General features: G+C 41.7%; 2 protein-coding genes across 4 annotated transcripts in view; both read left to right on the top strand.

Annotated features, from left to right (window-relative positions):
• The first annotated feature begins 18,119 nt into the window (after positions 1 to 18,119).
• On the top strand, positions 18,120 to 58,537 carry LOC111157695 (t-complex 11 like 2). Of its 3 annotated transcripts, none has more exons than XM_022519326.1 (10): positions 18,120 to 18,179; positions 26,403 to 26,594; positions 29,823 to 29,958; positions 33,550 to 33,670; positions 34,915 to 35,135; positions 36,365 to 36,501; positions 47,818 to 48,005; positions 48,224 to 48,405; positions 50,858 to 51,030; positions 56,061 to 58,537. In XM_022519326.1, exons 2-10 carry the CDS (start codon positions 26,438 to 26,440, stop codon positions 56,300 to 56,302), a joined length of 1,557 nt encoding a protein of 518 aa, XP_022375034.1. In that variant the 5' UTR covers positions 18,120 to 18,179; positions 26,403 to 26,437; the 3' UTR covers positions 56,303 to 58,537. The 3 variants fall into 3 exon arrangements, with proteins under 3 accessions (XP_022375034.1, XP_022375033.1, XP_022375035.1); XM_022519325.1 differs by having other exon boundaries at positions 18,159 to 18,285; XM_022519327.1 differs by lacking the exon at positions 18,120 to 18,179 and adding an exon at positions 23,024 to 23,072.
• Positions 58,538 to 65,009: 6,472 nt separating this feature from the next.
• LOC111157663 (RNA polymerase III subunit B) overlaps positions 65,010 to 66,358 on the top strand; it is a 105,763-nt gene continuing 104,414 nt past the window's right edge. The window contains exon 1 of the mRNA XM_022519279.1: positions 65,010 to 65,260. Within this exon, the coding sequence (XP_022374987.1) occupies positions 65,189 to 65,260 (72 nt within the window). The 5' untranslated portion in view covers positions 65,010 to 65,188. The remainder of the gene's footprint in view (positions 65,261 to 66,358) is intronic.

The following is a 66,358-nucleotide window of genomic DNA, read 5'->3' as shown; positions in this document are numbered from 1 at the left end:
TCCACCTGGTGGGCAGTCAAGGAACTGGCCAAACTTTATTATTACTCCTGCGTGAGTGATTCTTTTTGACTCCAGTTTGCTAAATCTAATCCTCTCACTCTCCTCTTGAAAACTGGTCAACTAAAATTAGCCCTGAGCCCCTTATCAGAGCATGCAAATTGTTACCACTCTGGCCCCCACCCAGCTTTCCAGCTTCAATTTGGTAAGTCTCCTCCCGGCACTTTGTACTCCAGAAATACATAACCAATCATAGTTCTCTAAATAGCAGTGTTGCTTTCTATCTCCAGATCTCTGTAGCTGCTCTTCGCTCTCCCTGGAGCGTCACTGTGCCTTCTGCTACTGCAGGGTTGCCTGGTAAACTCCTGTTCACCTTCAAAACCCTATTTCAGCATCCACTGCCTCTGTAGTCTTGTCTTTTCCCCCCACGTGGAATTGATCACTTCTTCCAACAGTGCACATCCAATACCACACCTAGAACATTTGCTTATAATTACCCATTTAAATTCTTGTCTCCTGCACTAAGCTGGCTCCCCGCTGAAACCTGAGGGCCAAGACTATCTCTCCATCATTGTGTTGCTCACCTCCCCCAGCATCTTTCACGGTGCCCAGAACAAGGGAAGGAAGCCTTCATAAGCAGACACTGTAATGAAACAAACTGACCACCCCTGCAGCCCAAAGGGAATGGGGCTGAGTGTTTCTTCTTCTCATGCACATAGAGCCTGCCAAAGTGGGGGTGCTACTGCTCAGGCACAAAGCCCAGAATCTGAGACCAGAGGGACCACACCCTCTTTAATCTTTCCCAAATACATTGTCCCGTGATATCCACCACTTCATTAAGCCTGAAGATTATTGGAACTATCTTGAACCCGGCAATCCTCCTTCAGTGCTTGAGGAACAAACAATGGGGTATGGTTAGCAGTTTACAGCCTTGTACCTTTGGCAGCCACAGGGAAACTGTCCCAGTAAATGCAGTTTCCTGGCTCTTTTCTTATGGCCCCAGGAGAGAAACTATGGAGCCATCATGACCCTCCTTTTTGCCTCATTTGGAACCCAAAGAAGATATGGCCTTCTTTTATTCATTTATTCAGCAAATATTTATCAAGTGCCTCCACGGTTCCAGGCACCATTCTAGGCTTTTAGGGTACATAGTGAAAAAGCCATGATCCTTGCCCTCTTGGAGCTTAATTCTAATGGAAGAAGAAAGACAATACTAACAAACATGATAATAACTAAGTGCATCTCCCAGGGCAGTAGAAGTTAAATGTTGGGGGAAAAGGAAGAATGAAGCAAATGGTCATGGGCTACTGTCTACAAAGCTCCAGACATCACAACGCACAAGCACACAGAATACCTCTACATAGCCTGTTTTGGGAGATGATTTTCTCATTGTGCAGGCTCACTCAAGTGGGATTTCTCTTCCTCAAAGCACAAAGCATCTTAACGAAACTGAGGCAGGCACTCTGGTCTGCCTTCCTTGAGATGAATGGCCTTCCGCAAGTCCTACCTATTCCCTACACAAGGAAAAAGAATTACAAGGAGAGGCCAGAGTCTCAGGGTGTTCCTGAGAGTCTCTGATGACCCTATGTTCTTACTCATTCACTTCTATTCATCCCAGGTAATCTCCTTCTTGCTGTCAGATGGGGGAGTCAGAGAGCTGCACCTCAAGGTGTGCCCCCAGGACAAGATTCAAGATTCATACCCAGTTGCTCTTCAGAGGCATGCCCCATCCCCAGGGACCAGGCCACCAGCACAGCCCGAGGACAGCCAGCCTCATCTCCAGCTTGGATGATGGCCACAGCCTCCCAACTGGTCTGCATCCCTGCTTCCTTCTTGCCTTACTATACTTGGTTATCCTCACACAGCCAGCAGCATTCTGTAATATTTCTTTTTAATTTTTTTAAAGACTTTATTTATTTATTTGAGAGAAAGAGAGAGAACAGGCGGAGGGATGGAGGGAGAGGGAGAGGCAGACTCTTTGCTGAGCAGGGAGCCAACTTGACTCTGGGCTTTGATCCCAGGGCGCTGAGATCATGACCCAAGTTCAAGGCAGACACTTAGCCGGCTGAGCCATCTAGGTGCCCTCAGAGTGGTTCTTTTAAAACATAGGTCAGATCCCGTTACTTCTCTCCAATTGCTTCTCATCATTTACAGGCCCTGTGCCATCTGGCCTGTGTTAGCTCCAACCTCGTGTCCCACCCCTTCCCCCTTCCCCGCCAGCCACACTTGCTCTCTGGCTATTCCTTAAATCTGCCAGTTTACTTCCATCTAAGGCCCTTTGCACTTGCTCTTCCCACTACCTAGAACATTCTTTCTCCAGATACCTACAGACGTATGCCTTTACTTCCTTCAGATTGCTGCTCAAACAGAACTCCAGCATGAAGGCCTTGGCTGACCCAGCTACCTAGAATAGCACGCCACACAGGTGTGACATGCTCCTTACCCTGCTTCATTTTTCACCATAGCACTTGTCATACCTGAACTTATCATGTAAATCCATGTATTCATTTTTTTCTTAAGATTTATGTATTTATTTATTTGAGAGAGAGAGAGCATGTGTATCAAGTAGGGAAGGGGCAAAGGGAGGGGGAGAGAAAGAGAGACTCTTTTTTTAGGAAATTAAATTTAATTTTTTTCAGTGTTCCAAAATTCATTGTTTATGCAACACACCCAGTGTTCCATGCAATACATGGCCTCTTTAATATCCACCACCAGGCTCACCCAATCCCCCATCCCCTACCCCTCCAAAACCCTCAGTTTGTTTCTCAGAGTCCGCAGTCTCTCATGGTTTGTCTCCCCCTCCGATTTCCCCCAGCTCGCTTCTCCTCTCCATCTCCCAGTGTCCACTGTGTTATTCCTCATGCTCCACAAGTAAGTGAAACCATATGATAATGAGAGAGAGACTCTTAAGCAGACTCCAAGCTGAATGGGGAGCCCAACACGGGACTCAATCCCAGGACCCTGAGATCATGACCTGAAATGAAACTAAGAGTCAGACGGTTAACTGTCTGAGCCACCTAGGTGCCCCTCCATTTATTTACTTCTGTGCTCCCTGCCTCCCCCTACGAAAACATGAGCCCCTTGAGGACAAGCACTTTGTCTGCTTCGTTCACTACTTGGCTCTCCAGATATGAACAGTGCCTGACACATAGTAGGTGCTCAATAAAAATTTGCTAAGTGAATTAATGGTAACTTGCCTGACTCTACCTCAGTCTATGGCCAAGTAGGACATTCATGCAAAGCCACGCATCCCTCTTCTTCCTCTCCACTCCTCTTCCGACTCCTATAATATCTTGAGGGAAGCTTGCCTTCTGTCTTCTCTTTTCAATCCCTTGAAGAAAAAAAATATATATATAATCCTTTGAAGAGTCCTGTCTGATTAGTAGTTTGATTAGTGCTACAGTTCTTGGGATGCACACTAAAAAAAAAAACTGTCTCCTGGAGAACAAGGTGTTCTGGAACTGATAAAGAAGGCCTTGTGAGGCCTTAGCATGAGCAACCAAGAGTGTGTACAAGGTCAGCAGGGGTGGGGGAGTGGGGGGCGGGGATTGACTTTCACCTCATCTTGGAGCCCAGCACAAGGTATGGAAGCTTTGGAAGCACGCAGAGGCTGTCTGTTTGGCATGGACCTCGGTTTTCCTATGGCTTACAGGAAAAGGTGTCCAACCATCTCTGTGAGCAATGAATGTGACATTCAGGAATCTGAGTTGGAAGGGCTATGCAGTGTTTGTAAGCTCAGAGGCACATGTGGCTTCTCAGAGAAGGAGTAACTGGGGGATGCCTTAAAGGAGATTCATTTCCAGCAACATAGTTGGTAGGCACCCATAGTGTCACAACTTAAATACAGGAAGTGTGGCATCATTTTCTACTCCCAAGCTTGCGAGGGCTGGGACTTTAAGGCTATAACTTAAAAAAAAAAAAAGGTGCAAAGTTGGAAATCAGAGTTGGGTATAAAAATGAACCAGGTAAATCAATCTTCAAAGTCATGGAAAGGGTCAAGAGGTCTTTAGTAAATATACCCCCAAATTTTGCTACTACTTCCTCATTGTTCTTTCCTTAAATTAGCTTTTTCCTTCAAACATCAGCATGTTGGAGAAGTTGTTTCAAAAACTGTATTCACTTATTTTTCACTTATTTTGTATTTATTTGCTGGCATTGTATCTTTTTCTTTTCATTATAACAATTTGGCATTTTAAAGACATTATTGCTTAAACAGTGTTTTGTGAGTCACCTGAGGAACTTCAAGTTCCCTGTGTGCAACTAGGTATTCTAGCAAAGTATCCACTGAAAATTTTTGGAACATCATTTGTTTATAAATCAGAGTTTCTCAACAGTGAGTTGTATGTTTGTTTTACCACTGATGTTTACTATAAGCAGAACGATCTTGGCTAACCCATTTGCTGTGGCCCAGAAAGTTCTGCTTTTGGAGAAGAGAAAGTCAGGAAAGAGTGAAGTTTGAAAGGATGGGCAGAAGGGTGACCCTGTCTGTTTGGAACAACAGCATCGATCTTCTCCAGGAAAGTGGTTGTTAGTTGGATGGTAGCCATGATAAAGACCACTAATTCTGACTGATGGTATCTGGTAAATTAAGAGCATTTTACGCTCTTTCAGCCTTTGGAGATATCTCTTCCAACTGTTCCACCTGCCTCAAACCATATATCACCTAGAAAAGTAGCACATTAGCAAAATATGCAGAAGTATGTGTGGGGTGTGTGTGTGTGTGTGTGTGTGTGTTGAAGAAGGCAGGCTTGTGCATTTCACTAACCCTCCTTGAAAGCCTGCTGCACCAGAGCCCTGTGGGGAGAACTGGCAGTGGGAGGGTGCAGTGGGGAGTGGTTATAAAGGTAAGTCAAACCTTGTCCCTACTTTCAAGACAGTAAAAATTCAAAGGGGAAAAGAACATGAATAGAAACAAACTCAAAAAGGATGCTCTAAGTAACATGTAAGGTCACTTTCATGCCTGATATTTTATTATTCTGTTCTATTTATACAACAACTATGTATTCAGGTCACCTAAGAGAAATTGAAAGGGAGGCCCATGAGCAGAACAGAGAAGGTGTAATGACTTCTGAAGGTGGGGCTGTAAAAGGTTATAATGCAGATGGCAGCTAAACTGAATTTTAAAACGGTGAGTAGAAATTTGGGAGGTAAATTTGTTGTCTCAGTGGCACTGCAAGAAGAGGATAGTGTGTAGAAGCATGGCTGCAAATTCGGGGATCAATGGGGCTTAGTGTCCCTAAAGCAGAAATTTTCAATTTCATGGTAGTTTTAAAATATGTCTACAAATTCTTTTTTTTTTTTTTTTTGACAGAGAGAAATCACAAGTAGGCAGAGAGGCAGGCAGAGAGAGAGGAGGAAGCAAGCTCCCCACGGAGCAGAGAGCCCGATGCGGGGCTCGATCCCAGGACCCTGAGATCATGACCCGAGCCGAAGGCAGAGGCTTTAACCCACTGAGCCACCCAGGCGCCCCAAAATATGTCTACAAATTCTTTGATGCCCCACCCACAAAGGGTGAGTCTATGTATGTTATATATTATATATTGTATATACTATATGTTATATGTTATTACATTTAATGTAAAAATGAAGGCTTATAATATAGCTTATTATTATGTATTCTATATATTTATTATATATTATATAATAAATGAATATATTATATATTTATTTTATATACTATATATAATAAATGAAGATATATAATTATGCTATATAATCTATTTTAATAAGATGATTATAATATATGATAAATGATGTATTTATAAATGACACGAATATATCATTTTAAAATATACCAGATATTTTATATATTATATATAATAAATGAAGGTATATTTCAGATAACTTATATATGTATATAAAATAAATGATGGTAAAACCTACTGTCCCAAATCCAAATAACAGCTTACATCTTATTCTCATAAAGTCTAAGTGAGTATTTCTGACCAGAAGGCACCCAGGGACCCAGTTTCTTCCATACTGTGATTCTCTCTTCCAAGGCCTCCACCTTGTCTACATACAGTCCATGGATGGGGCGAGTGGTGTCTTAGGGCCAGTCCGGAAAGTGGCACCCATCTCTCCCCTCTATTCTGTTGGCCAGAACTCAGTCACATGCCAATATCTAACCACAAGGGAGGCTGTGCACCAGCAGGAAAAGAAAATAAAATGGAGGGGCACCTGGGTGGCTCAGTGGGTTAAAGCCTCTGCCTTCGGCTCAAGTCATGATCTCAGGATCTTAGGATTGAGCCCCGCATCAAGCTCTCTGTTCAGTGGGGAGCCTGCTTTCTTCTCTCTCTCTCTCTGCCTGCCTCTCTGCCTACTTGTGATCTCTGTCTGTCAAATAAATGAATAAAATCTTAAAAAAAAAGAAAAGAAAAGAAAAGAAAATGGATATGCATGGCTCATCAGTCTCTGACACATATTCTTTTTTTTTTTTTTTTTTCAGTAAGCTCCATGTCCAGCATAGAGCCCAATGTGGGGTTTGATCCCACAACACTGAGATCAAGACCTGAGCTGAGATCAAGAGTTGGGTGCTTAACTGACTGAGTCACCCAGGTGCCCCCTGAAATGTATTCATATTACCTACATTTCATTTTCACGGGATTTCTGAGTAGCTAGACATTATTATTCCCATTTTATAGATAGGATAGCTTGGACTCTAAAAGACTATGCAGCCTGCCTAAAATCATATAACTGATAGGTGATAAGACTACAATTCAAATCTCGGTTTATTTTAATAAACCCACCCTCTTTTATGTTAATTTCTTTCATGCCGATATCTCCCACCTTTGCTCCTATCCCCCAAAGGAAATTTTTAGATTGTTATGTGTCTTTATAAATAGTTATAAGTGTTTGAAACACTGCTTGATCAAACATGGGTTTTCACAAAGTTCTGGGTAGTCCTAACCGATCCTTAATTTTTCTTGGTTTGCCTAGGATCTATTTCAGCTTATTCTAGCTCTAGAAAACCCATCCAGATTTCCCTCAAGAACCTCTCCATTCAGCTCTCACGGATCTTCCATTCTTCTTTAACAGGACAACCAGATCTGTTTCCAATTAAACAGACATAATAGAATATGTTTCCTTCTTCAATTTCACAATTAGCTTTCTGATCTCTCTGATTAGCTTGACTATTTCCTGGTTTTCAAGCAACGCAAAAAGAAGAAAAGAACAGTTACATTTGAAGTTTATCAGAGTTAATTTTCCTCCTAATCACTGATCTCTCATCAACTAGCTTTCTGCCCTCCCAACTGATATTTAGAAGTTTTGCCTCCAAGGTCATGTTATCGATCGGTCTGCACGCACTGAGAGCATGCTATGTGACAGGCACTGTGTAAAAGAATATAGATTAATGTAAAGATAGATTATTGTCTGATGGAGGGCTTGGGGCAAATGTCAACATCACTTACTGTGGGCTTCGGTGCACAGCAGAAGTACTTCTTGTTCTCTTAGCATCTGCAGAGAGGTGTTCTCGGATGGGGGCAGAGCTGAATGTGATTCCGAGCTTTGCTTCAGAAGAGGAACCTCCACCCTTGTTCTTATGGAGCAAGCATGGCAATGACCTTGCCCAGAAGAAACACTGGATTGCTGGCCATGGTCACCAGGCAGTCTGCAAGTCAGAGGTGGCTGTTGAGAGGAACACAGAAAAACACTAGCAGCCCAGCTAGACCTAAGGGGCTCGTGAATTTGGGTACAACCTGTCCTGCTGGTGGAAAAGCCTACCTCAAATCTCAGTCGGTTCAGCCAGGCAAAGTGGGATGAGCTTCCTAGTTCCACACTTGGACCTTCAGACTGCTTGTCTCTATAGTTGTGAAGATGAATTGGACATGGTTCCTAAACACAAGAAAGTCCCAGTCTAAAATGAGGGAATTTCATGGAATCAAATCATTATGGGGCATGTGTGATGGATACATTCTTTTTTTTTTTTTAAGATTTTTATTTATTTATTTGGCAGAGAGAAACACAGCAAAAGACGGAACAGGGGGAGTGGGAGAGGGAGAAGCAGGCTTCCCGCTGAGCAGGGATCCCGATGTGGGGCTCTATCCCAGGACCCCGAGATCATGACCTGAGCCAAAGGTAGACACTTAATGACTGAGCCACCCAGGCATCTCTGATGGATACATGCTTTAAAAGCTTGCCTGAACTCTGTTTTTCTATCTACTGGTGATTAGCAGAATTCTCGGGTGAAAATATTCCTCAAGGATCTTGTTTTCTTCATGGAAGTAGCATAAATGCCCCCAAAGGACCTTGAATCATGCAAATGAATAGAGTAGGCCACAGATAAGAGACCCACAGTCGGTGGCATGTAAATTCTGACAAAATTTATCTGTGGGTTGAAACCCACTCACGGCACTGGCCCTCTACACCAAGCTTATTTTTTCAGTTCTGGGCCCCTGAGAAAATCTCTCAGCACTATCTACCTAGATCTAGAAAATGCAGTGAACTCCTCACCTCATGTAGCAGGAATGATGAGCCTCCCAGTCTTCAGGGGGCACCAAGGTGAGCCATTTCCTGCCATTTTTGAAAATTGTAAGAATACCGCTGAATAGTTTAAACCAACCCAGATTTTTGGCTAAGCAGTGACAAGTTTCTTCCACGTCAGTTAGATTAACCTTAACCATAGTTTTTCGCAGTAAATTTAACCCAAATACTGTATTTATGAACTTGCATCTAATCGATTGAGTTAACTTTTTATCCCTGTCTCTCCTTGGATACCACTTTCTCTGGGGAGCATTACCTGGTCCTCGGGTCCTCACGGCAGGCTTCTCCATGGTAGCTCGGATTGACCTCTATTTGTGAAGGGATAATTGCCAAAAAGTGAAGTATGTGACTCTATAACATAGCACAAACTCAGGTTTTCCAAAGTATTCATTTTATTATTAAAGGGGGGAGGTGGTAAAATGATAAAGTCAATTTACAAGAGCATTTGAGCAACCGAGGTTTATATAGCTCATCACAAAGACATTTTTTTTTTTTAAATCTTAGAATAAGATGACTGGGTTAGTTACAAAATTGGCTAACGTTTTATAGGGCGATAAACAGTAAACCGTCAGGGTTATCTTTTCTATGGAACAGAATTCATTGCATTTGTATTGGTAATAGATGAGAATCATCTGTGTTGTTATCAGTTTGCAATAAATGAATATCTACCTTTCCAAAATTGTAAAATATCTGAATCAGTACTAAATAGGAAGTCCAACGAGGGTAGAGAGTCCTAGAGAATCAGTTAATCCTTGAACGGGTCTGCCACCCTAAGGCACTACACAGCACTACACTGAAAAGACATCCAGCAATCCCTTGTGCCTCTTTTTAAGCTTTTGAACAATGTTTAATAATAAATAATTGCTATAATAAACAAAAGCAATAAAACAATTGCTAGGCTTTACTGAGCACCGGCTGTGTCAGGCACATACATTTTCCCACGTGTGTAATACTAAGAAGCAGGTACCCCTTCTCGCCCGTTTTATGGATGAAACTGAAGGTTAGCCAAATTCACCTGCCTCAAATCACTCAACTCATGACAACGCAGGCATTAGAATCCTGATCTGCCTGTTTGACTCTTTATCTCCACTTTTAGCCACTCATAGCATTTGTCACGTAGTAGTAAAATAGCCCATTTCTTTGCCTCTCTTCTCATTGGACTGTGATTTCCACAGTCATGGGCAAAGGTCATGGTTTCCTGTTCATTGATATTTTCTTTGCCTCAGATATCCAGCATATAATAAGCATTCAATAACTTTCTTAAAGTTAAATTGAACATGAGGGACCTGGGTGGCTCAGTCAGTTAAGCGTTCGACTCTTGATTTCGACTCAGGTCATGATATCAGGGTGGTGAGATGGAGCCCTGAGTCAGGCTCTGTGCTCAACACTGAATCTGCTTAAGGCTCTCTCCCCTTCTCCTTCTGCCCCTCCCCAATTGTGTGCAAGCTCGCCAGCTCTCTCTCTCAAACAAATTCTGAAAAATTAAATGGCACACGTAAAAGTAGAGAATCAGAATCCAATTCTACTGCATTTTTTTTATTAGCCCTCTCACCCTTCTTTTATAATTAAAATACCGGCTATGGTCCTTATTTTCACCTTTTATTTCCATTGGTAACAATGTTCAGAACAATGGTGAGGGTGAAGTATTTAACTAATAGAGTCTTTATTCATTTACAGAACTGTTTATAAAATAAGCATTTGTTGAGTGCCTCACACATGGGAGACTCTGCACTAGGCATTGTAAGAGTGACTCCCCTGCTAAAATGTAGCTTTATGAAATAAAATCCTGGGGTATTTCTTGAGTGCCCCAGTTAGCAAATATCAATCTAGAATGTAGTTCTCCCAATAAAATGCCATCAGACATAACGTTTAAACATACGGATAAGCCTTTCTTACCCTTAATGAAATTTACCACACTTGTCACCTGGTTCTTTCTCCACTTGCTCAGAGATCCTTTCTCTTCTCTTCCCCTGTTCTATTGTGTGTCTTCAGGGAGCACTGAACCCTGGATACTACATTTCCCAGCTTCCCTTGCTAACTGGCTTCAGGCTGGGTTTGGCTAATGGGTGGCCCTAGAGGGAGACAGGATGACGGGAAGTGGGGAGAAGCCCCCACTCCAAGCCCTCCATTTCCTCCTGAGACCACAACCACCACACCTTGAAAAAAAACCTTTCCAGTGGTGGCTTATCTCCTCTAGGGTTCTGTCTTCTTCTCCTCAGTCCCTCCTGTGGTCTCTCCTCTCACTGGATAGTCCTGACTCCCAGGCTCTGCTCTTGTCCCTTTGTTCCTTTAGCTCTAGGGATGGAAGTCACTTCCCACTGATTCTATAATTTGGGTTATTTCACCATCCCATAAGAGGACTTTGAGCTCTTCCTGTGTATAATAGTTTCTGCCTATTGAATTCCCTCAACTGAACTAACTAGAACAGACTCTCATTTTTCTTTTCCTCTCTTTTCTTTCTTTTTTTTGTTAAGATTTTATTTATTTATTTGAGAGAGAGCCCACAAGTAGGCAGAGAGGAAGGTAGAGAGAGAAGGGGGGAAGCAGACTACCCGCCGAGCAGAGAGCCTGATGCAGGGCTTGATCCCAGGACCCTGAGATCATGACCCGAGCCGAAGGCAGAGGCTTAACCCACTGAGTCACCCAGGCATCCAACTCTCATTTTTCTGAATGGATCCTGACTTACTAGTATAATGAGTAGAGAACAGCAATATTAACATTGACATGTAAATATTGGCTAATCTATTAGATTCACTCATTAGCTGAGTAAATGGCTCCTGTGCCAGCAACTTTGTGGATTCAAATTTGTTCCTTGACTTAATATTAAATTATCACATGTCACAGACCTCAAACTTGCTCAGGACCAATTGAAACTATAAGTATTACATCAGTAAATAACAAGAGTATAATAAGAGTAGCCACAGTTAACTGATCTATACAACATACCTGGCACTCTACTCAACTCCTTATACATATTATCTTTTAATTCTCCTGTGGGGTATTTGTTCTAGTCAGGATGCCTAGTGGCAAATAATAAACACCTCTTTTGAGTAGACATACCAACTGCTCTTGGGTAGTTCATGGAATTTAGATGAAGGCTGAGAAACCAGGCTTAGGAAAGAACTAAACACCCATACCACAGGAGTGGTATGCCATGGGAATGATCTGTTAAGGACTGCCATTTGGGAAGCTGGGCCACCAAAATGACAAATGGCCCCCACAACACCATTATCCCCATTTTACACCTGTGACAACGATAAAGGCATATGTATAATGAGAGATAGAACATGGTTACAAGCCCTCACGTCTGCCTGAATCCATAGCACACCTTTTCAACACACTACATTTGCTTTTTATATATGGTTAGTTTGTACCTTAATTGGTCTGCTCTTTGAAAGTTTTGATATATATAAACTTGTAAATTTTTTTAGAATTTTTAACTTACAAGTATAACCACAGTAGCTTTCCTTTTAATAAAGAATTCAGTGGAGCATTAATATTCACGTGTACACAATAATGTTGTACTCAGCTTTTTAGGATTTGCTGATTAGATACATGCAGGTGAACTTGTAACATAAACAATGTCATGGCCATGAATGCCTCTCGGGAAATTGGCCAGACATTACTCATAATTATTCTTTACTCCAGATTTTCTTGCAGCAGAAGTTTTTTTTGTTGTTGTCTTTTTTTGTTTTGTTTGTTTGTTTGTTTCTCTGACTGCTTCATGTATCTATATGAGAGAAACATAAACAGCTTCATATCTTAGTAGAGCAGGCAGCAATCCATTCTCCTTGCTTTCTGGAAGACATGGGCACCCTTCTAGAGTAATGGAATGTGATGTGCTTATAAATACTTTGAGCACTTAGTTGATATGCTGTTGGTATGCTTGTTGACAGGTTGTTATGGAAATTAGATAAGTATGCCACCAAAGGATAATACGTTGCATGTGTCACCACGTGTGTGTGCGCCTGTCTGTGTGTGTGTGTGCGCGCACACTTGTGTTTATAGAGTAGTCATGAAATGAGTTCTGGTTTCTATTCTTGACCTGCTAATTCAGTGAGTCACTGAACATCACTTTGGTTAGTCATAAACCCTCAGTGCCCTGACACAATTCCTTCCACTAGAACACACAGGAGCTCAGGTAAAAGCCACTGTACAGACATCTGAATGTTCAGGGCTCTCAATTTTTCATCCTCAAAAGGTAGTATAATTATCTAAGACTCATACCGCTTTGGGAAAGAATGTCTGTCCAGTTTATCGTCAAAAGAAGAAAACCCTTAGAGGTCACATACTGGGGCACAACGTGTATTTTATTTTATTTTTTATTTTTTTAAAAGATTTTATTTATTTATTTGACAGACAGAGATCACAGCAGGCAGAGAAGGAAGAAGAGAGAGAGAGGAGGAAGCAGGCTCCCCACCGAGCAGAGAGCCCAATGCAGGGCTCGATCCCAGAACCCTGGGATCATGACCTGAGCGGAAGGCAGAGGCTTTAACCCACTGAGCCACCCAGGTGCCACAACATGTATTTTATTTATTTATTTTTTAAAGATTTTATTTATTTATTTGACAGAGAGAGATCACAAGTAGACAGAGAGGCAGGCAGAGAGAGAGAGGGAAGCAGGCTCCCTGCTGAGCAGAGAGCCCGATGTGGGACTCGATCCCAGGACCCTGAGATCATGACCTGAGCCGAAGGCAGCGGCTTAACCCACTGAGCCACCCAGGCGCCCCACAACATGTATTTTAAATGAATATAAACTCCATGCACTTGGATTGTCTAAGAATTGGACTTGAAGGGAACAACCTAAAAAGTGGTAATTTTTACTTGTACAGCGGAAATAATTTTGAAATACCGTAGTGAGGGATCTTTTGCAAATCTATTCCTTTCTATAGTTTGTAGGAAAAGTTTCATTTGTTACCATGAGTTTAAAAATATGAATAAAAAGAAGATGGGAAAGCTATTTAATGTGTAGGGTTAATAGCCCACCACGCTAAGGTATATTTAAGAGGACATACAATGATAAGAGTAGTACCATTGTACGGCAGTGTGAATTACAGAGTAATATATGAATGAATACATTCTCAATGGAAAAGAAATAAGCCACTGGTAGGTATACAGAATCAATCAGGAACATCTCCCAATCTACCTCCAAAACCGTTTGAAGGGTCACTTTTTAGTCCATTTCTATGTATTTTACAAATACAAAATACACATACGCTCTCTCTCATGCAAGCTCTCCCTTAAGCTGAAATGGTATCACCCACTGATCGTTGTTCTATAACTCATGTTTTTGTGTTAAACAGTCTATCTGAGGAGTCACATTTCTTAAACCTTTCCTTTATGTCTTCTGGGTTTTGCCTCTCATTTTAGAAGTTCTTTTTGTACCCCACTGGGTATTCCAGTGGATTTTTAAAGTGAGGGCATAAATGTTCATCCATGGTTGGATGGACTAGGCAGGCATTTAGAACATGACCATCTGCTGGACCAGAGGGCGGGTAAAGACAGTGACTGTTTTGATCAGGGCTCTGTGCCAACACCTCTTTGGTTTCTCACAGGTGTTCCTTAGAGCTTCAACTCTCCTTGGCCCCTCCCACTTCCTGCCCAGCCTCATCTTCCCTCCTGATCATCACTCTCTTTGCTTTCCAAGGGACAACAGTGGTTTCCAGGTAAGTGGAGGGGGCCCATGGAGGGTGAAGGGGAATGGGTGGGTTCTAAAAACATTTTTCCTCTTAGTGTGTGAGGAGAGTGGGCCTGGGTCTGTATCCAGATGTGAGGGTACAGGCAACTGAAATGAGAAGTAACCTCCAATTTTATGCTAGTTCAGTTCAGAGAAGTCAGGGGAGGAAACTGTTTCTTGTGCTCTGGAAATTTGATCAAGCATCAACATTTTGATAAACGGTCAAAACTGGTCAATGAAAAAAAAAACTGGTCAATGATCTAAATCTCCTTTATCTTCAAGACCAAAAGGAAAGGGATGACAAAAGCTGATGAGAAGTTATGGTCAAATATTGAACATTTAGTTACCAGTTGCCTAGTTTATATTAGCCAATATTTTTTCTACTTTCTATTGCCTTTCCCCCCAACCCTTACTGCTTTTTAGCCCTTCCTAGCACCTTAAGATGAACAGGGGAGGGAAAAAGAGATGCTATTCCATGCAATCAATTTTTCCACTATAGTGGAATCATATCTTATGTGAGGGGTTAACTTCCAAAGTGAGAACGTAAGGTTAAAATTACCTTAAGAATGGAGCACCTGGGTGGCTCAGTGGGTTAAGCCTCTGCCTTTGGCTCAGGTCATGATCTCAGGGTCCTGGGATCAAGCCCACCCGCATCGGGCTCTCTGCTCAGAGGGGAGCCTGTTTCCCCCTCTCTCTGCCTGTCTCTCTGCCTATTTGTGATCTCTCTCTCTCTCTCTCTCTCTGTCAAATAAATAAATACTTAAAAAAAAATTATCTTAAGAAGGTCCTTTGGTGGTCCATAAGACCTGGGATATACTCAGTTTTGTTTTTTGTTGTTGTTGTTGTTGGTTTTGGCTATGACGTTGAAATAGGTATGTTTCTTCAACTGAGCGCTAGATAAAATAATTGATTTGAACAGGTGAAGGGAAAATAAGTACCTTTAAACTCTAGACTGATGTTCTGTGTGTTGAGATCAGGACCAGCTATATAATTTGCAAGGTCCAGTGCAAAATGAAAATGTTGGCTTCTCACTGAAAAATTATGAAGAATTTCAAGATAGCAGCAGCAGAGCATTTAAACTGAATGTAGGGCTTTCCAAGTGTGCAGCCTTGTGCACCTGCTCAGTCTGCATACCCATGAAGCCAGCCCTTCATACATACCAAGAAGCTTGGAATGTAATGAGAAGCTTGGAATCTGAGATCAACTCAGGAAGAGAAGCCTCACAACGCCCACAGAGGGAACAGAGGGCAAAATCACTGCCAGTGTTTAAATTATTCTGTTGTGCTCCCTGCACCCTGTCCCATCTGAGGACATGTAGCTGAATTGATATTGTGTTAAATCAGCACAAGATGCAGCCCCACTAGATAAGTCAAATGGTTGAGAGGTTGCAAATCCATACTCCAATTACATTAGGGGATCTTCTGATTTTTTTTCAAAGACTCATTACAATTTAAAACTCAGATTTATGGTGTGTAGAAAGAAAATAAGCATTTCTATTTCTTCACCTTGCAATAATTTTGATCGGGCCTTCGTCATATACGTGACAAAGGCAATAGAACAAATTTAAGACTGTTGTGTAATTTATAATAAACAAGCTGCATTACTGTGAATTTCCTAAGTGATTCAAAAAAGAAATTTAGAAAAATTAGATGTGACAATAAAAAGCTTACTAGAGAGATTGCCTTTTAGAGATTTTTCCCAGAAGGTCATGAACATAATCTAAGCAAGGAGGATTTTATTCTATGACTGCCTGAGCTCTCTGAGCAAGAATGTGATACAAGGCTTTTTTTTTTTTTAAGGGAACTGCCTTATATTTTATAGTACTATATTTTTTTCAAAGTGGGTTTTTATATCCAAGCCAGACTGAGGGTGGTTGGTCAGGTAATTGACCAGAAGGTTTCCAGATAGCAAGTTATTTAATATCAAAGTAACAACAGGTTGTGTTTCCAGGATATTTTCTCTCCCCTGTGTGGGTCTCTGATGTTACCCCACTTCCACCCTTAAGGTTCTCACCCCAGCACATGCTGAAACTTGACTCATCTGCTTTGACCAAAAAAAAAAAAAAAAAAAAAAAAAGCTTCCTTGTGGTTTTGAGAGTTACATATTTGAGCTTTGAAATAAGTGCCATGACTAAGGTCAGGCCACTGGTCACCTAGGTAGACTGGACAACTGTCCTGACTCATGCTCACCTGTTTCAACTTATGTAATCACACAGAAACAATCCTTAACAAGTGCCTATAAAGCCAACAAAACGAAGCAAAGCTGCAATGTGTCCTTGTCACAGTGTCCAAAACTTGGGGGGATATTTTTGGTTAATCCTTCTATTGTGGAGTTTTTAGGGTGGTGATGGCAGTTGTTCAGTGGTGGTTGTTATTTGGCAAGAATTGAAATTGGAGGCTTCTGTTACCCTGACTGCTGATTCCAACAAAAAATAGAAACAAGGGCATGCTCACAGGAAAGAAGGTATGGGTGGCAACAGTATTTATTCCTTAATCTCTTGGTTTGTATCAAGTTGTATATTTTAGAAGGGAGGAGAGTGTGGCATAAGGAGACACAAATACAAATTTAGAAAGATCAGCAGCCAGGTTTGTTCAGAGTGATTTACCTGATAGTTTCAGTAACTAACACTGACTAGTGTTTACTGTGTACAGTTGTAAGCACTTCGGATGATTTATCCCATTCCATCCTCACCAAAATCCAATGAGATAATTATCATTGGTTATCCATTGACCAAGATCTGATGGGTAGTTAATGTCAGAGCCCCAGGTTGAACCCCAGACGAGTCCGTGTTGTAACACTGAATTATCCCAGCTAGGATAACTGGCTTTCTATTCTTTAAAATGTTGCCTATCTGGTTTTTTCTAGAACCAGTTTTGCCTCCACAATTCAGACATGGTTTCAGCACGAAGTAGAAATACTTCAGCCTATACAAAATTCACTGACATTCCTGCATGAAACTTTCTTCCAAATAATGCCAATTTACAGAAGATAACAGCGGTTTTTATGTGTGCTGTTGGGGGAATGGTGTTTCTGTTCATCCTGAAAGCACACCCGCAAGAGCCGACTAGCAGCCACGCTGGGGCTGCTTATTTACATTAACCAATGTCGAAACTTCTCGGGTAGAGAGGCGCTGCCCAGAACTCTAGAGGAAATGAGATGTTTTATCTTTTGAGTGCACACGAAGTTTACGGTTTAAGTCTTTAGAGAGCCTGGGAGGGTGTGACTCCCAGGAACTAATCTTTCAGTCCAGCCATATGCAAATCTGGGCCGGTGTTTATGTGGAGGTGCAGACAGAAACGTAGGTGACAAGGTTGGTTGCTGACGCGCGTGGGAACGCACCTGCCCTGTTGTCGGTTGGGCTGTGAGTGTCTGTGCGGACGCCGTGATGGTGGACACCCAATTTGGATCGCCCCGCTTACGTGAGGGAGGTTCGAGTAGTAGAAGTTCCACTCGCAACCGGGAAGCTCGTACCATTATCCACGCTGGAGCGCCCGGGAAGCCCAAGCCAGTCCCGCGCTCCACAAGCACAGCCACCAGTGGTTCCGCGCGCAGCCTCGCCCCGCCCCCAACGCCTCCACCCATCCCCGGCCCAGGCCCCTCCCCCCTACTCGGCTCCGCCCCCCAGTGCTGACAGCTCCGCCTCCAACGCCGGGCGCTCCCAGCGGCTCGGCTGCCCCAGTTCCGTAAACACTTTTCTCCCCGCCCCTAGCAATCCCCCGACCGCACCACTCGAAGACCGCGGGGGGGGGACGGTTTCCTCTCGCATGCAGAACACCGTCAATTCAAGCTCTTCTCGGCCTCTTTCATCTGAACATGAGGAAAGCTGATCTGTACTAGGCCAAATATGTCAGAGCTCTGCGATCGGATCCTGAAGTGACCTGGATTTCCCCCCCTCCCTCGGCCTGTCTTTCTCCGCTCGCCGGTTCCACTGCTCCGCCGTGGCTGTCTCCTCAGAATCCCTCCCGGCCCTTTAAATACCGCGTGGGGCGGGGGGGAGACCGGGAGGTTGGGGATTGTTGGACTGGTGAGTTTTCAAGGTGTTTGTGCGGTGCTCGGTGAGGGGACACACAGAGACCCTTGACCCAGGCTCCCTAAGTCGCCTTTCTCCGCCTGTCTCTGCGCCGGACCCGGTGCGTATCCATCCGGGGGAGGGGGTCTCCGGCTCTGAGGTGACGGTCCCGGGTCAGTGGACCGGGACATCTAGCCCCAGGGCAGCCCGAGGGCCTCCCCCGACCCACCTCGGAATTCTGTCCTGGGACTCCGGTGCCAGGGGCGTTAAAGCCCCGCTACTTGCTCCCCCAACCCCTTGTTTGACCTCGAACCGCCGTCCCGCGTGGGTGCGGGGCACGGGCACCGAGTGGCCGCGGCGGGTGTCAGCTTGGCCGCGGGCTTTGGGCTCCGGAGGCGGCGGGGTCGCGGCCGCTTGGCCGCTGTTTACATCCTGCTGGACCGGTGCCAGCGACAGTGCTGCGAAAGGCTTCCCACCATCCGGGCCCCGGGAGGGGGCCCCCTCTCTCGCCTGCGACCCCCGGCCCAGCGCGGGTGGGCGAGCCGTGCCGCGGTGGGGGCGGGCGCGGCCCGAAGCGTGTGTTTGGGGTTTGTTGCGGGGGTTTCCCTGGCACTCGGCTGGGCCTCCGCCGTCCCTTCCCCCAAGGGTTTGTTATGACAGGAAACGTGCTGCTGGAGGGGAGGGGCTGCCAGAGTGGGTGGGGGGTGTGTGCGCAGACTCTGGTGCCTCCCTTCCAGCGGACTGAGGGAAGAGGCGGGAGATGCCAGTCAGGCCCAGGGCTCGAACCTCTGGCCTCTCGGGGATGGCTTGTGCTTCCCAAAACGGCGCCTCTGGGTGGCACCACTGGGGGTAACAGCGCTGATTTGGCACGTGGACGAACAGGGTACTACTGCGTTTTCGCTAGTACTGGGGGGAAAAACTTAATTAAACAAGCGATTTCACAATGCTTTATAAAGTTTCCCTTTAAAATAAATGTATTTAAATGCAAAAATCTAGTCAAGATAGAAGTGATTGATAAATTAGGGTATAGATGAGGAGGGAGATGTGGAAACAGACATGAAAAGTGCTATGCAAATGACTGAAGTTTGGGAAATAATTGTCTTAGGTGGTTGTCCTGTTACTTTAACCTTGAGAAACCAGACAAGTTGTCCTTGTCCCCAGAGGGCCCCTCAGCCCTCAGGATCCTTGTGGTCCCATGGCCTCCAGCCCAGCCAGAGACCCTGCTCTTTGCCACCTGCCGATCAGAATGAGGTTAGGGCAGTGGTTCCACTTTAGGTGGCTCCCTGCCTGCCTTGTCCTCTTGCCTCCAGGGATTTCATACATCACTCTGGCAGCCCATGGAGGTTGCCTCACTTGAAGTGGCCCAGGGCTGAAGATACTCAGTCATGTGTGGAAGCAGCTTCCGTGCCATTTTGTGGGGGGGTTGAGGTCCCCAGGAGGAATCACTGGTATTAAACAGGCCAGCCAGGGGTGGGAGGAGAAGCATTTCCAAGTGTGAAAAGTGCCTAGAAATCCTTCTCCCTGATGCTGTAATGTTATGTGTTCCATGAACATCTGCAATGACTGGCTTGTTGGCTTTTATCTAGCTCTTTGTTGGCTCTAATTTGATGAAGACCGCTCTAGCAGAATGGAGCAGAACCTCTCTCTCTGCTCTGTGATTTATGCCTTGCTGCATATGAATAACTTTCTAGCACTGCTGTTTGGGACTGGTTCTAAAGCAGCATTTTGCAGAAGACGGAGCTTTTCACACCATCTGCAATTTTTTTCTTTAGAGCCAAGTCTTATTCCTCTGACTCCTTGCCCTTTACTACACATATGTGAATGCTTGTCTTTGCATATGACCTTGATCGGGTCTTCAAGGATGACATTCACGAGGTAGCTCTTGAAATTTCTCATTTCCACGACTCAGCCTTAACTGGTTGGGCTCCATTCCTTGTCCAGAGCACTGCTGGAAAATCTAAATATTTCATCTCAAAATGCTTTTGATATTAATTGCAAGCAGTTAAGACTTCTGATAATATGTAGGTTTTAACTAAGGATTTTGCAGTGCTTAAAGAATGGCTCCCGATAGAGGATTTTCATTTACTGTACTGGGGTGGTTCAGAATTATTTTGGACAATAGACTCTTTCAATGATGCCCTTCACGGTATAGCACTTGAGCAGCCACCCCGGGGTAGGGTCAGCTTGTTACCACATATGCAAGTATCCATGTGGTGTTGTGTAGATCGATTTGGCAGACTGAGAGTGGAAAGAATGAGCAGCACACCAAATTTTCTCCAGCCATTCTAGAGTGGTAGAAAGCATGGGCTATAGGAATCCTTGGCCTGGCTTTCAGTTGTGCTTCTGCCACTGCTCTGAACCCTAGGGCAAGTAATTTAACCTCTCTGAGCCTCAGGTTTTTTTCTGTATCATGCAGATAATAGCAATACCTCAGCTAACAAGGTTATAATAAAGATTCAAGGAGATTAAAACACTTAAAGCACTTATGGGGGCTGGGATATAATAAGCACACAGTAACTCTTAGCTCTGATTGTTATTATTTACTATCAGTGAGCATAAGAAAGTGGAAAGACACAATGTAAACATTTCTTTAAGCTCTGGAGCTCTGAGTCTTTGCTAGTTTGAATTACAGGCACTGGGAATTGGAAAGAGGAGACATAGCCCTTCCTGCAAGCAGTTTAAAATTTAGTGGGGAGGCAGATATGTAAACAACAACTATAGCACTTCAAGTGACTGCATAATGGAAATATGAGCAATGTGAGTGAGGCAGGAGAGAAGGAAACCCCAAGTTGTAATATGAATAGGAGTGTAGCTTAATTTGTTCTTCAGCAAGACTCCTCGGGCTCCCCCTCTATCCTAGGAAGTGTTCTCAGCTCTAGATGGCTAATTTAGATGGAGTGAGGATATCAGGGAATGTCACTTTGAAGTTGTAATATTTAATATTTAATTAATATTTAATTTAATATTTAATTTCAAACCTGAATGACAATAAGGAGTCCATCTGGTAGAGGTCAGGGAAGCATGCTAGGGGACAGACTAGCAGGTGCAAGTGCTCCAAAGTAGGAAGTTTGGCATATCTGAAGAACCTGAAGGAAGCCATTGTGTCTGTAGCAGGAAGGGTTAGGGAGAGAGTGATATGGGATGGTGTGTATAGGCAGAGGCCAAATCCCAGAGGAATATAAACCAGCCAGGAAACTTCTTAAGAAAAGGGAAACCACCTGGAGATGAACTCTTAGAAGGGATGATTTATTGTGCCTCTTCTGAAGGGCTCTGGCTTATTTCCTGTTTTTATTCTCCATACACTGTTCAAGAAGAACACTGGGTCAAGCCAGACTGTCTAGAACTTTTGTAATAGAGCAGTATCTAAGCTAGTCCAGCAGTAGGGACAGTCAAAATCTAAAAATTGCAGGAGCCCGGACTGTTCTGAATTAGACTTGAAGTTTTGGTTCAGTACTTCTCTTTTAATCTTTTGCTTGGAAATAATTTCAAACTTAAAGAAAAGGTTGTAGGAACACTACAAAGAACTCTTTGTTGTCTACCTTTTACTCATATTCACCTGTTAACTTTTTGCTCCATGTGCTTTACTGTTTTCTCTTTTGGTCACTAAATTAGTCAAGAGAAAGTTGCATACATCATGGCCTTTTATTTCTAAATATGTAGTCACAGTACACTTATCAAAGTTAGTAAATTTAACATTGTAATATAGAAAGTAGATTCAAGTTTGCACCAGTGCTGTCAATTGATCCAATAATAGCTTTTCCCCCCCCTTTTATTATAGGACTCAGTCAGGGATCATCTGTTGCACTCAGTTATCGTCTCTTTTCATATGGAGCATGTCCTCAGCCGTTCCTTGTTTTTATGACATTGACATGTTTGGAAATCATAATTTCTTTCAGTAAGAATAAAATAATAGTTGACAATTTGTCAAGCACTTACTAGGAGCTTAAGTACTTGACATAGACTATCTTACTTAATCTCCACAACATTTTTATGAAGGAGATACTATTATTAGCCCCATTTTACAGATGGCTAAATTCCCTCTCTCCAGTTCGTAGATACCAAAAGTCAGGATCAAAAGCCCAGTCCACCTGATTCCAGAGCCAGTGTTCTTCCTGCTTCATGGACATGTACATTGTCTCTGGTGGATCTTTCTAATCCTGAACCTGTGCTGGACGGTTTGCAGATGAGTGTCCTATGGAAAGGAAATAAAGAAGTGAAGTTGGTAGTGTGGACACAGGCTAAGGAGTCAACTAGCAAATTAAAAACCCGTCTTCCTTCTGTCTGTCCCTTTAGATCCCTGTACTTGTTTCTTCTTCTCTAAAATGGCAGTGGCTATATTGCCATTCATTCAACAATAAATGTTTAAATGTCAGCTGCATCCCAGTCATTGGTCTTGGAAGGAATTATATAATACTGGACTTATTAAATGAGAAAGAATAGAATGTAAAATGTGATTATTCTCCTTGATGGTGACCCATTGTAGTGTTGGAGGCTTTGCTTGGAGTTATCCACTGTTTTCACCTTTGACTTTACCTTTGGCGAGTAGTAAATCCTCCAGGTAGAATGAGATGTGGTGTTTCTGAAAAGTTGTGTGGTTTGCTTGTGATTGGCAGTGGTGAAAGTTAAGTAGGTCTAAGTTTATCAGTATGAGAAGCATTACCTTCCTTAAAGAAATACACTGGTTTTATTATCACTATTCTAAGAGAGAATCCAAAATAGTTTTTAAAGCCATATAATTACCCTCAATGCCTTTTGAGTCAAGTAGCTTTGTCCCTAGATGACTTATATGGAAACCCAAGACCAAGAAAAGCAAGAACAGATGTGAAGGAACTTGCAGAAGACCATTTGCATTGGGATGAAGCATTTGCTTTCAGCTTTAGTATCTCCGACAAGTGCAAGAGTTCTGTTGTAAGTTAACTAGCAGCTTGTTTATCTGTAGGGGAATATGCTTTTATCATCTTGGGATAAAACAGTTCTCCCCTCTAGAGTTTTTAATGTCTGAAATGATAATAACAAGAAAAATGCAAATAATACTAATAATAGCAATCATTTTTATCCTGTTTTCTCTGTCAGACACACTGTTCCAAGCACTCTACGTGTATTGACTAAATGAAGTCCCACACCAACCCTATGCATTGGGTATTATGAGTATGCCTAGAGGAGGAAAGAGGCAATTTCCTTATAGAATAATAATGGACATTTGGGCTTCAAAGGAAAGTTCCTCCTTGGATGCATTAAAGCCCAGTTGTGCTATGGAGCCTTTTACCATCCAAACAAGAGGGTCTAAACATTTTGAAGCTTTCACATTTTCTGTTGCATTCCCTGTGCCAGAAACTACTTCCAGTGAATTGTTGGAAGGAAACATAGTTGCATATTATTAAGTATGTCTGCCATGAGCACATTTAATTTCAGAACTTCTAGTGAAGCCTCATGGAACTCTGGGTTTATAGAATTTTAGCATTTCCTAGCTGAAAGGGACCTTATAGCTGGCCCAACTGTTCAGAAAAATGAGGTGAGGAGAGCCATTGTGGTGTGCATAAAGTCGCACAGCAAATTAATGACAGATTCAAGCCTCAGAGTCTAGCCTTCTAACTCCTAACCTACATCTTTTTATTTTTAATCTTTGTACTTTGATGCCTTGTTAAACACAATTAAGGAACCTACAAAGTGTGCCGTTCAGCTAGAGTAGAAAAATGAAATGGACAGTTATAACTATTAACCTATTTCATAAATTCCAATGGATGAAAGCTTTTATTCACCTTTACTTGGAAAAACAGCTAAAGTGAAGAAAAATTAAGAGCAGAGCATACAGAGCGCTTGTTATGGCAGAATGACTGAAAAAAAAAATGGAAACAAAATTCAAGATATTCAAATAAGAGTGTTACCAGGGTCAGGGAATGTTGAGTCTTAAACCTAATAAAGTGGGTTTAGGTGGTAGGTTCTCTGTTCCCATGCTTTAACTTTGGCAGTCCAGGCCTTAAGTGTGTAGTGGTATCAGTTTGCGAATGTTCTGGTTGAAGCTGTACCAAATGGGATTCAATGATTCCGATTCAGCTGACACTGAATGAATACTTGTCACGTACTTGACACTGGCAATGGACAAGACACATTCCCTGCCTTATTAAGGAGAGTCAGAAGTAGCCACGGGAAGAAAATAACTGTACAAGGGATGCAGCTCCATGGTGGAGATATAGGACATGTGTTGCAGATGTACAGAGAAGAGTGTCATTCACTCTGGTCAAGGAGTAAAGGCTTCCTGAGGAAGGTAGCATTTTCAAGAAATGCTCTCAGTGAGACATAAAATGGTGGCAAAGAGAGAGAAGAATGTAGAGGGAAGGACAAGTATTCCATTTAGGATTGGGGTTTGGTGGAAGTGAAAGAGATCAAGCAGACCCTTTTCTTCTGTTCTCTATTCCCTTCCCCCCAGCAGGTGGGTGTTAAAGCTCAAGTAGAACCTAGTTTGTATGTGGTGAAGGAGGTGACTCCCACTGGAGTCTCAAGGATTAAGGGTTATTTTATAGCCTGTGCTGGTGGTGGTTGGCCTTGGGAGTCCAGGACAAGGCAGACCTCTCTACATGGTAGGTTTCTGGCGGCTTCTCTGGATTCCTTGCAGAGGCAAGGAGTTAGTGGTCTGTTTGTGAAAGAGGTGGGCCTGGCAAGGGTGCACTTATACAATTGGCAGGACTGAAGGTTGGTTAGGTGAGGCCAGGGGCAAATGCCCTTGGGCGCTGACCTTAAAGTCCCTCTGAGGTTCATCCTTGTCTTTGTTACCACCCAACTGATACAAAATGGCAACATTTCTCTCAACAAGACTAGATTCCCCCATAGGCCCACCCTGCCTCTCCTTTCTCATGCTTCCCCAGCAATGCCTTGTTTCCCCTTTTCTCATGTTCTAGCCTCTGGCACATACGGTTGTAGGTAACTAGACTTGAGAGCCATGAGAGTAGGGCCCTATCTCTTTTGTTCAACATTATCTTTCCCTGTACTGCTGCATAGTAGGCACTCAATAAATACAAAAGGTACCATTGAAGAAATTGCACAGGATTTCCAGGCGTACTATGCACAGCTGTGTTTTCAAGTTTTTTGTAGCTTTAAAAGCTCTGTATACCTTACCGCATGGGCTGGTTTAAAGAGACTCCGTGAACCCTTACTATCATTATTGTCTATTCAGGACTCGAGGGGTCTTCTTCCTTGGGCCCCGGTTCCCCTTAGTGTCAGCTAACACCATACGTGTCAGAGCCAGCTCCCTCCTGGGCCTTGCTGAGGCTTCTGGGCTCAGGGTGGGGCATCCTATGTGCCCAGGATGTCCTTTGTAGGGGGTGAGTGGGCCCAAGTGCTCTGCTCTTACCTGGAAGGCAATGTGATGTCCCAGATGCAATACTGGACATAGAGTCAAGGGGCTGGTTTTATGGCACGGTAAGTCCCCTCGTCCCTCAGAGTCTGTCTCCTTCATCCATGAATCAGGATCTTTGGTGCCTGTTTGTTCATCGGGTAGTAGTGGGTACCAAGTCAGCTGTCAAGTGCAAACCCAGTGTCAGGCTTTACACTTTGTATCATGGCAGTTCACAGGAAAATGGAGAGAAACCTGAAAACTTGCTAGCCAGAGATTTTAGTTAGTCTTCTCCTTTCTCCAAGGGGCTCATCGGGAACTAAAGGGGCTGATTTAAAAAATAGTTTATTTAAAACAAAGCCGTAGGAATAATAATAATAATAATAGCAGCTAACATTTGAGTACTACACACTTTAATAAGATTAATCCCATTTAATCTTCAAGCAACCCTCTAAGTTTAGTCTTTCAGCCCGGTTTTACTCAAGAGGTAGGTGGCTTAGTGGCTTTCCCAAAGTGACACAGCAAAAGACAGTAGGAGCTTCTCACCTAGGCCGTCTGGCCTCGAGGCCCTACCCTCTTAACTCTTGCCTTCCATGTTTTAGAAACCCAGGGAGAGACTGTGTGTCTTCTGCACATTTTTAAAGATCTGGTATTGCTGAGAGCTGTTCCACAGTCCCACTATGTATGTCCTGAGTAAGTTCACACTTAGGCCTCTGGAGTCTCATTTCTGGAAGGCAGTCTTGAAGGCCTGGTAATAGCCTGGCTGCTGTGGGAAAGATGTGGTTCTCTTCTGGGGACATTCCAACACTGTGACTCATGTGAGCCAAGCTGTCTACACTGGAAGAAGCATCTGTGATGCCGGTGGAAGTACCACAGAGCCTTGACGCGGGGTGTGTTTTTCTCTGCAGGCGCTATCTCTTTGCCTACACTCGAGTGACACAAAATGCCCTTCAATGGTGAAAAGCAGCATGTAGGCGAAGACCAGCCAAGAGATTCAGACTCTCCCCGGTTTTCCGAAAGCATGGCTTCACTCAGTGACTATGAGTGCTCAAGGCAGAGCTTTACAAGCGACTCTTCCAGCAAATCCAGCTCTCCTGCTTGTAAGCTGACAGGGGAGCAGGGGTTGTGGGGGGGCAGGGGAAGGGGTGTTGGTTCTAGACATGTGTGTTAGATTTTAAAACTCATAAATGAACGAGAGCAAAGTAGAGACTCCCCCTCCTTTCTAGATGTTCCGTAGTAGTACTGCAAAGGCAGGATTAAGTAACCATTAAAGTTTACAACCTGCCCATTTTTATTTTCATTACTGTCTCTGATCTGCTTTGGTTTGACTATAAATCAGGTCCCTAAACCCCACCTGTCTTTTCTCTCGAGTAGTGGAAAGCCACTCCCTCTTGAGATCACTTGTTGGGCCACATTCAAGGATAAGTTCAAACTGGTCTTTTCTGATAATTGCCGATTTACATGGAAGGAAACTTGCCCCAATTCAGGGGTCAGGCAGGAAGTGAAATAATCTAAAGGGTTTCCTGCTGATTTCAAAACCCGTTGTGCAAATCTCCCCACAAAAGTGCCCATGAGGGGAATTACTACACCAGGGCTGTGAGAAAGACTTAAAAAAGTGGCCATAGTGAGGAGCTGTCTTTTCTCTTGTTTTTGTATGGAAACTAGAAGTGTGTAAAGCAAGTGTGTTTTGTTGTTGTTGTTGTTGTTTTAGCTTTTTAATTGACATTTTGCATAGGAAATATAACACCCTAAAAGGACAAAACAAATGCAGAAAGAAGCAACTAATGTCTCATATAATCAAATGCCCATGTCAAAAACATTTGTTCATTTGTGTTTATTTTAAATTTATACAATCTCAGTTTTTAAAATTTTGGAAAGTATGTCAGTATAGAGAAAAGAAAATTTTGCCCATACTATCACCCGAAGATGACAGCTGGTGGCGCTTTGTCATACTCATTCTTCACATAGACATACGTGTGTATATATGTGTAGACACTTTTCACTTAGAATTATAACTAAAACATGGGGCGCCTGGGTGGCTCAGTCTTTTAAGCAGCCAACTCTTGATTTCAGCACAGGTCATGATCTCAGGATCCTGGAATCAAGCTCCACATTGGGCTCCATGCTCAGCAGGGTGTCTGCTTCTGGATTCTCTTTCTACCTCTGCTCCCTGCCCAAATAAGTAAATATTTTAAAAAAGAATTATAACTAAAATATTTACCATGATATAATATACTTTTAATACATGAAAACTACTTCAGTAAATGACTACACCATGAATTTAACCATTGACATTGGACATTGGTCATTGAGTTAATTTTCCTCTTTTTTTCTTTTTCTGTTACAAATGATGCTTTATGAACATCTTGGTGCATTGAGCCTTTCCAGGAATTCCTTTGGCTATAATTGGATTATTGGACCCAAATGTACAGACATTTTTAAAAAAGAATCTTTTTTTTTTTTTTTTTTTTTTTTTTATAATCAAACACTGGCATTTATTTTAAAAAGAATGTTAACACTTGAACATTTAGTTTGACAACATTGAAATAAATGGGGCAAATGATGAAATAGAATAAAAAGAAATTAAACTACCGGCATATAATTTTACATTCTAAATGATACTTTGAATTCAATACCAATAAGTTATTTTGCTTAGAGATGAGCTCTAATATGGTTTCCCTACATGACTTTTTGCTACTGGCCTCTGGGATTTTGAGGACAGTGGACATGAATATTTACATGTGTATTTTCAAATATGTATACACTTTTGCAAGAAGATTATTTGCATATACTTCCACATATTTGTACACAAATTGAGGGAAAGTGGATTTTTCAAATGAAACTAAGTGAGGTGGGATGTAGGACAGCATTAGTCTACCTTCATTAGGGCTCCAGAAATCCTGGAAACAATGGAAACCAGATATAATTGAGCTAATAGTCCAGTTTGACTTGAAGTTAGGTGTGTCTTAGGTCATTAGAGCTGTTGGCACAGCACTTGCAGATCTGTAGTGGCAGATGTAATGGGATCATGCAAAGAGAAAAAGGACCATTATAAGAAGGCCCAGCTGCCTCCCTAAACAGCTTCATCTGGGCTGCAGGATGATGGCTTCCAAGGTCTTTTGGTTTCTTCCAATTTAATTACCTCTCTTTAGTATAAGCCTTCGTGCTGGAATCCCATACACACAGTACAATGAGGACATGAAGAGAACTCATTCAAATGTGCCACATGATGTGGTGATGCAGGTCACCTGGGACGTTTTTATCAAAGTATTGGCATATCTTAAAAAAGAATCTTAATGGGACAGAGAATTGAGAAAAGAATTTACCAGCAGCCACTTAGCTTTTTGTGCTTTTTCTCACTCTTTATATTATGTATTAGGCTGATGCCTCTAACAGAGTATGCAGTCATCCTAAAAGGGGTTTTCCTAATTCCGTGTATCACCATTTTTCCAAACTCTTCCTCGCCCTCTGCCTCCACATGGTCTTCTTCTTCCTCCTTCCCCTCTGCTTCTTTGAAAAAATTATTTTAGGTAGCAAAATATTGCCAGTTAGTACTGTTGTTTGAGGAAATGATTTTCAATTAATTGAAGTTAAGAGTTCCAATAGTCATTTTTAAAAGACACGGTTTATTAGAATAATCTTTAAAAATAAGTAGAATAATTCTTTATATACTACTTCCTACTTAGATTATCCAGTTTACCAGATTAGTTTTATTTTAAGTATCTACATTTATGAAGTTCTTACTTTTTTCTTCTTTACTTAAATTATCTTATTTAATCACCTAAACTTAGCCCTGAGGAGGTGAGTTATGCCTTAGTGAAGTCAAATGATATCTACCAATTGGCAAAAGTTGAAATCAAACCTAAACATTATGCTATATTGCCTATACTTTTAGAAGTTGTAGTTTTAAAAAATCAATTACTTCATCTTGAGTCTGTTTAAGTTAATGAGTCAACGAATTACAGAATAAAAGTAGTCTTATCAAATTCCTTCATAGTATATGTAATAAATGCAGAAATCAATAGGTACTAAAATATGAGGTGATTTCATAAAAGAAAGTAACTTATAATAGCTTATACTAATAAAATAGTCTGGAAGACATTTGAGAATTTATTATCAATATAATAACTGAAACTATCAAAGGAGTTCTTGAAGTTTTGAAGTCTTAAGTAGTAAGCAGGAAATCTACCCAGTTTAGTATGTATGCTTCTTATTTGTAAAACCCTGAACATATATGTTAGAATAACTTAAACTCAGTCTGCATCAGGAGTTTCATAGGATGACAGCTTTTCCTCCATGACATGAACTGCGTTTTGTTTTTGTTTCAGCAACAAGCCCTCCCAGAGTTGTAACATTTGACAAAGTGATGGCGGCAGCAAGGAACTTATCAAACATGACACTTGTTCATGAAATTGCTGTAAATGAGAGCTTCCAACTGAAACAAGACGCTCTCCCCGAGAACAGGTAACCCCGGAGGCATTTGTTCTGTGTAAACTGAGCTGCAGAGTCTCATACATACACATATGTTTACATTGATTCCTAGAAGTCTTGTGTAACAGCTACTGGGAGCAAATATTGGTTAGTTCTCTAACAAGGTCTTACACTTGTTTTTAAAACCATTCCTCAAGCGTATATGTTACCCATAATCCTTAGAACTCAGCTGATATGTCACGTCCTGAGAGAAGCTTTTCCTGACATTCCTGAGCATACTAGATTACATTAAATCCCCTTCCTAAAGACTCCTATTGCCCTCCTACCTCCTTTTTGTTAAGAAGACTTATAATTTTATATTCAGTGTCTGTCTTTCCATGTGACCAAAACACCATAATGGAGGAACTATGTCTATATTGTTTGCTGCTCTATCCCCATTGCCTAGCAGAATGCCTGACATTTAGTACATGCTCAAGAAATGTTTGCAGATAGACTTCTTAAAAACTGATATTCAGGTTGTGAAAGATAAATAAATTAGTGGAGCTGCCAAAGTGCTAAGAATAGGTGATCGAGAAGCATCTGGAGGTAGGAATCATAACTACAGAGGGACTCCGGTTAACTTCACACACACACCCAACCCAAGGACCTCTAGTTAGAGCCATGCCCTTATATCCTACTTCAGCCTCTCTAACTTCAGTGGATCATAAATCCCTTGGGACAAAGAGGAGAAAAGGCTGGAGGCCATAAGATATATCACAGATATATCATCTTTATAGGCAAGGTTAGCTCACGAATAATGGCATTAAATCTTCAGCCTCACAGTGTCATTTATAAATCCAGAGGCATTTCCTCTATCAATTAAGACAACATGTAATATTTGATTCTATTTAGAGCTTTAATGTTTATTTGTTTTCAAGCAGGAAAGTAGAAAACATAATAATTTTCCTTCTTCAAAATGTGAATCATAGTCTTCCTGCTCCTGGGGTTATTATTCATGATAATCATTAATATTTTTTTTAAGATTACTGGCCAAAATAGGTGTATCTGGTTGGTTTTCTATGGTAGCTGCATTTCACCATAATCCTTTATACCAGCTCTAGTGATGCACTCCTAGGCCAGGCTACCATCACCTCTGACCTTGATTCTTTAAGTCCTAACTAGTTGCCCTGTCTCCATCCTTAGCTCCCCCAACCCACCTTCCATATCCACACGGTAACCAGTGACCTTTCTAAAGGGTTAATCAGAGTAGGTAATTTCTTTGCTTAAAATCCTTCAGTGGCTTTTCTATTACACTTAGAATAAGAATTCAAACTCTTTAGTGTAGTAGCAAGGCCCTACTTCCAAGACCATGTCTCTTATTTCTTTCCCTCCTGCTTGGTATGCTTCAGCCACACTGGCTTCCTTACTGACCCCAGAGTACACCAGCTCAATCCTTTTCAAGGACTTTGTCCTTCTTCTTTCTGAAAATCCCCTAGATTTTCACTGGCTGCTTTTCTGTCCCTCCTTCAAGTCTCAACTCAAAGGTCCGTATGTTAGAGAAGCTTTCTTCAGCCACCAGTGAAATTAGCACCCTCTCTATCACTAGTTACTACATTGTCTTTTTCTGTCTTCCTCATGGTTCTGAAATTGCCTTATTTATTTTTAATGTGTTTTGTTGTTGTCTTCCTGTCCCTGCTAACAAATAAGCTTTTTGAGAGCGTACACTTTTTTTTTTTTTTTTTTTTTTTTTAACTATAGTAACCATAATACCTAAAACAGGGCCTGGCATATACTGAATGCCTTATAAACATTTTTGACTGACTAAGAAAATGAATGTTTGAAGTTAAAATTAGTGTGTTTTATGAAGTACAGCAAAAGACAGTTTGGAAGTATTTATACTTTAAATTCAAAAGTTCCAAATATAGGTATTAATGAAAGCACTTTTTGATCAGACAGGCTCTGGGTTTGAATCCTAGCTCTGCTGAGACCATTTCTGAGCTTCGTGTTCCCCAAGGAGATCATGGGGACTAAAATGTTGACTTCACATGCATGCTCATGGGCATCTGAGTGCCTTGAACTTAAATATTTTGATACCGTGGGAAATAGGAAAGCCTCCTTTCTTAATTTTCTGCCATAGCTGGAAAATATGAGCAAGGAAAGCAAAATGCAAACTTAGGACAGTTACCTTTATTTAAAAATGAAATGGCATATTATAACCTGTTGATTTTTCAGATGACTTTCCACAGTCATCTAGCCAAGTTATTACTTTTAAAAATGTCACTGACTCTCATATTTAACCAAATAATGTTTTGAGGGGGGGAAAGGCTTAGCAAAGTATATCCAATTTCTGATACCCAGTAGGAACCCTTGTAAATGATTTGATTGATCTCATTCTTCCCCATCATCTTCCAGAAAATTAAAAAGCTGAAAAGTATCTTTCAGTCTTTAGGAAAACTTACATTTAAACTCTGATGTCCCTGCAGGAGCTCTAAAGTTGTTGTAGCTCCTTCTTAGTTGGTCCATTCAAGCCACTACATGAGGTCTATGAAGTCCAGAGTGAAATCCATGCCAGCAATGTTTGCCTTTCTAATGGTTCTGTAGTTGCTCGGGAGGGTCAACTTTAGAAAGAGCATTTATGTTGAATAACTCTAGTCAGGCAGCCAGGATAAGTTTTAACATTTCAAGTTGCTGAGTAGAATGTAGTATTTGCAGTTACAGAAACAATTTTAGCTCACATTCCTCAGAAAGCTAATTTTAATTTCTCATAACATTATTGTATGTTTGGCTATTTATACTCTAAAAAAATTAAGAGCTGTGCTTAACTATCAAATTATTAACTCATTCACCATGCATTCATCAAATACTCACTGTATGCCAGGTGCAGTGTGCTAGGTACAATGGCAGATACTTAGGAGAAGAAGTAGTTATTGCCTCTGCCTGGGAGAGATGTATGACCTTTAGGGGATGGAGACTCATAAGTACAGTGCAGGGAAATATGTGCTTTTCTTACAACTGTTGCCAAATGTAGTAGGTCAGTGTATTTAAGTGTGCACCTGTTTTATGACATTGATATAAAGGGTGAAGCAAAGTGGCCACCTCTTCTATTGTGAGCTCTTGCTAGGAAGGTTCCAGTTTCAGCAGTCCGGTCTGGCTGACTTTAAATAGGACATCTAAACTGTGGTTGGCAGCGTTCACACGCATGTCTGCTTGGGCCAATCTGTTCTGTTCTGTGCAATGAAACTTCAGCTGTTGAGGAAAGAGCAACTTTGCCATCTCATCCCCAAAATCTGGAACAAGTCTAAAGATCTATAGAGTAGCTAGGTAAATTATGGCATCTCCTTAAGACAGAATTTTATGAATTTATTAAAAACTATAGCAAGAAAGTATTTTTAAAATCTAGGAGAAACTCTTAGGACAGAATATTAAATGAAACAAATATATAATATACCTACTGGCTATCCTCAATTATATTAAAACAATGCATTGAACCAGGGAAATATGTCAAAAGATTAAAAATGACATTATGGGCCATTTTTCCTGTTTTTTTTTTTTTCCCTGCATTTTCTGAGATTTTTAGAATGGGCACATTTCTTTTATAATCAGGAAAAATAATGCTTATTTTTAAAAACAATTTCCTTCTGGTAGCTTAGCCAGTCAAGTGAAGCACATTGTCCACCAGGCCTTCTGGGACGTCCTGGAGTCAGAACTGAATGCTGAGCCTCCCGAGTATGAACATGCCATCAAACTGTTTGAAGAAATCAGAGAGGCAAGTTGATGTTGTCTGTATTGATTAATAATTTTTTCCCCAAAGGCTATTTTTCTGTCCTCCAAAGAGTATTGGAGATTCTTTTTGGAAAACTGAGTAAGTTCAATACCTGGAAGGGTGGTTTCCAAAATGCGCTTCCTGGAGTTGGGGGGAGGCTAGGGAAATACGACAGTGGAAGGAGCGCAGGGCAACGCTTCACACACACAGAGTAGTGCTCACAGTAGTTAAAAGCGCAGACTGGAGAGCTAAACAACCTGGTTTAGGGACGGACTAAACAAAGGCTTTCCCTCCAGAAGTTCTAGTGTCCTGAGTACTTGCAGGATAATTGTAAGATTTAGATGATATGACAGTTAGTTTTAACTACCATTCACAAAGCGCTTGCTCTATGCCAAAGACTAGATGATTCATTTGTTGTTACCATAATGCTGTGTTATTCTTCCTGAATAAAAAGAAGCCAAGTTCCCTTACTCACCCAGGGTTACATAGCTTTGAGGGGTAGAGAGGGACTTGAGCGGAGGCACTCTGGCTTAGAATCCATACTCCTATGCCATGTGCTGTGTGTGTAAGCACAGTGGTCGCTGTGTGGTGAATACTTAGGATAGGTTGCTTGCATAATATATAATAAATATTTTATTTATTTATTTATTTATTTATTTATTTTTAAAGACTTTATTTATTTATTTGAGAGGGAGAGAGAATGAGACAGGTCAGCTGGAGAAGCAGACTCCCTGCCGAGTAGGGAGCCTGATGTGGGACTCAATCCTGGGACTCCAGGATCATGACCTGAGCTAAGGCAGTTGCTTAACCAACTGAGCCACCCAGGTGCCCCTATATAATAAATATTTTATATGTAAAATATACTAATGGAGCTCATGGGGTATTTCCATTTGATCTTCTTTAAGGGGTTCTTGTGGAGCCATGATCTGCAACTTGTTCTTTCTTTGCATGGTTTAAATGTAAACTTTTTGAAGTTACTTCAGTAATATTCCTTCCTTGCCAGTTGCTTTTATTCTGATAGTTTCAGTAACTTCCATGGGCTGGAGGCTGGGGCGAGGGGCACTTTAATTCAGAAGCTGGAGCTTTCTTTTTAGAGTTGAGGCACTAGAGTGCTCCTCTGACCCACCATGCTTCTGTGGCATCCAGGGCATTAAAATGCACACAAGGAGCTTAGTCACCTAGACACTGAAGTTAAAATGACAACCCTATTCACGTAACAATGCTGTTAACTTTCCTTTCCTATGTAGACTCTCCTCTCTTTTCTGACTCCTGGCGGCAACCGACTTCGCAACCAGATCTGTGAAGTTTTGGACACAGACCTCATTAGGCAACAGGCTGAGCACAGGGCTGTTGACATCCAAGGCCTGGCCAACTATGTCATCAGTACGATGGGAAAGCTGTGTGCTCCCGTGCGAGATGACGATGTCAGAGAGCTGAAGGCTACCAGCAACATCGTGGAGGTGCTGAGGTTAGCACTTTTGCTGCTTGCATTTTCTTTTCTTATCTTTTTTTTTTTCCCAAAGATTTTATTTATTTATTTGACAGACAGAGATCACAAGTAGGCAGAGAGGCAGGCAGAGAAAGAAGGAAGCAGGCCCCCCGCTGAGCAGAGAACCCGATGTGGGGCTCAATCCCAGGACCCCGGGATCATGACCTGAGCCAAAGGCAGAGGCCCCAACCCACTGAGCCACCCAGACACCCCTGCTGCTTGCATTTTTGAGAGTACCTTTGAGTTCATTCAAAAGGGAAGTGTGGGGGGCAGGTACCTAGGTGGTCTAGTCGGGTATGTGTCTGACTCTTGTTTTTGGCTCCAGTGGTGCTCTCAGCGTCATGAGATCAAGCCTTGAATTGGGTCCCATGCTCAGTGTGGAGTCTGCTTGAGATTCTCTCTCCCTCTGCCCCTCCTGATCGTTCTCTCTCTCTCTCTCTCTCTCAAATAAATAAATATATATTTTAAAAACAAAACAGAGGGACGCCTGGGTGGCTCGGTGGGTTAAAGCCTCTGCCTTCGGCTCAGGTCATGTTCCCAGCGTCCTGGGATCGAGCCCCACATCAGGCTTTCTGCTCAGCAGTGAGCCTGCTTCCTCCTCTCTCTCTCTCTGCCTGCCTCTCTGCCTACTTATGATCTCTAAAAAAATAAAAAAATAAATAAAAATAAAAACAAAACAGAAGGGAAGTGTGGCAATTGAGTAACCCAATAATAACTGGTCTCCCACCTTTATCTTAGAAGAAAACCAGATAAGCAAAGCTAAGTATTTTTGTGCCTCACTGCCCTGTCCTTTTTTTCCCCTCTCTATTCTCCACCCCCAGATTTAGTAGGAATAGATACCATGTGCACTTTGTTCAGACTCCCTTAAAATTTTAAGGGTTTCTAATGAAAATTCCTTCTTGAATCTTCTTTGTCTCATTAAGACTCATTGTTTATGTTTCTTAGTGTCTATTAGTTTATGGCCAGGTGTAGTGGATCAGCTGGAAGTACTGTATTTGCTAAAGCAAATACTCTTGAGATCTATGAAGGATACATTGGAATGCATGTGTAGTGCCTTCTATGAAAAGTGACCTTGCCAATGGCAGTTGGAATTTCAAAACTATTTGGGGATGTTTATTGTTTCCAGTCTGTAAAATAGATCACAGTTAATGAATTTCAACTTAATTTCTTAATCAGCTCTCTAACTATTCTAACTCTAAAATTTTTAGACAAATATTTCATGTCCTGGACCTCATGAAAATAGACATGGTCAATTTTACAATTAGGAGTCTTAGACCACATCTTCAATGCCAGTTGGTGGATTATGAGAGAACTAAGTTCCAAGAAATTTTAGAAGAAACTCCAAGTAAGTACAATATAATGTGCATATATTGAAATTAGATGGAAATATGATGTTTACGTTTTTGATGTCTTAAGGAGTATCGTTAAAGAATTTTGGCTTTTCTGTTAAACATTTTTTTAACTTCTAAAATAGACATCACAAATTTATCGCTGTCTGCCCATGTCCCAAGAACTGTGCCAAGCACTATTCGTTTCTTCATGTATTAAAAAAATATGTATTTATTGAGCACCTGCTGTATCCCAGACACTGCTTAGTTGCTGTGAATACTGTAGTGAACAAAAAACAGTGTTGTGACCCCCAAGGAGCTGACATTGTAGTAGGCATGGCAAGCAAACAAATAACATATATTGTCAGATGTGTTAAGTCCTATGAAGAAAAGTAGGAAAAAAGGGCAGAGAGCAGTGGGGCAGGAGTGGAGGAGATGGTGTTTTTTAACGTAAGGTAGACTGGGAAGACCTCTCTAAGAAGGAACATTTGCGCAGAGTTTGGAAAGGAAAGAGGAAGGGGCATGTGAACGTGAGCAAGGAATATCCCAGCCTGAGGGAGCTGCATGGGCAAAGGCGTGAAGCTTGCAAGTGAAGTTGGACAGACAAGGACAGACATTGTGGCTGTGGAGTAAAGTAGTCAGGGAGAGAGTGGGAGGAGAAGAGGCCAAGAGGTAGGCAAAGGCAGGTCCTAGAGAGCCTTGCTTGGAAATGAGCATTGAGAGTTGAGTCCAAGTGTGGTGGGAAATCATTGGAGAGTTTTGAGCAGAGAGGGCAACATGAGATTTTCATTTTTAAAGACAACTCTGGCTTCTGGGTAGAGAATAGATCATACCGGAGCAAGGAGGGAAGGGAAACGGACACCAAGGAGGTGGAATTGCAGTTGCTCTGGCAAGAACTAATGGTCCACGTAGCAGCAGTGGAAGTAGTACAAACAAGTCAGATTCTGGATGTATTCTGAAAGTTGAACAAAACGATTTGCTGAAAATTAGATGAAGGTGAAAAGGGAGACGTTGAAGATGATGCTCAGGTTTTCACCTGAGCAGCAGGGTGAGTAGTCATGGCTGTTTGTGAGGCGGGGCAACTAGGGGAAAGCAGGGAGGGAGGTAGTCCGGAGGCAGGGTTCGGTTTTAAATATGTGAACACAGAGATCTTATTTGGCATCAACATGGTCAGGTAGGCCTGTGGATGTGAGAGACTAGAGTTCAGGGGAATGGTGAATGCTGGGAGTATACATTCAGGACTCACCAGTATATTTATTTATAAAGCCATGAAACTGAATAATAACTAACATGTATAAAATGTTTACCACATGCTAAGCACTTTACCTATATTAACTAATTTGATCTTCGCAATAACTTTAGGAAATTGCTCTCTATTTTATGGATGAAGAAACTGAGGGATGGACAGGTTAGATCCCTTGCCTCCATGACACAACTTGTAAGCTAAGGGGCTTAGACTCACTCAGGTGGTCTGGCTACACCATTCATGCTCTTAGCCACAATATTGCACTAGATGAAATTACCTGGGGAGTGAGTGTCAGTACTAAAGAGGCCTGATTTGGGATTCTAGAGCATCTAGAGCTTGAAAAGAGGAGTAGGATGCAGCAAAGGTGACTGTGAATGAGTAGCCAGGGAGGTGAAGGAAGCCAGGAGCTGGTGATGTTCTGTAAGAAAGTAAACAAAGCATTCGGAGAATGAAGACATAATCAGCTGTGACAAGTGCTAAGTGGTCAAGAAAAATGGAGGCTAAGGCTTGACCACTGGGTATGACTGCATGAGGATTTTTGGTAACCCTGATGGGAGCAGATTCATGAACTAGTGGGCATTAAAGCTGGACTGTAAGAGGCGTCGAGAAAGCCTGGGCGTAGAGAACGTGATACCTCAATGAAACATCACAGTTACTTAGTTAAGTAGGTACTGTTATACCCTTGATTTCACAGGCAAGGGATTTGAGATGCCAGATGTTGCACAGCTGGCAAAGGTCTGGCTTACCAGATTCCCTCATTGCCACTAGCTTCTGGGCTCTTAACACTAGCTTCTGGATTTTAATTCACTATGCTATAAGGCTGTTAGATGATCCCCCATCCCTCATGGACTGAGCTTTTCTGTCAAGCTAGTCAGTATGGTAGCCTTATGTAAACAAAGGGAAACAGGTGCCACTTTTAAAGGGGCCCCAAGAGTCTGGGGCATGTCTGCAGAGGGCCTGGATGGTGGAGGGTCATAGGAGAAACAGACCATGAAGCTGAGCACATTCGGTTTGGTAACAAGGAGATACACTTGGGCCATGAGCACTGCCTTCCTGTTGGTACTGATTCAGGGACTTTGGGTTAAGCCCTGTAGGCAGACTTGGATCCGTGGAGGGAAATCACAGGCAGAGTTTTGATCTTTTTAGCAGCTGGAGCTGTTTTAAGCTTGGAATGAGCCTCTTTATTACTACTAGTAGTCAGTGCCAGCTATCATTTTGTTGAACACTTATTATATACCAAGTCCTTACTATGTGCCAAACGTTTTACCTTTGTTAGTCCATCAAAGCCTCACAAAGCCCTATGAATCTGGCACTGTTATCACTCACTGTTTATAAATGAAGAAATGGGGGCACCTGCGTGGCTCAGTCGGTTAAAGCATCTGCCTTCGGCTCAGGTAATGATCCCAGGGTTCTGGGATCGAGTCCCACATCGGGCTCCCTGCTCAATGGAGATTCTGCTTCTCCCTCTCTCTCTGCCACTCCTCCTGCTTATTGTCTCTCTCTCTCTCAAATAGATAAATAACTAATCTTTAAAAAATATATAAATGAAGAAATTGAGGTTAAAGTACTTACTCTAGGTGACTGCTTAAAGCCTGGATGAATCAGACGTGTCTCTGCCCCAAAGCATGTACATCGAACTGCTACACAACACTGCCTGTCTTCAAATGAGATACTGACTTTCTCTGGAAGACCTACAGAGGGAGTGCTAGCACTGAGTGGCAGATAAGATTAGATGACTTCTAAGAATCCTTCCACAACAAAAATTCTGTGACTTTAGGGCTGTATTGTTTCTCCAAAGGAAGAGAGGGATTTAATGGAAATAGAACCCTACATAGAACCTGAATCTGAAACCTGAACTACAGTAACTATGTTTGTAGCAGTGTTTTCCTTTCCAGCATTTTACTGACTGGTTTCATTTGTTCGCCTGTGTACATATGTCTACATACGTGTGCCGATATCTCTATGTCTTGAGTCAAGATAGCTTGTCATCTGGAGGAAATTCCTTAATATTGGTTTGAGTTATAATTTTGTTCATCTTAAATTGTTTGTTTCTGTCCTTAAAACCCAGGCTTTGTGACCTGCAAATCATTTGTACTTTTCACATTGACTTGGATATTTTCAGAGATTTAAGAATAGAATAAATCCAGTTGTGGATATAGGTCATTATTGCCCAGCTCTAAATATGTTCCCAGAGAAATCGAGAGTCCAGGAAGCAGAGTGTATGTCAGCTGTTAATTATATCCTCAAGTCGCTCTGCCAAAAGTCGGTCACTGTGCCCTAATATCAAAATAAGAGCCTCCCAGCAACATGCAGGACAATAGGGTTGGATTTTTGTGTGTACATTTTTTATAAAATAATTATTGCAAAATTAATACAGAGAAGCACTCTAGATTTCTGAATTGACTCCAGAAAATATTTTGCCGACAGAGAAATTTTATATAATTGCCTGATTTAAAGTACAACCCAGAAAGCCTCAGACAATGATTGGATACATGTACTGAACATCAACAGGATAACCACATCAGGTCCAGCAACTAAATTACCTATGGAAAGAGTAACAGATTACCCCTCAGGGACCAGAGCACAAGTAATTTCTAAGATACTCAGAAAGAGAAGGTTTTTATTTATTTAGGTAATATCTTGTGTCTGATAGACACAATGTTCTCATAGAACTTCGTTTCATGTGATTCTTTCAGAAATCTTATGGGACATAAATACTTTCCAAAATCACATCAAACTGCATTTTCATTTTCTTTGCCTGGCACTCAGGACATTTAGGAACTACTAATGGAACATTCTGAAGATGAGCAGACTGACGCTCAGCAATGGCCTGCCCAAACACCAGAGAGTCACACAGCTAGTAAGTAGTAGAGCTAGGACTAGAAGCCAGTCTCCTACATCCAAGTCGAGACTAAACCAAGCTGCTGCTTTGTCTGCTTCCTTTGGATTTTTCACTTTTGTGTTATGTCAGCTGGGTTATATTTCAAGCAACAGAAACCGACTCTGGGTGATCTAGCAAAAAAGGAAGTGAATGGAAGCACGGGGGCAGTTCACCAAAAGAGCCAAAATACCTGAGCCTGAGCAAGGCCAGAAACCAGGAGAGCATCAGGAATCTGGGCAGGGAAAATAAGGAAAAGTTCCTAGTCCATCATCAGAACAGTTAATGTGTATTTTAAAATGGCCCATCCTTGAATACTGTAGTCACCATTCAGATCTCAGGAAAGTTTGATGGGCATATGACTCAGCTAGGCCGACCCATGGTCATGGGGTTTGCCTGGTCAGGGACCTCTTAACTGTTATTTACAAAAGAAACTATGGAGGGAGGGAAAATGATATCTCAAAGCAGTACCAAGGGCTGCTTGGCTGGTTTAGTCATGTGAATCTAGATCTCGGTGTCATGAGTTCAGGCTCCATGTTGGCAGGAGCCTTGGAAAGAAAATGAAGGAAGGAAGGAAGGAAAAAGAAGGGAGATGAGGTATTGCTAGGCATAATAGAGCAGGTGTCATGGATAAAGGGAGCTATATTCTTCTAACTGGAAATTGAAGAATTTAGCCTGAATATTTTTCCAGAAGATTGAAAATGGGAGCCATCTAAAGCTTTGTACAACATCAGGGTCTTCCAGTCACATATTTCTGCAGCACTCTCTTAGTTTATAGGAGCACTGTCTGCTCAGAATTATACAGGCCATCCCCCAGATCCAGGATGTGGAGTTGTTGCCTTTTTAGGAGTTGTTGCCAGAGTTCATACTTAAGAACCAGATTTCATGCTTAGGTACCATACTAGAAATCAGCAGAGATGGGAATTGGATTCCTTGAAGAATCCATATGGGGATACCTTTGATTCATTCATCTTAGAAGGCTCAACTACTAAACTCATTCACACTAAACTGGCAGATTTTACAGGACATCCCCCTGTCTGCTATTTGTAGCACTAAATAGCACAGTCGCTGGCTTTTACATGATATAAATCTTCGCACGTTTGTGTGTGTTTAGTGTTGATGAAGCTTTATGCAATTCAACCTGCAGTTACTAGGTTTAGATTCAGTGACCTAGTTGTCCAACCTGTAACCTATATCCCTTTTTAAAAAATTCATTGAAATACACTATCTGTGCAATACAATGTGCCCACTTGAAGTTTATGGTTTCATGAGTTTTGACAAAAGAATATGCTCCTGTAACTATTACTACAAATAAGATATAAAGCATTTCTGTCACGCCAAAAAGAACCTTCTTGCCCTTTGCAGTAAACTCCCCCATCGAGGTAAAAACTGATATAATTTTCATCATTGTAGATTAACTTTGCCTCCGTTAGAACTTCTTATTAAATGGAATCATGCTGTGTGTCACTTTCTTTTTTTAAAGATTTTATTTATTTATTTGAGAGAGAGAGAGAGAGAATGAGAGGGGAGAAGGTCAGAGGGAGAAGCAGACTCCCCATGGAGCTGGGTACCCAATGTGGGACTCGATCCTGGGACTCCGGGATCATGACCTGAGCCAAAGGCAGTTGCTTCACCAACTGAGCCACCCAGCCGGCCCTGTGTGTCACTTTTTTGTCCAACCTCTTTTACTCAACATAAGGTTTTTGAGATTCATCCGTGTTGTGTATTTATCAATAGTTTGTATTACTGAGAAGCTTCCTGTTATATGATTGTACCACTTTGTCTGTTTGCCTGTTGATGGACATTGGCATTGTTTCTGGTTCTAGGCCACTACAGATAAAGCTGCTGCGAGCACATATGTATCAGTATTTGTGTGTGCACATGTTTTCTTTTTTCTTGGGTTAACACCTAGGAGTAGAATGGCTGGGTCATTATGTTAAGTATATGGTTAACTTTACAAGGAGCTGGCAGTTATTTTCCAAAGTGGTTGTGCTATTTTATACTCACCATCAGTATATGAGAGTTCCAACTGCTTTACATTTTCACTAACGCAAGGTATTATTGGTCTTTTAAATTTTACCTTTTATAGAGGGTGTGAAAGTCATATTTCACTGTGGTTTTTATATACATTTCCTTGATGATGAGTGATGTTGAGCATCTTTTCATATGTAAAATAGCCATTTATCTTCTAATGTGAAGTGTCCAGTCAAATCTTTTGCCTGTTTTTAAACTGGGTTGTCTTTTTATTGAATTGAAGGGCCTTCAATATATTCTGGAAATAAATCCTTTGTCAGTTTTATATGTTATGAAATTTCCCCCCCATCTGTGGTTTGCCTTTTTCATTTTCTTAACACTACCCTATGAAGAAAAGAAATTTTTAATTTTGATGAAGACCAAATCATAAAATTTTTCTTTTATTTGTGCATTTAGTGGTGTGTCTACAAAATCTTTGCATATCCCAAGGTCATGAAGACTTTTTTGAATGTTTTCTTCTAGAAGTTTTTATAGTTTTAGGCTTAGGAGACATTTCAAGGTAATATATTTCAAGGTTCACATTTTTTCATATGTGTATCCAGTTCTAGCACCATTTGTTCAAAAAGATTACCTTTTCTCAATTGAACTGCTTTGGCATCTTTATTGAAAATTAATTGATGATACATTTGTGAGTCTATTTCTGACCTCTGTATTATTTTTTTGTAATTGAAATAATTTATATTCCACAACATTAATTTTTAAAAGTGTATAATTCAGTGGTTTTTAGTATATTCATAAGGTTATATGACCATCATCAGTATTTAATTCCAGAAGATTTTCATCACCTTAAAAAGAAACCCCATACCCACTACCAGTATCTCCCTAGTCTTCCCTTCCCCTAGCTTTTGATAACCCCTGGTCTACTTTCTGTTTTTATGGATTTACCAATTATGGACATTTCATATAAATCAAATCATGCAGTGTGTGGCTTTTTGTGTCTCTTCTTCCAATTAGTATAATATTTTCAAGATTTACCCATGTTGTAGCACATACTACTACTTCATTTTTTAAGTTGGATTCTATTCTATCCTATGATCTGTATGTCTTCCCTTCACTAAATACCACACAGTCCTGATTATTGAGGCTAAGTCTTGAAATCAGGTAGTGTTTGTCTTCCATCTTTGTTCTTCTTTTTCAAAATTGTTTTGTCTATGTTAAGTCCTTTGAATTTCCACATCCATTTTTAATTAGTTTATCAGTTTCTGCAGAAGAGCCAGCTGGGTTGGTGATTGGAATTATGTGGATTTGACATCTTCACATTAATAAGTCTACTAATTTGTGAACTGGATGTCTCAAGTCTAATTTATTTCAGCAGTATGTTTTAGTTTTGGTGTACCAGCCTTGTACTTTTTTTTTTTTTCCTCTAAGATTTGTTTATTTGAGGAGGGGTGGGCCAAAGGAGAGGGAGAGAGAAACTTAAGCAGACTCTATCTATGCTGAGTGGGGAGCCTGATGTGAAGCTTGATCTCACAACCCTGAGATCATGACCTGAGCCAAAACCAAGAGTCCGATGCTCAACCGTGTCACTAGGTACCCCTCCAGTCCTGTTCTAATTTTGTTCAATTTAATCTCATTTATTTTATGTTCTTTGATGCTGTTGTAAGTGCTATTTTGTAAAATTTTTATTTTCTAGTATATAGAAATATAATCAATTTTTGAATATTGATTTTGCATCCTGAGAACTTGCTAAGATATTAACTTATTAATGCTAGTAGGTTTTTGGAATATTCCTTCAGTTTTTCTATATATACAATCATTTTGCCTGCAAATAAACAGTTTTACTTCTTCTTTTTTAATGTGTGCCTTTTATTTCTTTTCCTTGCTTTATTGCACTAACTAGGACATCCAATCAAATGTTCAATAGCAGTCATGAGAGAGGCATCCTTGCCTTCCTAGGGGAAGATTATTCATTATTTGACCATTAAGTATGGTGTTAGCTGCAACTTCTCATAGATGTATGTGTTGAGGAAGATCTGTTTCTGGTTTGCCGAGAGTTTTTATCTAAATAGATCACATGTTAAATTTGGTCACATGCTTTTTCTATATCTGATGATGGGATGGGATCTTTTTTTCTCCTTTATTGTGTTAATGTGCTGAATTACTGTGATGGATGTTTTTCTGATTAAAGCAACCTTGCAATCCTGAAATGTTTATCCCACTCCTCCTTGGTCATAGTGTAGTATTTTATCTTGCTAATGCTTTCTTAAGGATTTTTGCATCTGTATTTTTGGAAAGAGATCGTTTCGTAATTTTCTTGTAATGCGTTTGTCTGGGTTTGGTATCAGGGCAAAGCTGGCCTCATAAACACGAATGAGAAGTCTTCCTTCTCTGCTTTGTGAAAGAGTTTACAAAAAACACTTTGTCTTGATTTGCGTGTACTGTGTACATTAGTAAATGTTTTATAGTGGGGAGGGAAAGATAGCCTGTGGGACCAATCGGTCTGTCAGTCTGAAGACGACTATTTGAGCAATTCTTTAAGTTGATGTTTACTTCCAGAGATGGTGAGTTAAATTGGAAACCTACCAGGTCACTCATGCCAGACACAGAGAGCAGAGGCTTTTATTTATTTATTACGATTATTTATTTATTTATTTGAAAAAGAGAGAGAGAGAGAGAGAGCATGTGAGAGAGCATAAACGGGGGAGAGGAAGAAGGACGCCCTGCTGACCAGGGAGCCCAATGCAGGACTCAATCCCTGGACCCTATGATCATGACCTGAGCCTAAGGCAGATGCTGAACTGACTGAGTCACTCAGGTGCCCCAGGAGAGCAGAGGCTTTTAGAGCACCCAGTATGTGACAAGTACCACTAGAAAGATAATCTGAGTATTTTCCAAAGCAAGTGTGTCTGCCAAAACAAAGCCACATTTCACATACCTATCCTGTGATGCTATGAATTAAGTCAAAGGAAAGAGAAATAAAAAATAAAGATCATAGATTGGACTCTTCAGTGAGTGAGATGAAATTGAGATGAATGTACATAAAATATTTAATAACAATTTTTTTAAAAAATAGAGAAGCTGTTTTTTAGTTCAGCTGTTCAAGAGAAATGACAGCCAGATCAAAAATTCAAAGGTGGGGTTCTCTGAGAAGGGAGAGCAGGGATGGGTCCGTACAATCAAGAAAGGCTTCCCACAGGAAGAGAGATTTAAGCTAGGCCGGTAAAGACTGGCAGGATTTAGATTTAGAGAACCAAAGGTAGTGTCAGGAGGGTGAGGCCAAGCCTCCCTAGCAGGAAACCAGAAGTGCGTATTGGTGGAGAGTAAATTCAAGTGCAATGCTCCTGGACCTTCACAGCTCCTAGGAAATTCTTAGGTAAATGCACCTGTAAAGCCATTGCCTGTTCTTGTGTTTTTCCCTCCCAGTGGATGAAGAACTTCTTGAGTGCACCAAACAGGTTTACGCATCTACGAATCCCCGGCACTTGGTATAGCACCTAGGGTACATTAGGTGCTCCATTGTCATTGAATAAATGAGTGAATGAAGAGACTTACTGCCTACGTGAAAAATTGACAGTACTTGTATCTCATGGGGTTGACCTTGGTTTTGGAGCCACATAGAGGCATCAGTGTACTAGCTGGTGGGAGTAACATCTCAGCAGGTAGATCCCTTAGAGAAAAGCTGATGTTTCATTCTGAACTTGTGCTCTTTCTGCTTTACCAGTCATACTCAATTCTGGCTTCGTGCTAGGATCACCTGGGGTATTTATTTATTTAAAGATTTATTTATTTATTTATTTGACAGACAGAGATTACAAGAAGACAGAGATGCAGGCAGAGAGAGAGAGAGGAGGAAGCAGGCGCCCTGCCGAGCAGAGAGCCTGATGCAGGGCTCGATCCTAGGACCCTGGGATCATGACCTGAGCCAAAGGCAGAGGCTTTAACTCACTGAGCCACCCAGGCACCCCTCACCTGGGGTATTTAAACACAGTTGCCTGAGCCCCATCTCAGACTGATTAAATTGGAATCTCCAGGAGCTGTGCCCAAGATCTTTCTTTTCTTTTTAAAGCTCTCCAGGTGATTGTAAAATCAACCAGGATTGAGAACCACTATGGTACACTGTTGCTTTGTTTGAGATAACTAAATGGGCTTTTAGATGTGCCAGCTGTAAATGATTAAGCTTGCAGTATTAATGCTACATTGTAATTATATCCACCAAGATTTCCTCTCTCTCTCTCTCTCTGTTGGGTGTCCTTTAAACAAAAGACCTCAAGTCTTTAACATCTCTATGAACAGAACTAGAAAAACCAAGAACATTTGCCAACTGAGGAGAAGCAAAGTTGTGAAATTCTCGGGTAGTGTTGCTGTTGTGTGGCAAACATTGCTACTCACAGATTACCCTGGTTCGAGTGCTGGGTCTCAGGGAGAATTTCAGGGTCACTATTTTTTATTTCATTCTCTGGTGCTTTTTAAAAAGATCTGTATCTGTGTTCATTCTGCGTGTTTTGTTTTGTGTTTTGTTTTTTTTTTTTTTTAAGCAATTTCCACCTTATAAATTCTATCAAATATACACTTTTTTAAGAAATGTGTAAAAAACAAAATTGTTTCTAGTGGGGAACCTTAAAACTGGGTCAAAACTAAAATAAAGTGTGCACATTAGCATGAATGTGCATTTTGAGAAAGGCATAATTCTAATCAGATGCTCAGGGGGATCCAGGACCCAAAAATGTTTAATAATCAATGCTTTTCGTCTGAATACCTTCTCTGCCAAAATTCAAGGTCGTGTGTGAGCTGGCTTCTGCCTACCCACCCGATGCCATCTGCTACCACTCTCCCTTGTTCTCTATGGACCAACGATACAGATATGCTTGTAGCATCCAGAATGTGCCATATTCTGTCACTGTTCTGGATTTTTGTATGGGCTGTTCACCTGGTCTGGAGTGACAGTCCTGTCCTCTATTTTATATCTTTAGGTGTCACTTACAGAGCTTTTCCTATTAGACTCTGTCTTGGACAATGTTTGCTCCCTCCACTCCCACTGTACCTTCTTGCATTTATTCTATTTTGCTGTAATTGTTGGTTTACAGCTCTGGCTCCCCATCTGGACTATAAGCTCCTTTGGGGGTGTGCCTGTCTTGGCATTCATGCCCAGCCCCTCACTTAACCTCTGTTGTCATGTAGAATGCACAAAAGGGATCTAACAGCTGTAGGACAAACATATGGCCTTTTTGTTTTCAGGCGCTCTTGATCAAACTACAGAATGGTTAAAAGAATCTGTAAATGAAGAACTGCTTTCTCTTTCTGAGACTGCTTTAACTCCTGGGGCCGAAAACAGCTCTAAGCCAAGCCTGAGTCCTACACTGGTGCTAAATAACAGTTATTTAAAACTGTTACATTGGGATTATCAGAAAAAAGAATTACCAGAGGTGAGTGGTTGTTTTTTTTTTCCCTTCCCTCAAGTTCTCCAATATTTTAATTCACAAGTTCTATCTGTGCATCAGCTGGTCTGTCTAGTGTTGCGTGTGGTTTAATGACTTTCCTGAAATCAGATAGAAATGGGAGTTTGGATGTAACATTGCTTGTTTTATATTTTCATGGTATTGAGCTTCCCTTTCTATTTTTACATTTAAAATAAACATGCTAGACACTCATCACAGATGGAGCACGTCTTCAGGAACTGACAGAAAAGCTGAATCAATTGAAAATTATTGCCTGCCTGTCCCTAATTACCAACAACATGGTGGGTGCTCTTACAGAAGGCCTCTCTGAGCTTGCAAACAGGTTAAAAAGGATTTCAGCTGTTCTACTTGAAGGCATGAACAAAGAGTAAGTTCCAAGTGTTTTTATCTGCTCATCCTCGTGTTAAGGCTCCGCGTGTGTTTCAGAGATCCTGAATGATCCTGGATGTCTGGGTGTGGTATTCAGGACTATACTTCAGAGAAGCTTATCTTACACCTTCTTTTTCTAGAATTTCTTTTAATATCTCTGAAGGTTTAGATGTCCTTTCATAAGAAGGGAGAGATCTTTTCCATGCCAAGTGCCAGGGTGAGTGTCCTATTTCCACTTAGGATGGGCATGTGTAAGAGCTCTTCTTTGACAGTGCCGTGGAACAAACAAACAAACAAACAAACAAAAACGCAGAATTCCATGCGGAGGGTTTAGAAGGCCCTATCAGGGAGGCTTCCTACTCAGTTGTTCTGACTCCATCATTTTTCTGCAATGAAATGTTTACCAACTTGTCTGATCCAGCCTGCTATGAACTCTTTGGTAGAAGTAGTGACATCCTGTCCTTCAGAGATATTGCACAAGTCCAGTGAAGGTCTTGTTTTTTGCTAAATTCATTGCCCAGGATCAGACCTTGGATCTCATTTGGGTCATCCTATTGTGAATCCTCTCCAAGTCAGAAAATTCCTAATCTTAGTCAATGACCAGATGTTTTCATTGGTCTTACATGGGTCAGCTTCTCTTGCTGGTTCCCCTTTAAGGTGTTTTTAAGGCCTTACATTGTTCATTCCTGTCTTTGAAGGGAGATGCCCCTATCCCTCCATCCTCCTCCCCATTACCCAGAAAGCACATAAGATTACTTGATAAAATCCTAATATTAAGAGCCAAAAGGAGCCCAAGTGATTACAACATCCAAAGTTGTCAGAGAGAGAAAAGGATTTATCTTGGGCTGCACAGTGAGAAAAAGGGGAAATCAAGGGCTGAGGTCTGGTCCAACTGTGTCAAGGCCCTGCCCTTCCTACTATTTTTGTGCTAGTCATCCAGGCTCATTTACTTCACATTCCAGGACACAAGACCTGTAATAAAAAGAAACCTTCTCTAGGTTTGCAGCTGGTCTTACCTTAGCATTTCCCCACACGGGGTAACTATTACTTTCCAGAAATTTTTATTAAGCCTTTAGAGAACCCACAGAGCTCTTTAAGTATTCATATAAAGCATATAGCAAAGTGGTTACTGAGAAGTCAAGCTTCAGGTCCAACAGACAGCGGTTTAAGTCCCAGGTGTGCTATTGCCTGGTTAGGTACCCTTGGACAAGTTCCCTAATCACTCTGAGCCTCATTTTCTCACTTGCAAAAAGGGATAATTGTGCTTACTTACCAATGTGGGAACTTAAGATGATCCATTGTGAAGCACTTAATACAGGTGTTTGGCGCATGGTGCTTGATAAATGTTCACCTTTAATAACTAGTTAGTTGTTAAATCGTCTTCTTTATAGAAGCTCTGCCTCTCCAATTGCCTTATCGTTTTAATTCCTCATGCCTGCCCACCCCTGTTCTCTTATCCTTTAATTCCCATTTTGCACAAAGTTATATTAAAGACCATTTCTGGACAGTGAGAGGCTGTTTGCAATCATCGTTCCTCAATAGTGTGGACCCAACACATGCCCTTTCTAATTGCCTCTTTTTTCTTACCTCTTAAATAACCCATTGCCAGTTACTTTTTATGGTTTTCTGGGATTTTTGATTGGGTACTTGAAAGTAACAATAGGAAGGAGATTATCTTTGATCATGATAGGTCAAGAATTTTAGGTAATTTGTCATTATGGTATTAACCTCTAAATAGGTTCATTTCTTGTGGGTTTTTTTTTTTTAAGATTTATTTGTTTATTTTGGGGGGGGAGAGAGAGAGAGATCATAAGTGGGGGGGGGGGGCAGAGTGAGAAGGGAAAGAGAGAACCTCAAGCAGACTCCCAATACAAGCCCAATACAGGGCTTGATCCCAGGACCTTGGGAATTGACCTGAGCTGAAATCAAGAGTTGGCCACTTAATTGACTGAGCCACCCAGGCGCCCCCTTCATTTCTTGGTTTTGATTGGTTTTATAGATTCACTGTTTGGGCATGGGTAAAGGAATTGATTCTTCATTCTGTAAACATAGATTTAATAACAACAACAAAAAAATCTATGAATGAATCTGCTCAGACCAAAGGGTTTGTTTTAAGAAGTAAATAGGTATTTTCTTTTCCTTTTTGATGGTCCTGCAGGAAAATGGGGTTGCAGACTTATTTTCAGGGACCACCTTTTCTGACTCTGCTTTTCTAACTAAACAGCACCTACAGAATTGAATGGTTTTAAGCATTTAAAAATCTGCTACACATAAGGGGTGGTACCTGGGAGAAGTTACTATATTCTAAGTTCATGCTAATAGAGGTACTTACTGTCTGTGTAAATGAAAAGTGACAGACATTTGAACTAAGTTGGTATATTAAAAAATGTTTAAAAACTGCTGAATAAAAAAACTATTCCTGATGCAATTTTGTTTTATGCTTTTTTTAGGACCACTAACTTGAAGGAAGTCCTGAATTCTATCGGTGCTCAGACTTGTGTTGAGATTAACAAGGCCCTGGCGGAGAGAGGTTTATCCATTTTGAATGCTGAGGTCCAAGCTAATCTCATAGGCCAATTTTCAAGCATCGAAAAGGAGGGCAATCCTATCTGGTCCTTGATTGGTGGGTCCTCATGTTTTCATTGGTTTCTGCTTCAATTCCAATTTGCTTTTAACTTGCTGGTTTTGACCAATGTCAAGTGTCAGTTACATTTGTCTTAAATAGATTACCTACTCCTTTTGGAGAATAAATATTGAAAATATAAAGAAACAAATTGTACTTTCAAAGGTTTGGGACTCACTGCTTCTTCTGTGTATATCTGTAACTGTGGGGGAATGTTCCAGGGCTTTCTGTCTTACTACCCAGCCAATAGATTTTTATGAAGAAAATACCATAATGCTACCAATATGTTAAAATCCTAGATCTATGCAACAATCCAAACCAGCTGGCAATGATACCAGTTCTGCTGTGAGCTAGGCTAAGTGAGCTGAGACCTCTTTCTTGGCCAGGCTTAAAGAGACAATGAGCAAAGAGGCTATGGAACTGGAGGGCATGATGGTGGGCTTTTTTTTTTTTTTTTCCTTTGTACTTAATCCCTAGGCAAGTGTCTGTCTCCATGTCAAGTTGTGTCGGTGAGTTGGGAAAATGGAGAATGCATCAGTTAGGACTCTTTCTAATACTTGTGACAGAACTGAGCTAGTGTAAGCAAAAAGGAAGTGCATTTTCTCATGTAACCAAGAGCAGAGCAGGGCTGTCTCCTGTACGACTGAGTCAGCGCACAGACCGTGTCACTGACACTAATTTCCCCACCTCCTCCCTCAGCACTGCCTTCCTTTGGGCTGGCTGTCTTCACAGATAGACTCATTCCATCGTGGCAAGACAAGCTTCAGCTCCAGCCTGTATCTTTCCATATTGAAGTCAAGTGAAAAACAAGGTGTTGGCTTCACTCTTAGCCCAAATAATGACCCCAGAATGGAGTCTTATCAGCTTCAGTCGGCATGACTGCAGGTCAACTCACATTCTTGAATCGGTCATGGTGGCCAGAGGGGAAGGAACTGGAGCTTGAGATGTGTGTTCAGTTCCTGGAGTCAGGGTGAGCCGACTTTCCCTGCAACACCTAGTCTGAGAGTAGGGAAGAGAAGGTTTGGCCCAGACCAAGTTGGGTGCTTTGGCCAGAAGAAGGGGGAGAAGGTGACATGGGGCACAAAGCAAGTGTATACTACAGAGAATGAGGAATGAAGACCAGAAGGAGGAAAAGACCGTAGAATTGGAACTGTGGGCTAATCTGCAAGTTTTCAAAGTACAATGCTAGCTTCCCTAAGAGTATAAATACTTGTCATTATTTTTTTTTGAGGCTCTCACATAGGTCTCTCATTCCTACCCCTGGGGATGTGGAATGCTGGAGATCTAGGCCACGAAAAGCTCAAGACTTTAAACCTTTCCCAGAAAGGAGTAGTGTTGGTAGCAGCACTGTGGGCTACCAAGAGATGACCCTGAATGAAAATGACAAACACAGGGCTGAGGCCTTCCCTGGATGCCTTCACTGCTGATTCCTGTGTGCCCTCATGGCCTTGGTCTCCAGCAGAACAGCCCATCCCCGGGAGGAGGAGGGGCAGACTGTCTGCAGTCTCTGCCACATACCACTAGCCCCCACTAGTATACTGGCCTCATGAGGATGGAATGCATGTCTCTTGCCTGCCATGTCCCTGTACCAGGCTGGACCCACAGATGGCATTTAATAAATACAGTTGACCCTTGAACAAAATGTGTTTGAACTGCACACGTCCCTTATATGCAGATTTTCCTTGATATAGTACTGTAAATGTATTTTCTCTTCCTTATGATCGTCTTAGTAACGTTTTCTATTCTCTAGCTTATTTTATTATAAGGATAATGTATACAATACATATACAAAATATGTGTTAATGAACTGTTTATGTTATCAAGAAGGCTTCTGGTCAACAGTAGGCCATTAGTAGGCTTTTGGGGAGTCAAAAGTTATATGTAAGTTTTTGACTGCACAGGAGGGGTCCGTGTCCCTCGCCTCCAATTATTCAGGAATCAACTGTATTTGTGCAAGGGGTGAGTGTATCAGAAACTTACACAGGGTGAGTACCTCACATAACCATCTGGCTTCAGACTAGGGACTCTCAATGAGCCAGTCTGACTCCAGAATCATATTCTTATCTACTCCTGCTGGGCCCCGTAGTCAGAACTGGAGCCCTGCTGTTGGTTGGCATGGTGGCCCGAGCGTCCACGTGTCCTCTGTGCCCTTGCTTTAGATAAGGGAAGCACTTGCAATTTCAGAAGGGAGGGAGCTGGGCTGTCCCACCCCAGGGTAGCCTCTTAAAATCCGGTAAAGCACTTTTTTTTTTAAACCCAGCTATCCCCAGTCCAACCTTCCTGCTATTTTGCAGACTGAAAGCATTTTTAACCTCATTCAAAGTACCGTTGCCTAGAAACTAAAATGACTCATTTGAGCAGCTCTCCTTCGACTCTGGAAGCCAAGGGCACGCCTTTGGCAGGGACTCAGTTTGGCCGCTCCTAAGTGGACAAACGCTTCTGTCCTTTTATTCTTGGCCTAAAAACTGACTTGTCTGCAGAGGAGACAGAAATACTCGTCAGCATAATAACAGTTTTAAAAGAGTTTCTTTCTTTAAACAATCTTTCAGGATGGTGTTTGGACCATATCTGTGATGAAAGCAGACCTGGGCTCCCGAGCGTCAGGCAACCAGTCTAATGGGAAATTCAGTACACAGTTGACTCTTAATTTTCTGTTTGAAGCAGAGTTGGAGTAAGTTAAGCACTCAGAGGAGCCCAGGAACATAAGAAGGACCAGTTAGCCTTGGTTTTCCTTTCCTGTTTGTGGTACCCATAGTCTGCCTTTTTTTGTTCTTTTTTTTTTTTTTTAAGATTTTATTTATTTATTTGAGAGAGAGAGATTGGGCACAAGCTGGGGAAGGGTGTTGGGAAGAGAGGAAAGAGACTCCCAGCTGAGCAGGGAGCCTGACACGGGGCTCAATCCCAGGACCCCAGGATCATGACCTGAGCCGAAGGCAGACACTTAACCAACTGAGCCACTCAGGCACCCCTGCCCTCTTTTGTTCTTGAAGTGCTGTTTATTTATAATGGGATTACAACTCCCACTATGTTTTTAGCCTTTTGAAAAGATAACTAGAAAAGGTTTCTTTCAAACCAGCTTTCTTCATATGCATATGATAACTAGGGAACAGTTATTTCTAGATGACCTGCTATGTGGATTATTTACATGCCTGTAGCTGTCTCTGTTTTTTTAAAAAGTAATTTTCAGTTGTCTAAGTGATCCATACACGAATGATTTGTTCTTGTTGACAAATCATGGGTCACATCATCAAGTCCTCTTTGGCTGCCCACCCTGTTCCTCCTTGACTCTGTTGTTTTCAGTGGGATGTACTCGCTTTTACATAGCTTTTTCATTCCATTCTCACTTCGGTTCGGTCAGCATCTGTGATGTGCCTGCCACGTGCCGGACCAGGGATATAAAGATAAGAAAAGACACAGCCCTAACCCTTAGGCAGCTTTCCATCTAAGAAGGGAGAGAGGCATATATATGTTATCAAGTAACCAAAGTATAGCATGATTGTCTGGCGGGTGTTAGGGAAAGTCACAGAAAGGAAGTAACTTTAGGCTCAGCATTGAAGGATGTTTTGGACTTTGGGCAGAGATGAGATGAGAGGGAAGGGTTGTCTAGTTAAGAGAAAACAGTTCTGGCTAAGACAAGACATGTGACATTGGGAACTTAGAACTCTAGGTCAGACCTGGCTGTGTGACTTTTGGGAGAAGAGTTTGGAGACAAGAGTTTCATTAATGTCATCATGGTCCATATCCTATGGACTGTGTTCTCTTTAGTGAATTTTTCTTTGTGAGGTTTCCGTTTCAAAAGCCAAAAGAAGTCCTTGGGGCTGTGTGGCTGGTAGCAGGTCTGGTCTGGTACTATTTGTCCGGTGTTGTTGCCGCCGCACTGACTTAAGCATTTGCGTCCTCTTGCAAAGCTCCTTCACATGCAGACGCGCTGAAGCAGTGAAGGAGGAGAATGGAGAAGATGGCCAGCTGGAGTGCCAGCTGGGGCAGCCCCTCCTCAGTGCCTCCAGATTGTTGGCCGCTGGTGGGGTCACTGTATAATTTGTTGTCCAAACCAAGACACGTTTGAGACCATTCTTGTTCATTATGTTAGCCCAAAAGGGGGAAAACCTGGATGTGTGGTCACCCTGGTCATGTGGTAATTTGGGGCCCCCAGGTTTGCATCTCTAGATTTTTCGAGAGGAACCAGAAATTTGGATTTCTATGTGAAATCCCCTGATTTTAAAGAATTTCTATTTCTTAAAAAGACAAAAACAAAAACAAACAAACAAAACATTGTATGGGGCCAAACTAGCAGTGCCAGTTTACAGACTCAGCTTTCATGTACATAACTAAATCACGAATAGTAAGTATTAAGTTTTTATAAAAGAGCCCCTGTCCTACTACAGAAGTGCTCTACATTTGTGTGTGTGTGTGTGTGTGTCATTTAGCCATTGCTGTGTAACAAGGCACCTCAAACTCCACAGCTTAACCCCCACAGATAATTAGTGTTGTTCACAAGCCTGTGGGGCACCTGGGTAGTTCATCTGGTCTTGCTGGACTCACACATGCGTATGTAGTCAACTGTGGCTTGGGTAGGCAGCTCTGCTGATCTTGCCTGGACTCTCAAGTGTTTGCAGTCTTGTTGGCTGTAGGTTGGTCTAAGCTGGCCTTGAATGGAACAGCTGGGATTCCCTCAATGTGGTCTCTCCTCCAGCCCAGGCTTGTTCACGTGCAGTGGTGGGTAGAGAGAGCAGATGTGAACCATGGCGCTTGGAGCCTCTGCATGCAACTAGCCTACCAGCACTTCTGGCGCATTCTGTATCAGCCAAAACAAGCCATAAGGCCAGCCCCCGTTCAAGATACGGGGAAATAGTCTCCAGCATTTGATGGGAAGAGCTACAAAGCTACCTCGTAGAGGGTGTGGGTATAGGGAGGGCAAAGAATTGGGAATATTACTACAGTTCACCTACCATAATTACTATTCTCATTTACTTTTTTAAAATAAGATTCTTTAATAATGGGACAGCTAAAGATATCTTCTTTTTCCCCAGATAAACGAACCCAACTCTACATGAAAAGTCTACTTTGTCTTCCAAGTCCTCAAAAATGTATGCCTCCCGTCCCAGGAGGCCTTGCTGTCATTCAACAGGAGCTAGAAGCACTGGGCTCTCAATATGCAAACATTGTGAATCTCAACAGACAAGTGTATGGACCATTTTATGCAAATATACTTCGAAAGCTGCTCTTCGGTGAGGAAGCCATGGGAAAGGCGGATGCTTCATCTTCCAACTGAAGAGGAACTGACATTGGATTTGAGGTTGGAAATCCAGCACTTTGGTACCCAGTCTGTTTCCGCCAGTGGCATGACAGATGTGGCACCTTCTCAGTCCTGTTCGTGGTGCAGTGTTGGCCTGAATTGTGTAATCCAGTAATATTAGCATTGCAGAAAATATGCACTTCGTATAGAACCTATTCATGCATCATTTTCAAGTTCATAAAAGATGTTTTTAATGGACAGAAGGCAATTTGTAATTGATTATATTACCTGTATAATACCTATAAATGTTTTCTTCAGCATTCATATATGGCTTATTCATCCAACCTTAAGGAGTTGTTTTTCCTCACTTGTCAATATCAAATCTAATGATCTTTAGTTTTGGTACAACTTCTTAAAGGGTTGGAAGTCATGAGAATAACTAAGGGGATGATGTTCTGAATAAATGATGTGAAGTAAGCATAATTGTTTTGTATTTGTAATTTTTGAAATGTACAATGAAATATTATTAATGTGTAACAAAAACTTACATGGTAAGTCTTCAAATTCCACAAATGTACCAAATCACATTTTATATTACCAATTGTCAGTATTTGTCTAGAACTTAAATTTATTAAAAATATTTTAAAGCTATGTACGAATTTTAGATAAAACTTCTATTGTTCATTTAGTGAAAACAGAAAAAAAAAATCCCTTGTAAAATGTTATTCTAGAGGTTGGTTTTCTCTGCCTGCAACTTATCCTACTCTCTGAGAGAAAAAATTTTTGCACAAATATCTTAGTGAATGTCCTTGCATTTCTCAGGCCCATTGATAAGGTTTATATAAGATTTTGATATTTTTATATAAGGCAGGAGTGGTTTGAATTGATTTATGTGTAATAAGAAGGGAAGTTAACAATAAAACCAAATCTCCAGGAGACCCCCATTCTCAGTGAAGTTCACAGCTGAAAAAGAAATAGTTGAACTTTGGATTTTTAAAAACCATATAACTTGCTAGCAAATGCCTCCTGTGCTGACTAAATTTTACCCCACTGTGACCAAGATGCTCTTCTAAGTATCATTATCATTTGACATTCTTGTGCATTAGAGCAAAACTTGGCCAAGTTGGCCCTAGTTGTCATTGGGATTTTAGAGAAATCTGCTTGTCCTGGAATTACATACTTGTTTTGAAATGTTAAGGGAAGCACTATGGTCTGGGCAGACTCCGTCTAGAAAGTACTTTATTCCCATAAAACACATTTTGATTATTTTGTTCTTGAAGGACTCATTGGATCTTCGTAGTTTGGTGGGGAAGAATGAGTAAGACATAAAAAGAAATCTTCCTTTCTTCTTTACCTCCTTTTCCTCACTATGACTTCCACCATTATGGTGCTACTTGATTATTTGATAAAGTTCAAGGAAATGATTGTGTGAATAAGTTATCTCCAATCTTTACATTTTGGAGGGATCTGCCAAAAGTTGAGGAAATTTTGTAAGTTTTTTTTTTTCCTCACAATGACCAATATATAAATCAGCCATTCTATCCATCTGAGCAGCTGTGTATAAGTAGACTTTTCCTGAAGAGCACATCACTCTGGGTCTTACCCATTTGCTACCCTCTCTTCCTGTATTTCCCTTCTGCCCGTGTTGTCCTGTGCTCAGAAACTATAAGGTGCTGAAGATTTTTGTTTTCATTTTTTCTTAAGTTGAAGTAGTTTTCAACTGTGTTCACTTTGGAGTATGGGTGGCAGGGAGGGTCTGACGAGGAAAAGTAATAGGTAGTGTGACTTCTTGTTGCTTTCTGAGGTAAATTGTAAACTTAACAGGAAGACCAGGTGGTGTACTTTTTTTATCATCAGATTGGAATCCAGCTGGTATTCTCACATACTTGATTATACTGCAATTGCCAGCAGGAAAACAATGTGCAGACTTTTTTTTTTTTTTTAAGTGCATTTAAAATGAAGGGCATTCTGCTGCTTTATTTTTCCTTTTTTAAGTCCCAAAGTAAATCTCAATGTCTCAAGTCTGGATTTAGGCAACTACATTTATTAGGCTTTTAAAAGCATAGCCTTTAGCATGTTGTTTTGGGTTTTGTTTTGTGGGGCTTTTTTTGTTTTTGTGTTTGTTTTTTGGTTTTACCTAAATGTTTACTTCTCCTTTTGAGGTTTTCTTAACGTGGTCCTGTTTTTGTAATGTCAGTTTTATTAAACACCCTACACACATTTTCATTCTTCTGCTAAAACATGTATTGTATGCACTAGTTACATTTTAAAACATTAAAAATTATTTCAAGATAGCCAGTGTCTCTTTGTTTTCAAACCACTGTTGGGTAACTCGGGGCTGGGATATTGTACAGTCTTTATTGCAGTTGCTCTAGAATGATTCTTCTGGTGATTGTCAGAGCCTTAAAGAGATTAGGTCATGGTCACTCACTCAGTCGGTCAGTCAACAGATACCTATTAAGCATATACTGTACACCCAGAGGTATCCTACATTTTGTGATACACAGTGACTAGACAGACACTGTCCTCAAGAAGCTTATAACCTAGTAAGAAGGACAAATTTGCAAACAATCACAACAAAGTGTAGTACAGGGCATAAAACAAATACACGTAGTACTAGAGGTAATACCATCAAATTCTATTTCATGGCGATCATTCTTGAGCTACAACAGGAGGGATAGGCAGGAGTTGCCAAGGGCTAAGAAAGGGGAAGACATGATAGACCAAGTGCATGGTGAGTACAGTGGTGTGGAGAAATGGCAAGCCAAGGACCAGCACCTAGTAGAAAAGTAAAAGTAAGGGGAAGCGAAATTAGAGAGGTAAAAAGGTTCTGGGATGTTATGCTAAAATTTGTGGGTCTTGTCCTGAAATAGATAAAGAATCTGAATCTTTTGAAACAGGAGAGGGTTATGTTTTGGAAATTATGTTTTGGCAAGATTACCCCAGCAAAGAACACTTGCTGTTGGTGCTGGAATATTCCTCTGTGTGGAGTGTGTACACATACATGCACTCACATGGTATATGGAAGTATATGAACATATGGTATAAGGAAGAGAAATGGACCCAATCCAACTGAAGCAGAAAGGGAGCTTATTGCATAGCTATTAAGTACCTCACAGAATCTTCTTAATCTGGAGAATCAGGCTTGGAAAATGGGTAGGAACCAGGGCAATGCAAGCTACAGGACTCTGGCCAAGCTGGATTCGGTCTTATGGCTTCAGAGATTGATTTCTCAAATGTCCTTGCTTCTTTGCCTCATTTGCTCAAGATTTAAAGTCCCAAGTGTCAAAAAGCAGAAGAATCTAGGCCAAATGCCCAGGCTCTTATTTGCAGGGGATGGAATGAGGGAGTAGCTGACCCTTAGACTCCCATGGTCCCATCAAGTTCACCCAGCTAGAGATGTCTTCCAAATGGACAAGGTTTGTTGAAGAACAGACAGAGAAAAAAAAAAATCCACCATCATGTACATTTATGAGGTCCTTAAAATTTGAATGTGAAGAATGTGTGAGCCCACCCAATCTAGCATTGTCTCTGACAATAACACCATAATTCAAGGAAGGTCATAAGCATGTGAAGTCAGCCTTTACTGGTGCATGTAGATGAGCTGTTGAGCAAATAGCTCCACGTCTCAGTGGCCTCACACACCCACATTTCTCAAATTATTGTTCAAAGCAGGGGGTAGGTTGGTGGGCTTGGGGGGAGGTGCTACTCCATTCAGTCCCTGAGAAGCCCAACTTCCATCCATCCTGTGACTGCTGTCCCCTTAGCTCTCCACCATCTCCATTCTCTCGGAAGATAGGGAAAGAAAAGGATTGCCTACTTCCACTCATGGTTCACTGGCCAGAACTCAAATCATGTGGCCTCATCTAGCTGCAAGGAAGGCAGGACAGTGTGCCGAGGAGGAAGAGGCTGATTTGGTAAGTTTATATTGGTAAGCATTAACCGTCTCTACCTTGGGTCCTTCCAGCTTCCTTAAATAAGCCCCATGAAACTTCTTTTCCTGAAAACAGGTTTAAAGCCATGTGCCTGCTCTGATCTTTGACTAGCAGTTCTCCGGAGCATTGTTGAGAGGATTTTAAAGCCTGATCCAGGAAAAAGAGTAGAGAGTGCTGCTCTGTCTGGTTGGCAAAGTATGCCGAGGCCATGGAACGGGCCACCTGTTGTGCAACATATTTTTATTTCTAACTCGAACCCTTCTTAAACCTAAAGTTCCGCCTGTTCCACCTCTGGGGGTGTTAAGTCCCCAAATTTTCCACTCATTGTTTAGTGAAAGTAGTGTGGGACTGACAGTTACAAGACCTGAGTTTGAATTCGCTTCCGCTACTTAATAGCTCTATGAACTCAAGCCAGTTTCTTTAATTTCCTCGAGCCTCTGTTTCCTGCTCTACCTCACAGAGATGCTGTGAAAATCAAATGAGATAACGTATTCAAAATCATCTGCAAACTCTAAAGCATAATGTAGTCAGAATACATTAAAATAACTGTAATTTATTAGTCCTAAATCTCTTTCAAGCTTCAGGAAGTTTTAGTACTGTGAGCTGTGATGGTCAAGTACTTAAATCCATCAGAACAGAAATGGTCATATCCCATCAGGACCATGGTTCGTTAAGCCCAGTATTGTCGTTGGCAGAGAAGCTCAAGGGTATGCAGAAGGCAGCAGTAATTGTCCTTGGTGACAACTGTAAAGCAAAGTGACAAACCCAATGTGTTCTAATTGTGTCTAGTAACCACTGATGATTTAATCTTTTAGAAAGTACGTTTGTATTATTGACTTGTGTCCTCTTTTTCTCTGTTTTTGGGGTGAAGCTTCCTCTTTCTTGTTTCTAAGCTTACTATGTTAGTCTCTTTCAGATTCCAAAGGAAAGGGACTGAGGGGTTTATTGGAAGGCTTTATAAAGAAAACCCAGGAATCTGTCTTCAGTAGTTGCACTGGCAGGATTGATAGAGAACCTGAATATAATTCTTTTATCTTTCAGGAATATAATAAAATACAATAATAAATAATAAAAACAAACAATAATAATAACCACTAAGCTGCTTACCATACGACAAGAAATACTTCATACACTCCATCTCCTGTAACTGCACAATGCCCCGGGAGGCAGGCTTTATCACTATTTCCATATAGGCAAAATGAAACTCAGACTGGCCAAGGAGGTTGTCCAAGGTCACAGAGCTGGTGAGTGTCTCTGAACCCAAAGAGTCTAACCCTGGAAAGTGTGCTCTTAAACTACTTGCTATATTGGCTTCCTAAGGTCATCCAATCAAAAGAATTTCTCACTGTCGTGATGTTACCAAATGTTTCCTTGGCGTTGTACTTCTCTGCTTCTTTCTGTGGCTGTGCTCCCTTCTGGTACCTCTTACTAACATCCCAGAGAGAAATGACTGGGTCTGATTGCCATTGGTCAGTATGCACACTCCTCTTTCCCACTCTCCTGCATTGCGTAGGGGGTCTCATGCCCGACAAGCCACCTTGGCCCCCCTACCTGGCTGTCTTTGGCAGATTCCTGGCCCTTATCAGTTCTCACAGTATGGTTGATCTCATGACACAACACAAGGCTTTTCAGAGCAGGTGGCTTGTGGGCATGTCAAGCAGCAAGAGGTTTTTGGACTATCCACCCTTGCTCAAAATGCAGGCTGTTCTCGGATTACAGTAGAGGCTTCTGTCCTTCACCTTGCTGTTTGTGGAATGAGAGGCTTCATGGACTCCCTCTTTGCCCTTAAGAGCCCATCTTCTTTCCCCAATATTGTTCTAGTCTTTGCTAGTTCTATTGTGAATTTATTCAGGTTTAGAAATCAGGATCACACATGTTTTCTCCCACTCTGGATGCACCAAGATTTTGAAGAAGAGAGGTCAATCCTTTTGTTTCTAGTGTCTTCATGTTGAAGCCGCTCAGAGTAAGGTCTTACTTCTTTAACATGGCATAAAGGCCAATAATGGCCCAGCTCCAATGGAGCTGTCTAGTGTCATCAATAGACACTTCCATATAGACAAGTCCTATGGAGAACCACACTCAACTGTCAACATGCGGTACTGTGTAGAGCTCTCGTGTCATTGCTCGCACTGTTTTTCTCTGCTTGAAATGTCTTCTACCACCCCATCCATTCAGTGTGGTATTATGCTAGAGTGGCTGAAAGCATGAGCTCTGGGGTCAGGTAATTATGGATTTAAATTCCAGCTCTGCTTGGCAAATTTCTTAATCCCTATGAACCTTAATCTCTTCACCTGTCAAGTGGAGATAATCATACTTACCTCCTGGCGGTTGATCATTACATCAGGGAGTGCACACAAAGAGGTTATTTCAATGCCTGGCAGAGAGCAAATGCTCAGGAAATGGAAGTCTAGCTTGGATACCTCTGTTTTTCTCTTTTTTTTGCCCATATTTCCCCCACCCACTTCTCCATGGCATCGATCACTTTCTCATCTGGTTAGTGCAATACCTTGTACTTGAGTGACGGCATTGTACTCCAAGATGTCAGACATTTTTCCCTCCAAGATTTCCCTTCTGAAAATGCCCAGCCTTCTACTCAAACCGTGAGTCTTGGTGCACCAATACCTGAGAGGTGGGGGTGGGGGGAGGGGAGGCAGGTGTAACAAGGGAAGGATTTCAAGGATCATGGCAGCTGTGGTCTAAGGGCCCTAACACTACTCAGCGTCAGCTAACTGTTGCCATGCAGGATTCTGGGCCCCCTGCTACCTGATCCATCTCTTTTCAAGAAAAACTAAAAAAACCCAAAAAACAAAAACAAAAAAACCCCAAAAAACCCCAAAACAAAAAACCAAGTTTTTTAAAACATGAGATATCAAATTTATTAATACTCATTGCATTATTTTCTTTCAAATTATTTATTCAACAAAAATTTTTCAGGAACAAACAGTGGGTTAGAACCTGAGAATGCAAAGACAAACAAGATGGTTCCTGTTCCAGGAGCTCCCAGTCTGAATAAGAGCTAGATGCGTAAACAGGTCATGGAATCCAGCGATATGTCCTATGTTGGACAGTGAATCCCAAAGTGTGATCACAGGGCCAGCAGCATGGGCATCACCTGGGAATCTTATTAGAAATCTTATTAGAAATACAGATTTGCAGGCCCCCAGCCCAAACCTGCCTAATATTAAAATTGAGGTTGTTTTACCAAGCTTTCTAGGTGATTCAGATGCTAAAACTGGAGAACCACTTTGAGCTTGAGCGTGGAAAGCCAAGAGGACTTTGGAGCAATGAGCCAAAACATCGGGGCCACACTTGAGAACTCTGCCATCCAAAAATCACCTCATGGTCCCTTCTAGGCTAGATTCTAAATAGGCTGCTCTCCGGTAATTCACGAGGATGATACCAAAGGGTATGTGTCTCTTTAAATAAACTGTAAGATCTTCAAGCACAGAGTTAAGATTCTTCTTTTAATTAGCTATTTCAGGTAAATTTCAGTGCATTTCAGTTTAATTCAGAAATTAAACTAACTGTGGGCAACGGTTATACATTCATTATGAGAAAATGGCAGATGTATATTTACAAATTTTCATAAAATACTATAGCAAAATATGCAGAAAATTTACTATTATAACCATTTGGAGTGTGTAGTTTCAGTGGCCTTAATTATATTCACACCATTGTGCAATCCTTACCACTGCCCAATTCCACAATTTTTGCAACTTCCCCAAAGGAGACTGTGTACCAATTAAACGATTTTGGTATCTTTCATCCTGTTTTATTCCAATGGGAGTTTTTCCTATTGATCTGTATGAGTTCATTCTAAATTAGGGCTACCAATCCAACATTTTCTTTGTCTTCTAATAACTTGTGTTTTTAAAGAACTCTATTCACAGTGAATTTTAAAAATCTGTTCAGAAAGGGTGCCTGTGTGGCTCAGGTCATGATCCCAGGGTCCTGGAATGGAGCCCCAATGTCAGGCTCCTTGCTCAGTGGGGAGTCTGCTTCTCCCTCTGCCTCGCTTGTGCTCGCTCTTTCTCTCTCCCAAGTAAATAAATAAAATCTTTTAAAAAATCTATTCAGAAAATTTTGCATTTTCATGGAATCATAAAACTATGGTTACAATTATATTACCAAATCTATGAATACTTCCCTTAGGATTTCTGTGTTGCTGTCCTTGAAGACTTTAACAATCTCAATCTTACATTTCCTTTTAAGGTTTTAACATCTAAATACCTAAACCATATAAGATTTACTTAATTTTTTTTTCTAAATGGCTAATCACATGTCCCAATATCATTTATTGGGTAACCCATCTTTGCTTGATTTAAAATATATTTCATATTAAATTTCTCTACATCCTGGTATTTATTCCTGGATCTTTTCTCCAGTCCTTTGAGACAATAACATCGTCTTGATTACTGCCCTGTCCTGCTTTATTCTCTAGCGAGTTAATCCCTCCCCACTTTAGGTCATTTTGATGGTTGCATAATATTCCATGACACACAGGTACCGTAGTTTTTTAAACCAATCCCCTGCTCTAAGCATTTGTTTCCTATTCTTCCATACTCTACAGTGTGTAGTTTTCGGTTGGATTAAACGAATCCTCTGCCTCGGTGGCTCGAGTTGCGAAAATTATCCGTTTACCCTTTTCCTTGAATTATTTTAAAAATTACAACCAATACGCTTTACTGGTCTCACTTGGCATCATTGGCACTAAACCTGTCCGAGGGTGAAGATTAGCCGGCAGAGACCATCAAGCGACAGCAGGGGGCGCAGTTTCCCAGTGTCGCCTAAACCACATCCGGGTTCTTCCGCAGGTTCGGGCCGGGAGCAGGCGGAACGTTTCTGTCACACCGTCAATTAACCCACGCGGCAGGGACCTTTTAGGCCTCCGCGCACCGCTCTTCGCCGGCGCTGCAGTTTCCTTGGGGGCAGCGAGAGCGGGCGTGGGGATTCTCCTGGTTTCTACCGTCGTCGTGAGCAGCGCAGCATGGACGTGCTTGCGGAAGAGTTTGGGAACCTGACCCCAGAGCAACTGGCTGCGCCCATCCCCACTGTAGAGGTGAGGCCAGCAGGCGGGGAGCGGAAGAGGTCGGGAGAGTCCGCAGGAGGCGTTGCCCGGGGAGCTCTTGTGGCGGGGTGAGGGGCGGGGGGCAGCTCTGCGCATGCTCGCGGCGCCGGAGCCGGTCTCTTCCGGAGCGGGTTGCCACGTGCACGTGGAGGGGTCGAGCTTGGAGGAGCGCTCAGCGGGCGCTTTGGGGGCGGAAGAGTCCGGCGCGCTCGCTGTTCTGGGCTGGCGGCTACTTCGGCGTTCGTGTGTCTCGGGGCAGGACTAGCCCTCGCGCCCATATGGGGGCGTGTAATGCAGCCCCGCGGGACTGGAAAGGTCCCACATCCTCCGAATCCGGGCTAGTAATCCTTTTACCTGGAGCTCAAGTTTGGGCTGCAGGAGTATTTTAAGCGCCCTGAACATTTACTCCTTATTTTTGGGAGGGAAAAAAAAAAAAATGTATTTTGGGGAGTAGCCCCATACCTTTCATCAGGCAGAAGTGTGCCTCCCTAATGAGTAATGAAGTTCAGCTGTGGACATAATGTTTACTTTCTGGAAAGACACACAGAACCTCTCTGGGCCCCGATCTCTAAATGGTCCCGGGAGAACTTTCAGGTAGTTGCACCGCGGTAGGTGAGACTGCCCGACCGTCTGATGTTTTCCAGGAACTGCAGTCCAGTAGTGCTAGAGGGAGGAACAGAGAAAGGGGTAGGTGAGGGTCCCGACTGTGGACGGTTTTGATCTTCCGTAGACCTCCGAAGGAGCGAGGAGATGCTGTTGAAGGGTTCAAGCAGCAGAGTGACATGATCTTTGAATCGATTGGATCATAAGAATTTCTTTATAAGTATTTGGCAGATTAGTGAGGTCCATTATGATTAGTCCGCGGGATTTAATCCCTGAGTGCTTGCGGCGCAGTGTGATCATTGGGCAATACTGGATTTTTTTTTTTTTTTTAACTCTTTAAAAGTTAAGAGCCAGCATTTACTGACCATTTGGCATGTGACAGGCTCTGTTTACGCCTAAGGTGCATTGCATTATTTAATTTTCTGAAATAAGTACTATTTTCACCGCATTTTGCCAATGAAGATTTTTGAGGCCCAGAGAAGTTAG

The sequence above is a fragment of the Enhydra lutris genome, unplaced genomic scaffold (genome assembly GCF_002288905.1).
Source record: "Enhydra lutris kenyoni isolate GAN:26980312 unplaced genomic scaffold, ASM228890v2 scaffoldscaffold55, whole genome shotgun sequence".
NCBI lineage: Eukaryota > Metazoa > Chordata > Mammalia > Carnivora > Mustelidae > Enhydra > Enhydra lutris.
Note: the sequence above shows the minus strand (reverse complement) of the source record. Positions and strands in the feature narration are given on the sequence as shown.

Bases quoted from the DNA above. Each gene is read 5' to 3' on its own strand.
- LOC111157695 (XM_022519326.1), top strand. From the start codon at position 26,438: ATGCCCTTCAATGGTGAAAAGCAGCATGTAGGCGAAGACCAGCCAAGA. The intron at 33,671-34,914 runs GCAAGTTGATGT...TTTCCTATGTAG, and splicing joins TGTTTGAAGAAATCAGAGAG to ACTCTCCTCTCTTTTCTGAC. The intron at 51,031-56,060 runs GTGGGTCCTCAT...CTTTTTCCCCAG, and splicing joins TCCTATCTGGTCCTTGATTG to ATAAACGAACCCAACTCTAC.